This window comes from Helianthus annuus, chromosome 5, assembly GCF_002127325.2.
Source record: "Helianthus annuus cultivar XRQ/B chromosome 5, HanXRQr2.0-SUNRISE, whole genome shotgun sequence".
In the NCBI taxonomy this organism is placed as follows: domain Eukaryota; kingdom Viridiplantae; phylum Streptophyta; class Magnoliopsida; order Asterales; family Asteraceae; genus Helianthus; species Helianthus annuus.
This window is the reverse complement of record NC_035437.2, coordinates 102,502,478-102,574,566: the sequence shown is the minus strand read 5'-3', so window position 1 is coordinate 102,574,566 and position 72,089 is coordinate 102,502,478. Positions and strand designations below refer to the sequence as shown.

Here is a 72,089-nt window from a genome sequence, read left to right as displayed (position 1 = left end):
CAACGTGCTGTAGATAGTTTTGAGGTATACTCTCGTTTAAGTTTATGTTTAGTTATTTATTATTTATTTTTAGTAGTTAATATTAGTTTTATTATTAGTAATAATATATTAGTAGTAGTAGTAGTGTTAGTATTATTTTTAGGTACTAGGGTTATTGTCAGGGGCGGGTATTGGGTAGCCTAGCCTTAGTTAGGCATGGACTGATCACCCATGCTTAAACAAGGTAGGGTTAACCAATATCCAACCATGATAATGACTAGTTAGGTGTACCATTACCTAACCTAGGATTATGTAATTGTGTCAGGACCTTGAGACATAACCCAGTATTACTAGCGGCTGTTAAGCAATTGCTAATCAGGTGAGTCATCATACTTGTCTTTTAAACTGTGATAGTATACTCGTCCATAACTGGTAATAATGAGAATGCTACAGTATGCATGTGTCAGTAGGGGTATATGGGATCCTATTATGCTTAATGAGGTGTGTCACTCTGGGAAGGGTAATAAGGTGTTGTACCCACAGGCACTTCGTGCTTATAAGGTCCAGCGACACACACGCATACCTATGTGACGGTCGTAGGGGGGCACAGCTGGAGGACCAGTAGGTCTCTTGTACGGTGGTTTGTGACAAGTCAAACGTGACCTATAAGGTTCAATGAGGCCCAACCTGACTATAATGTGGTCACATGCCCATATTGTGTATGCATATAATGTAAACTGTGGTATGTCTTTATAAAAATTGTATAGTATGAGCTCACCAGTATATATCTGACGTCGTTTTGAGTATACTTATCTCAGGTGAATCATGAGGAAAGCTATAGGAACTACTTGACAGTTGTGGAGTTTTAGAAGATCAAGGAGTTCTTAGTTGCCAAAAGTTTGTAAATAAATAAAGTGTTGTACTCAGACTATTATAAGTTTTAATGAAAGTTTAGTTTGTTTCCGCTGTAAGTGTATCATTTGTGCACAATCACCCGGGTTACGGGGTGGGTGTTACAGTTGGTATCAGAGCCCGAGGTTTTAGCGAATTAGGTATTGCAGGAATGCCTAAGCTTTAACCAGTAACATGTTCTCAGGAAAAGTACTTGCATAGTCAGTTGAGTGACGCTAGAAGAAGTAAACTATGTTGTGCCTTTTTATGTGCTATATATATATATATATGTATATATATATATATATCTATGTGATGTATATAGTTGTTATATTATAATGATGTATCATACATACTAGTAACTCTTTATACTCATATTCCTATGGGAAGGAGACAATGTCTGAACATAGAGATGAACAAGGGTCTAGAAATAATCAGAATAACAGAAGGAGAGAGGAAGATTCGTATAGGACTCAAAATCCCTCTCATAGTGTCAGGTCCCGGTCTAGTACAAGCATGCGTCTAAATACTGAGGATATCCACAATATAGCTGTGGAAGTGGCAAAGGTAATGAAGAATGCACAAACCGGTAATGTTAACCAATCTGGAGAACGACATGAAGAAAGCTCAGCAGCCTCCACGCCAGTACAAAGGGAAGGAATGGGCGAAAGGAAAAACACTATTGCAACCATGCCACTAGAAGGAAAAGGTGAATATTCCAAATCAAAGGAATGTACTTATAAGCACTTCATGTCTTGTAAACCTCAGTCCTTTGACGGAAGAAAGGGAACACTAGAAGCTCAAGATTGGCTCAACAGAATGGAGTCAGTATTAGACATATGTGAGTGTGATGACCGCAACAAAGTACGGTTCGCCGTACATATGTTTGAAGCTGAAGCCCTTCACTGGTGGAACATTGTGGTCCGAACAGAGGGAAAAGAAAAGGTTAAGGAGATGAAGTGGGAGGAGTTTATTCATAAGTTTCTTGCTAAGTATTGTCCTCCCAGTGAGACCGAGCAACTGGAAGTGGAATTCTTTCAGTTAAAAATGGGAAATAAAACCTATCGAGAGTATGTTTCTCGTTTCAACGACATATCTCGACTGGTTTCTTATTTAGCATTGATCGAGGAACAACTGATCAATAGGTTTATTTGGGGTCTACCCTCTGAAATGAGGGTGTTTATCAAATCCAAATCCAAATCCCCCAAGACTTTTGCAGAAACTGTTGAGGCTGGCGCCGTCATGGCTGCCGAGATGATTCTGCGGCAGGCTGAATCTCCCGCACCAAAAAGAAAGTAGGAAGAAAGAAAGGGGGACACCCGGAATAACAACTTTAAAAGGCCTAAAACATTTCCTCAATGTCAAAATTGCAAACGCTTTCATACAGGGGAATGTCGTTTTCCTTGTCCAAATTGTAAAAAGACGGGTCATGCTCTTCAAGAATGCAAGGAAAAGAAGAAGTGTTTCAAATGTGGAGACCCTAACCACATGAGATCTGAATGTCCCGAACTTAAAAGAAATGATAGGACACAACCAAATCAGCCAAAAGGGCGGGCATTTGTACTCACCTCGGAAGAAGCCAAGACCAATACAGACGTTATCATGGGTACGTATCTCGTAAATGATGTATATGCGCGTGTGTTATTTGATACCAGTGCAAATAGAAGTCTAGTGTCGACTACCTTTAGACCTTACTTGAACCAGGCGTCCTAAAACCTAGATCATGCCTTTACAGTAGAAATGGCCGATGGAAGTCAAAGAGAGATAGTTGACATAGTTAAGAATTGTAGAATAAGCTTAAACAACCATGTTATCCCTATAGACCTAATGCCTATGGAACTTGGAGAATTTGACATAGTCATAGGAATGGACTGGTTGACACCATATCATGCGGAAGTTATATGTGACAAAAGGATCGTCCGACTCCGATTACCCAACGGCAAACAGATAACAGTATCGGGAGACCGCACTGACAAGACTAAGAACCTCATCACGATAGCACAAGCACATAAATGCCTAAGGAAAGGGTATGTTGCCTTTTTAGCATATGTCGTAAACACTACAGAAAAGCAGAAGGTTGAGGATGTGCCAGTAGTACGAGAATACCCCAAAGTGTTTCCCGATGAGCTCCCGGGACTACCATCGGATAGACAGGTTGAGTTTCGCATTGACCTAGTTCCCTGTACATCACTGATTGCTAAGTCGCCGTACAGACTAGCCCCGACAGAAATGCAAGAACTCAAGAAGAAACTACAAGAGTTGCTTGACAAGGGGTTTATCCAACCTAGTTCGTCACCATGGGGAGCACCCATCTTGTTTGTCAAGAAGAAAGATGGGACGACGCGCATGTGCATCGATTATAGAGACGTGAATAAAGCCACTATAAAGAATAAATACCCTTTGCCCAGGATCGACGACTTGTTTGATCAATTACAAGGGGCAAGCTATTTCTCTAAAATAGACTTGAGGTCTGGATACCACCAAGTGAAAGTTGCACCAGAAGACATACCTAAGACTGCCTTCAGGACTAGGTATGGTCATTATGAACTTTTGGTAATGCCATTTGGATTAACCAACGCACCTGCAGTGTTCATGGACATCATGAATAGGGTTTGTAAACCTTACCTCGATAAGTTTGTAATCGTTTTCATTGACGATATCCTTATCTACTCTAAGAATGAGGCAGAACATGAACAACACCTGAGAGCAGTCCTTGAATTGCTCAAGAAAGAAAAACTCTATGCAAAGTTCTATAAGTGTGAATTTTGGATACGTGAGGTGCAATTCCTAGGCCACGTGATAAATGAATGTGGAATACAAGTTGACCCTGCAAAGATCGAGGCCATTAAGAAATGGGAAGTACCGAAGAATCCCACTGAAATTAGAAGATTTCTGGGGTTAGTAGGATACTATAGAAGGTTTATTCAAGACTTCTCAAAGATTGCAACACCATTAACCACACTAACCCAGAAAGCCTCTAAGTTTAATTGGGGACCTAAACAAGAAGAAGCCTTTAACACATTAAAGCATAAGTTATGTAGCGCCCCAATATTGTCACTTCCTGAGGGAACGAAAGATTTTATCGTCTACTGTGATGCATCTCACTATGGTATGGGATGTGTACTCATGCAAAAAGGCAAAGTGATTGCCTACGCCTCTAGACAGTTGAGTTCATGAACGGAACTACACAACCCATGATTTGGAACTTGGTGCCATAGTGTTCGCATTGAAAATTTGGAGGCACTATTTTTACGGTACAAAGTGCACTATCTATTGTGACCATAAAAGTTTAAAACACATATTTGAGCAGAAGGAGCTCAATATGCGTCAGAGACGATGGATGGAGTTATTAAGTGATTACGACTGTGAGATCCAATACCATCCAGGTAAGGCAAACATAGTAGCAGATGCTCTAAGTAGAAAAGAGAAACCTCAACCAATAAGAATTCGTGCAACCAGAATAGAGGTTAAAACTAGTCTCTTAGATCAAATTAAGAATATACAACAAGAAGCCTTAAAAGAGAATCATATTGTAAAAGAAAGAATGATTGGGAGACTGAAGCTACTGACAATCGGAAATGATAATATCCTTAGGTTCAACAATAGGATATGGGTTCCTAATTTTGGAAGACTGTAGGATACAGTCTTAGAGGAAGCTCATAAGTATAAGTATTCCATTCACCCTGGCAGTGACAAGATGTATAAAGATTTAAGGAGAGATTATTGGTGGCCAGGAATGAAGCGATCTATTGCCCATTATGTGGAAAAGTGCTTTACATGCCTTAAGGTGAAGGCAGAACATCAAAAACCCTCTGGATACTTGCAACAACCAGAGATCCCAGAATGGAAATGGGAGAAAATCACCATGGATTTTATCACGAAGCTCCCAAGGTCAAGTCACGGCTATGATACTATTTGGGTAATAGTGGACAGACTAACCAAGTCTGCACACTTCGTGCCAATTCGTGAGGACTATAAGATGAACAAGCTAGCTCAAATTTACATCAAAGAAATAGTCTCACGACATGGGGTGCCTGTATCGATCATATCAGACAGAGATAGTCGTTTCACATCTAAATTCTGGCAAAGTTTCCAACAAGAGTTGGGAACCAAGCTTAATCTAAGCACTGCATATCATCCTCAGACGGATGGGCAGAGTGAACGAACTATTCAGACATTACAAGATATGCTTCGGGCTTGTGTAATTGATTTTGGTGGAAGTTGGGACACTCATCTACCACTCATCGAATTCGCCTACAATAATAGCTATCACGCCAGTATCAAAGCTGCACCTTATGAAGCTTTATACGGAAGAAGGTGCCGAACTCCTATCTGTTGTACGGAAGTAGGGGAAAGTCAACTATCAGGACCAGAAATCGTTGTGGAGACCATAGAAAAGATCCAGCAAATCAAAGAAAGGATGAAAAATGCTCAAGATCGACAAAAGAGTTATGCAGATCAGAGGCGTAAACCCCTAGAGTTCCAACTAGGGGATAAAGTAATGCTTAAGGTATCACCTCTGAAAGGAGTGATTCGGTTTGGAAAGAAGGGAAAGTTGAAACCCCAATACATTGGGCCATTTGAAGTAACAAGCAAAGTAGGACCAGTGGCTTATGTCACACCCCAACCGATGGCGGAATCATCGGGGCGCGGCACTAGGCGAATCAGATTGCTCAAGAGAATCCATAACAACTATATTGCGATAATATTTATTACATTTGTCATCCCATACTAACAAACAATACAATCACATAAGTTATCACAGATTTCTTGCCCTCTCGAACAATTCAAATCCGACAACCTATAATTTAGATGAGTTTCTAGACTTCCTAGCTTGATTTGATGTAAACTTCGGCTAAACCTGCAACATACGTTAAAACTTTGTCAATACAAAAGTATTGGCGAGTATACAGGTTTGATATGTGATAGTGTGATAGATTAAAAGTGCTGCGAATTTCCACATGCATAAACGTAATACACAACATATATACTCACAAAACTGATACTACCAGCTAAGTCCTCGATGCTCGACTCTTGATGGCATAACTAGACCCCGTCGGGCGAAATAGTACTATACTAGTCTTGGTGGGACGTCACGAGTATAAGTCCTAGCATACATGTACTAGCATCACGTATATCTATGCAAACAGTTATTCGCGAGTGATAAATAGTCCAATTAAATCATTCGTTTGATAAGTTTGGTTTTATGGAACGTATGTTACACCCAAAATTCGATAAAAGGGGGTCAAGTATACTCACAGCGCGTTTTCGGTTAGTTTTTGCGGAACCGGTGCCGGAGAATATCCTGATTTCAGATAATTTACGTGAGTGATAGGTTACTATGCGTTAAACGGTATCGATTTGCGTGAAATCGGGCAAAATTGGGTTAAAATCGGACAAAATGGTGAAATTGGGCTGGCCCAGTCGAACAGGCCACTCGATCGAGTGGGCCTGGTCGATCGGACAGACTTGGCCGGTCGGATGGGCCTGATCGGTCGGACGGCCTGACCGATCGAATGGCTGTTCGATCGATGAGCTGTTCGATCGACTAGCTGTTCGATCGTCTAGCTGTTCGATCGACTAGCTGCTCGATCGACTAGCTGTTCGATCGTCTAGCTGTTCGATCGACTAGCTGCTCGATCGACTAGCTGTTCGATCGATTGGGCCACTCGATTGGCCATCCTGTTCGGCTGTTTTCGATGACTTTTCGAGCGTTTTTCGGCGTTTTGGGTTAGGACGTTACGATGAGGTGTTAAGCAACTGAAATCCCGTCGATTCCGACCTGTTTTAACGGCCGGGAATCACCCCGTTCGTCGGAACTGGTCGTTTTTGGTCGGTTTTTCCGTGTTTAACCCGAAATCGATCATTTTATCACTAGAAATCAGATCCTAGACCAATCACGACACTAAGAAAGGTGTAGGAGATTGGTCTAAGTTCTGGTTTTACCATTTTTATGTATAGATCTGATGTAAAAACCTTGATTTTACTTAGGAAAAGCCCTAGATCTGAGCTGTTCTTGATGATATGAGGTCAACACTTGAAGTTCATAAGAACTTTGTGATGAAATCTATCCGAACATCCCAAATCCGTGGCCTTTTGACTAGAAAAACATTGATTTGGTTGAGATTCATGAAAAATCGTATGTAAATCATCCGAATCTGAGTTGTTCTTCATGGGATGACATCACCTTTGAAGAACTTTGTGGTGACATCACCTTAGAACACCCCAAATCCGTTGATTTCACGGTTAAAAATTGGGATTTGAAAGATAGAAAGATGAAGGATTGCATTTGGATCAAGAAAGTACAAGATTCGGGTTGAAAACTTACAAGAATCGGAAGAAATCGAGAGATTTGAGGGCTGGAGCGTCTTGGTCGGTTAGGAGCAGCAACACAAGTGTTTAGGAGTGAATGGAGGGGTATTTATAGGCAAGGAAGGAGAAAGGAAGGCAAAACAGTGACTGGATCGGCTGGCCCAGTCGATCGGCTGGCCCAGTCGATCGGCTGGCCCAGTCGATCGGCTGGCCCAGTCGATCGGCTGGCCCAGTCGATCGGCTGGCCCATTCGATCGGACTGGCCCATCCGATCGGCTGGTCCATCCGATCGGCTGGTCCATCCGATCGGACTGGCCTATCTGATTGGGCCGGTCTGACCAATTGGACTAGCCTGATCGAATTGATCCGTTCGGAAGCCTTTTGATCCCGTTTTTGGTGCGATTTCGACGGTTTGAACCATATTTTCATATATTTATATAATTATTAAATTATTTATTATTATTAATCACAAAAGGGCCGTATATACGTATTTATGTATCCAATTCTCAGTGCGGTGATCGAATTACGCGTGCCTTCGAGTGCGTTCTTCGATGTGATGTGCCACGATGACTACCGGGGCACTACTTACTCGTATTGCCATCATCGTCATGACGGTTAGAGTTATAGTACTCACCCGATAGCCCTCGTTAGCGTCGATTACTTACATTTTGACACCTCACGCTCGTCGAGAAGGGTAGATTAGGCCCTTATTCGACATCATCGTGAGTGTTATGCAAAATAGGTTTGTAATAGCGATAGAATATGCGTAGTTATTCGATTATACTTCGATTTAGCGATATAACTGGTATGATTTCATTATGATCCGAATCTCCGGTGCTAGGCGTAACGAGTGTGTCGAGTAGTAACAACGCACGAAGGTGCGGGTTGTTACAGTATCCCCTCCTTTAGGAAATTTCGTCCTGAAATTAATCCAATAGTAGGGTCGTAAGGGTTGATGCGATTGAGAGTAGAGATTATTAGCGTCTAGATAACGAGCGATCGATTACGATTTGGCGAGTGAAAATAGAGAGAGCATACGATTCGATTACTTAGAAGTGATAACACATACAAAAAGCAATTTTATAGCGTTTTAAACTTACCAATACTCGATTAATTTCCGAAGTTAATTAAGAAAAATCTCCTCATGGCGCGGTGTCGACCGTTTTGATGTCCACACCAGCGCTATGTGGAGGGTTTTGTTATTTGATAACAGGTTTTGAGTTTTACATTTTAAAAGAATCAGGTGGCAAAATAAGTTTTAAGAAAACTTTCCTACAACGTGGGTTCGAGCGGAACTCGACGGCCGAACCCTCGTTCTCGGGAAGACTCCTGTCGGTCATTGCAAAGGTTTTTAAGAAAAGAATTGGACTTATGAAATTTTCATTGGGCACGGAGCCAAACTGATTCAATGTTTTCTCCATGTTGTAAGGAATTTCATTTGTCCAACGGTTTTAGTAAAAATTTTATAAAAATAGGTTTTCCTTAATACTATGGAAAAATAACTTACATCGGGCCCCACGTGGCACCTTCCCACAAAAGTTCGTTAATATGGTTAAAACACTTATATATAGGAAGTACCAGCGGCATATCCACCATGCTTTACCCATATTAACTCTGTTTCATGAGGCAGTGTCATGCGTGCCGATAAGACACAGATAGAATTTCGATTCCCTTGATCCTAGCGATGAGGTGCTAGACCGAGTTTTGAATATAAATAAGTTGGATGCAAACCAAGCGTAGGCAGCGGGTGCGAGTAGTCCGGTCGCACAACGCTGATATGGTATGCTTGGTTGGGCAACGAATGACACGATTTTGATTCGGGTAAATGAGATTTCGATTTGATTCCACACGAAGTTCGCATGGCACGTTTCCACAAGACTTGCTAATATGACAAACACCATGTTTCCATATTAGTTTTATCTTGTGAAGCAATGTCATGCACCCTAACATTACACCACCTGCGATGACTTCCAAGTAACATTCGAACATCGATAGACAATAGATTTCAACAGATTGATAAGCGACGATTGTTGCGTTGCGAGTGATAGACGATTGATTGAACTGATTACACCACGAATAGTACTAAGGCTAGCCCACACGGCCTTTTTCCACAAAGTCAACTAATATGGTCAAAACATCACCATGTTTCAACCTTGTTAGTTTCGTCTCGTGAAGCGAGGTCTTGTGCGCTAACATGACACGTAGAATGCGTGCATTGATAAGTAATAGCGAACCATGATAAGAGTATCGAGTTGGTGGATTAGGTGCGAGGCGCGTTAAGAGTGGAAGGCGGCGAGTGATTCTCGATACTCGTCTAGCGAATCCACAATAGATGATCCACACCAGCTGATAGAAGTTCACACAATTGACAACAACTAGCGTTAGAGATTTCTAGACAAACACATGATGCGATTGCGATTTCGAGCCACTTATCGAATGATTTGATTGCGAGATTGATCCGGCAAAACTGTGATTAAGTTGCGTTCTAGACTTTACGACCAGTCTCGCGTTGCTCCAATTGCTCTTCGGGGTGAACTTACCTAAGTTCATCGATGTGGCAATTTGTGTACTCGGACTTACGAGAAGCCTCGCAGTGATGCGGTTTAGTTTTGTTACGCCTTGTGATTGATGGTAGAGTGTCAAATTAACCATAATAGTATAATAGGTCTAATAACGTCCAACTCCACATGGCACTTTCTTCACGAAGTTTCGGTAGTATGGTAAAGCGTACCCCCGCGTCACCCCTACTACTTATGCCCCGTGCTTTGGTGTCACACTTTGTTGACATGGCCTTGACCGTGCTTTTAAACGTTATGGCACCATTAGAACTTCACTACGATCTCCGTGCACTGACCAAGATAATCCCGTGTGCACCCGTGATTAGTTGTCCCTTGCACGTATACCGTACCTCGTTCTAAGAGTGTTATAGGGATAAAATACATAATATAGTACATAGTGCTAGCGTCTAGATAGTGCTCGATTGTAAGAGAAATAGAATCCACACACGATGATATATGAAATAAGTTCCAGAAATGATAGCGATAAGTCGGATTATTACAACAACATTAGGATCAAAATAACGTTGTTGTGGATACTTGCGGAGACGGCGGTTGCTGATGACTTCCTTCCAGGTCACGGTCCTGTACGGCACTGCGACGTATAATGCCCATACCAGTTGCAATTTGCGCAATAGCGACATTTTGCTTCTAGCGGGTGATGATACGTGCATGTGAAACACAGGGGATGAGATCCATTGTAAGCGCGTTGTGACTGAACTGGGACTGATCGGAGAGGTTCGGGTTGCGGCAGTCCAGTTGTTGAAGAGTCTGGGCTCACGGTCCTTCGTTTGCGGCTCGGTTGGGCTTCTTGAGTTGATGCAGTGTCGTCTTCGGATTCGCCTGACGATTTAACGGAGGCATTGTCGGAGCGATTCTTGGAAGAATCCTCCGAGGCGCGGTCAGATGAACCATCGACCGATTCTCCAAAGGAATCGTCGGATGAGTTGATGATGATTGCTTGATGAGCTCGTGTGACAGGCTTCTTGGAGAAGGATCCGTCCACGACTCGTTTGCTGTTGAGCTCTGCGGCTAGACGGTAGGCTTCTTCGATGGTAGTAGGTTTTGCAGCTTCGACAAAATCACCCACACACTCTGGTAAGCCACGAATATACTTCGCGATAGCTTTCTTTGGAGTGTCGACTTGACTTGGGCAGATTATGCTAAGCTGTTTGAACCTTGCTGTATAGCATGCATTGTCACTTTCGGTTTGCTTGATTTCCCAAAATTCGTTCTCTAGCTTCTGGGCTTCGTGAGGAGGGCAATATTCTTCCTTCATGAGTTCCTTCAGCTCGTCCCATGAGAGGGCGTAAGCTGCGGAGATCCCACGTTTGTTGCGTTCGGCGGTCCACCAGTCGAGTGCTCTCGATTGAAATACTCCGGTGGCGCAAGTAGTTTGGAAGGTCCTCGGGGCACCCACTCTGACGAAGGGTAACCTCGATGGCATCGAACCATTGGAGTAATTGAGAAACATCTCCTTCACCTGTGAAAGGCATCGGATCACAGGCTTTGAAGTGTTTGTAGAGGAATGCAGATTCCGTCTTGACGTCTTCCGGGGCTCGAGAGTGGCTCTGAGAGTGCACTTGCGCGACAATTTGAGGAATGAGCTTGACCACTTCTTTGGTCACAATCGAGGCAATCCTCTTATCGGCGCGTCGTTGGGCCCTTCTCCTAGCTACTCGTCTCGAGATCGAGTTGTTGGAAGGCATCTAGACAGAAGGATTCGGAATGAGATTCGATCATAATGATTTTTAAACTTTTGATGCGATTCGATTCGATCAAAACTTGGTATAGAATTTAATTAAACACATAGGAGCCACATAAGAAAATTCTAGGTTCCTAAACTCTCACATAATTGATTCGTTTTGTATATAGTACGTATAGGTATAGCTGTAGGTTACACATAGATATTGGTTCAGAATTCGCGAGGACGCGATAAGAGAAATAGCGTAAGCGAATTCGAGTACTTAAGCGTTTGTTTCGTTGCGATCATTCGGTCTTTGTTTTAGATTGCGATGGCTGTGCAAGTTGTGCGCTTTGTAAATCGAGGATCGTAAATCCGATAAATCGGGAAATCGGTAAATCGTAAAGTTTAAATTCCGAAACACCTAAACGTAATTGATACCATAAACGTAAGAGTTTAGATAGAATGCCTTGGGTGTTTAGGCGTTGACTACCCAAGTAACCCGACTATACTCAACAAGTTCGGGCATGCGCGTTGACCTAGAGAACTTATGCTTCCACTGGGATGCAGCTCCTGGCATTCGTCTCTCTGGTCTGCGCGTAGCCTGAGTCGTTGTTATGGCCGTGACCTTGGTGAGAGCTTTTTTAAACCATTTTATGGAGTGGAACAGTTGATTAAGGTATGGGTTTCACCCCTGGCTTAACAACTTCGTTCCCATTTGTGGTGGCGCTCATCGAATTAAATTCGAGAGTTCCACTAGAATTTTGAAATGGAGACCTTTTGTCGAGATGCGGATGTCACTCCTGGCTCGACGAAGAGTTCTCGTGCTAGGAAGATACGCTGAGTGAGCGACCTTATCGAGAGTTCTTGGTTTTCACACCTAGTCTCGACTAGATCACTCGGTTTTATTGTACGAGTAGTTTTGAAAACATGTGTATTGTGTCGGCCTTAGGGAAGGCCAAGTAATATTCTAGCCTTAGGAAAGGCTCTTTGTGTGAAGCTATAGTATGCGGTGTTCACACAATAGTTGTAACTTTCAACAAATTCGATCGAGAGTAGCAAGTTGGCCCAAACAAACCCTAACGAGTTCGTAAGAGTCGGCCTGTAGGTACTTAGACTATAGTCTAGGTCAATTTTCTAAGACATCGACCCGGACTAGGTCGAGTCTCATACTTTGCCTAATTCCCTATAGTTATGGCTCTGATACCAATCTGTCACACCCCAACCGATGGCGGAATCATCGGGGCGCGGCACTAGGCGAATCAGATTGCTCAAGAGAATCCATAACAACTATATTGCGATAATATTTATTACATTTGTCATCCCATACTAACAAACAATACAATCACATAAGTTATCACAGATTTCTTGCCCTCTCGAACAATTCAAATCCGACAACCTATAATTTAGATGAGTTTCTAGACTTCCTAGCTTGATTTGATGTAAACTTCGGCTAAACCTGCAACATACGTTAAAACTTTGTCAATACAAAAGTATTGGCGAGTATACAGGTTTGATATGTGATAGTGTGATAGATTAAAAGTGCTGCGAATTTCCACATGCATAAACGTAATACACAACATATATACTCACAAAACTGATACTACCAGCTAAGTCCTCGATGCTCGACTCTTGATGGCATAACTAGACCCCGTCGGGCGAAATAGTACTATACTAGTCTTGGTGGGACGTCACGAGTATAAGTCCTAGCATACATGTACTAGCATCACGTATATCTATGCAAACAGTTATTCGCGAGTGATAAATAGTCCAATTAAATCATTCGTTTGATAAGTTTGGTTTTATGGAACGTATGTTACACCCAAAATTCGATAAAAGGGGGTCAAGTATACTCACAGCGCGTTTTCGGTTAGTTTTTGCGGAACCGGTGCCGGAGAATATCCTGATTTCAGATAATTTACGTGAGTGATAGGTTACTATGCGTTAAACGGTATCGATTTGCGTGAAATCGGGCAAAATTGGGTTAAAATCGGACAAAATGGTGAAATTGGGCTGGCCCAGTCGAACAGGCCACTCGATCGAGTGGGCCTGGTCGATCGGACAGACTTGGCCGGTCGGATGGGCCTGATCGGTCGGACGGCCTGACCGATCGAATGGCTGTTCGATCGATGAGCTGTTCGATCGACTAGCTGTTCGATCGTCTAGCTGTTCGATCGACTAGCTGCTCGATCGACTAGCTGTTCGATCGACTAGCTGTTCGATCGTCTAGCTGTTCGATCGACTAGCTGCTCGATCGACTAGCTGTTCGATCGATTGGGCCACTCGATTGGCCATCCTGTTCGGCTGTTTTCGATGACTTTTCGAGCGTTTTTCGGCGTTTTGGGTTAGGACGTTACGATGAGGTGTTAAGCAACTGAAATCCCGTCGATTCCGACCTGTTTTAACGGCCGGGAATCACCCCGTTCGTCGGAACTGGTCGTTTTTGGTCGGTTTTTCCGTGTTTAACCCGAAATCGATCATTTTATCACTAGAAATCAGATCCTAGACCAATCACGACACTAAGAAAGGTGTAGGAGATCGGTCTAAGTTCTGGTTTTACCATTTTTATGTATATATCTGATGTAAAAACCTTGATTTTACTTAGGAAAAGCCCTAGATCTGAGCTGTTCTTGATGATATGAGGTCAACACTTGAAGTTCATAAGAACTTTGTGATGAAATCTATCCGAACATCCCAAATCCGTGGCCTTTTGACTAGAAAAACATTGATTTGGTTGAGATTCATGAAAAATCGTATGTAAATCATCCGAATCTGAGTTGTTCTTCATGGGATGACATCACCTTTGAAGAACTTTGTGGTGACATCACCTTAGAACACCCCAAATCCGTTGATTTCACGGTTAAAAATTGGGATTTGAAAGATAGAAAGATGAAGGATTGCATTTGGATCAAGAAAGTACAAGATTCGGGTTGAAAACTTACAAGAATCGGAAGAAATCGAGAGATTTGAGGGCTGGAGCGTCTTGGTCGGTTAGGAGCAGCAACACAAGTGTTTAGGAGTGAATGGAGGGGTATTTATAGGCAAGGAAGGAGAAAGGAAGGCAAAACAGTGACTGGATCGGCTGGCCCAGTCGATCGGCTGGCCCAGTCGATCGGCTGGCCCAGTCGATCGGTTGGCCCAGTCGATCGGCTGGCCCAGCCGATCGGATGGCCCAGTCGATCGGCTGGCCCAGTCGATCGGCTGGCCCAGTCGATCGGCTGGCCCATTCGATCGGACTGGCCCATCCGATCGGCTGGTCCATCCGATCGGCTGGTCCATCCGATCGGACTGGCCTATCTGATTGGGCCGGTCTGACCAATTGGACTAGCCTGATCGAATTGATCCGTTCGGAAGCCTTTTGATCCCGTTTTTGGTGCGATTTCGACGGTTTGAACCATATTTTCATATATTTATATAATTATTAAATTATTTATTATTATTAATCACAAAAGGGCCGTATATACGTATTTATGTATCCAATTCTCAGTGCGGTGATCGAATTACGCGTGCCTTCGAGTGCGTTCTTCGATGTGATGTGCCACGATGACTACCGGGGCACTACTTACTCGTATTGCCATCATCGTCATGACGGTTAGAGTTATAGTACTCACCCGATAGCCCTCGTTAGCGTCGATTACTTACATTTTGACACCTCACGCTCGTCGAGAAGGGTAGATTAGGCCCTTATTCGACATCATCGTGAGTGTTATGCAAAATAGGTTTGTAATAGCGATAGAATATGCGTAGTTATTCGATTATACTTCGATTTAGCGATATAACTGGTATGATTTCATTATGATCCGAATCTCCGGTGCTAGGCGTAACGAGTGTGTCGAGTAGTAACAACGCACGAAGGTGCGGGTTGTTACAGCTTATCGGCTAAAACTTTCTGAACAGCTGGCAGGAATACATAATACTTTCCATGTATCAAATTTAAGGAAGTGCCTAGTGGACGAAGCCCAACAAATACCCCTGGAAGACGTACAGGTTGACGAAAAACTCAACTTCATTGAAGAAACCACTACAAATTGAAGATAGGAAGGTTAAAAAGTTACGCAAGAAGGAAATCCCGTTAGTCAAAGTCAAGTGGAACACACGTCATGGACCCAACTTTACATGGGAACTAGAAAACATAATGAAAGATAAGTACCCTCATCTTTTTAAGTAATGACAAATTTCGAGGACGAAATTTTTGTAAGGAGGGAAGGATGTAATACCCCGAATCTTAATGTGCTGGTTATAAACGTGTGAAATATGTAATTTATATTTCATATATTGTTAAACGAGTAAGATGATTGTGTGAAAGGTGAAATATCTTGACAAACCTTGGCTAATATAGGAGACCGTTAATATTAATAATTAAATATATTATTTTATTTTATTTACCTTACTCCGTTTTTAATGAAACTTAGGTTAAAACGTAGATAAAAATATGCTCGTTCTAATGACATATTCGTCGTTTTATAAAACGTCATATTTTAAAAGTTATACAAGAAAAACGAGTTAAGCAGCTGAATTGATATATATAAGCAAGCAAGCTAGCAGATCAAGCTGGTAGGTAGGCACGTCAATTGAATCCCACATCGACCAGAAAGGGATTTGAGGTGCCTGCTTGCTTGCTTTAAATAAGAGTCTCAGTAGTTTGTTTAGGTACCAGTTTCTTTAACGGGAATGCTCTAGTATAGAGAATCCTGAGTATACGATACCCCGTTGGGTGTTGTTAATAGTCGTTTTTGGAGCACGAGTAGGAGCAGGAGTAGGGAAACTCTACATCAACGTGCCGTAGATAGTTTTGAGGTATACTCTCGTTTAAGTTTATGTTTAGTTATTTATTATTTATTTTTAGTAGTTAATATTAGTTTTATTATTAGTAATAATATATTAGTAGTAGTAGTAGTGTTAGTATTATTTTTAGGTACTAGGGTTATTGTCAGGGGCGGGTATTGGGTAGCCTAGCCTTAGTTAGGCATGGACTGATCACCCATGCTTAAACAAGGTAGGGTTAACCAATATCCAACCATGATAATGACTAGTTAGGTGTACCATTACCTAACCTAGGATTATGTAATTGTGTCAGGACCTTGAGACATAACCCAGTATTACTAGCGGCTGTTAAGCAATTGCTAATCAGGTGAGTCATCATACTTGTCTTTTAAACTGTGATAGTATACTCGTCCATAACTGGTAATAATGAGAATGCTACAGTATGCATGTGTCAGTAAGGGTATATGGGATCCTATTATGCTTAATGAGGTGTGTCACTCTGGGAAGGGTAATAAGGTGTTGTACCCACAGGCACTTCGTGCTTATAAGGTCCAGCGACACACACTCATACCTATGTGACGGCCGTAGGGGGACACAGCTGGAGGACCAGTATGTCTCTTGTACGGTGGTTTGTGACAAGTCAAACGTGACCTATAAGGTTCAATGAGGCCCAACCTGACTATAATGTGGTCACATGCCCATATTGTGTATGCATATAATGTAAACTGTGGTCTGTCTTTATAAAAATTGTATAGTATGAGCTCACCAGTATATATCTGACGTCGTTTTGAGTATACTTATCTCAGGTGAGTCATGAGGAAAGCTATAGGAACTACTTGACAGTTGTGGAGTTTTAGAAGATCAAGGAGTTCTTAGTTGCCAAAAGTTTGTAAATAAATAAAGTGTTGTACTCAGACTATTATAAGTTTTAATGAAAGTTTAGTTTGTTTCCGCTGTAAGTGTATCAATTGTGCACAATCACCCGGGTTACGGGGTGGGTGTTACACCTACGTCAATGTCTATCATCATTGACAGTTTGCCATAGTCCATTAGTACACGCCCGTCCGACTGGCACGGTGTGAGGTTTGTTAAACCTAATAGCGCTATTAACTAATGACCCGTTCGCCATTGGCCTCGGCGATTAAGTCAATATAAAATGAGGGACTTCATGATAGACTTTTGTCTAGTAAGTTTTAAGGTTGTTGTCCTACCCAAGGAGGACGAACGTACGTATTCTACCCAAGGAGAATACGTAGGATTAATATTGGCATCCTACCTATGGAGGATGGCGGTACATATCCTACCCAAGGAGGATATGTAGGTTCCGTTTTAATTCTTTAGCCCATTCCCAACCACCGGGAATCCCATGCCATAGAAAGTGTGTGAACTCACCTTGGTTTGCTCGGTTAGATTAATTACTCAAATAATCAGGAAATCAAGCACGTCCTAATAAGGTACAGATAACAATCAGTTTCTCGTGCATGCATAACACGTATCCTACGTACGGTTTATTTACTTATTACTTCTATCACATACCACACAATTCAAATGTCAAGTTATATTGTTAAGTTACATTATTTTATTCTAAAATAATATAACTATCTCACAAAATAAACAAGTATCCACACAAGTGTTCTAGTATTAAGATATATATTCTAAATATATATTTACCCATTTTTATTTACAAAAACCAACCTCCGACACTTTGTATTTTGTTACAAAAATTATGGCGAAGTTTATATTCGAAACACAAGTTATAAAATATACTTGTAACGGTTGTTTTAGAAAAATATTTTCTAAGTGTTGGAATTTTTAGAAAATTTCGCCAGAGTTTCCTTTGTAAATGGAGGTGTCCATGCTAATAAGCATATCATTTTCTTTTCCAAAAATTATTCAACAATCATCAATCAACAATATACAATTTTTACTTACCAATCTTGTTAAAACAAGCATAAATTACCATTTCATGAACTTGAAAATTTATAAAAAAATGTGTAGTAACTTACTAGTGTATTTAGTAAGCCTTGTTACCCCATAAAGTGTAATTGCTTCTTTAAAAACTCCATTTTTAAAGAATATGGATCTTTACAACTTATGTTCATATTTTCTAAAAATGCTTCTTCATGTATTTTTCTTGTTACACATGTGTTTCTTCACTTCGTTAACCACTAAAAATGATGTATATTTATGTAAGAACCAAGATTTAGTAAAACTTGTATTTTTAACTCGGTTTCTTGGTGTTGGATCTGAGTTTCTTTTTTATTGTATTTTGTGTTTGAAGTTAAGATGAAAATGGATGAGTTGTGCAGCGGAATTAAAATGAAAACAAACTTTGCATACAATCAAATGAGAGTAATACTTTAATCAAACATCTTTTACACTATGAACCGAATGATTGAATTTAATTTCAACAACGATTACAAAGATAGATATATGAATGCAAACTCCCCCTCAGCCCGAGCTCAGTAGTTTGTTCGTGCAAAGAAGACGAATGATGCAAAGAGCTAATAGAACAGTACAAAGTACTGAACTATTTATAGGCACTTGCAAACTACTGAGCATCTTTGCTGACGTCACCATGAAAGTGACATCTAACCTCCTAACAAACTCTAACCTCTGATCTATACAGACACTGCTTGTGTTAACTACTGCTAATACATTCTATTACAAAACAGACTTTAGAACAGCTGTTGCAACCTTCTACTGCTGTGAACCCAGCAGCACTTGTCCGGATCAGCAGTGCTTGACTCAAGGCAGTAGATTGAATCAGCAGGACTTTAGTCTTCCATCAGATCTTTAGTTGAGCAGCAGTTATGAGACAGTAGTTTGGTAAGATCAGCAGATAGGAGGTCATCAGTAGTTGTAATCACTTTCAAGGGGAGAGATTTATGTATCAGCATCTGCTTATTCATAATCCACTGTTCTGATCCAGTTTTGGCTTTAATTATCTGTTCCTCTGATAGGGTTCAATCCCAACAATCTCCCCCTGGAACAGATAATGCCAAAACCCTTCATTATTTGTGGATACTTTATTGCCTCATTAACAGCTCCCTTATCTGACCTTTAAATTGTAATTCAAAGTCAAGGGCATCTGTATCTTCATCATCCCTGCTAAGTGGAAGATCAAGGAGATCCTGCAAATCTTCAAGACTCAGGCCAAGAGCTTGTTCCCTTGATATTTTATCCACTACTCCACCAGACCTGAGCAAAGTCAATACGCAGGTCTGTTTGTCAGTTGCCCACTTTTGTATTTTTGAGCCTGGTGGGTTTCTTGGGAGATGTTTATTTGCAGAAGTATTTGGTGAGGCTGGCCGGTTCATCACTGGCTGAGCAGTGGTAGCAGAGTTTTCCTGTTCAAGTTCTTCTTTTAACGTTCTTAACAAGCCTTCTTTTAAGACAGCATTTCCAGCAAGAATTTCTTGAACAGTTTCAACTCCAAACTGGCTTTGTGTCCTTCTTTTGTAGATGGCAGTACCAGCTGGAGCAGTGGCTCTCCTGGTTTGCAGCTTTGATGGTCCTTTTGAAACCGTTGCTTCAGGGTAGTCAGGTTTTTGAGGAATTTTTGTATCTTTCTTCCTTAATTCCTCCAACCTTTTGTAGGTTGACCTGACCAAATCTTCTTTCCATCTAGCAACTTGTCTTTTGGTACCAAATTCAGCAACAACCAATTCTTCTTTCATTCTTTTTAGTTCCAACTGCTTTTCAGGTACATTCTTTTTGAACTTTGCCCAATCAGGAGGAGTGTGAGTGACTTTCCTTTTTATCATAACTTAAATTCTGGCTGATTCAGCTTCAAGCTCTGGAACAGTCCACTCTTTATACATGTGTCTCTCTCCTTTGTATTTCTTGTAGAACATAATGCTTTCAATGTAGTCTTTCTTCAGAGTTTCAGCTGCTCTTTCTGAAATTTGTTGGCTGACATTTTTAGCATAACGTTCTAGGGAACTGACTTGTGTCAGCAGATATTGGTAGTATCTTGATACTTCTTTGTCAGATTTCCCTTGTGTGTTTCTTTTCGAGATATCCTCTGCTTGCTTGGCCTTTATCTTCAAATATTCTTCAATGTTTTTGGGCCAAGGATATCCTTTGATTGAAGGCAAACTCCTTTTGGCAGGGTCATCCTCAGCATAGAAGGATTTTATCTCTTCTATGACAGTTTCTAGTTCAAGAGGGAATTGAACACCTGCAGGAGGTAAGGGTTTGTGCATTGGAACTGAAGAAAGTGGAACTGGTTTTGGTATATTGACAAGAGCTAAAGGTTTTGAAGATGTTGGAGATGGTGAAGTGACATCATCTTTGGGAATTAGCCTTCTCCTCTTTATTTGAGGAGGGACTGATGATGTTTTGGATGGAAAGGTGGTTGTAGTGACAGTGGTTTGTGATAGACTAACAGCTGTTGGAACAACTGGTGTTCCAACCACTGTTGTCTTTACAGCAGAAGTTATAACAACTGCTGTCTTCTGCCTTTTGACAGGAGGTGATTGTGATTTTGGTGGTGATGGAGGTAAAACATTGGATGTAGTGTGTGTTGAAGTGGTGTGTGTTGAAGTGGGAGCAGATGTTGAAACTACTGAAGTACCAACAGCAGCTGATACACCAGGAGTTACAACAGCTGTTTTAGGTGGTGGTTTTTGAGCAGACTTTGAACGTCTGACCGGAATGGATTTGGGTAGCCTTACTTTTCTAGTAGGCTTCTTCTTTTCATCAAAGAGATTTTCATCATCTCTTGACCCTGAAGTACCCTGATCCGGATAATCCACCTTGGCTTTCTTTTTGGCCTATCTATCCCTTTTTACACATGCAAGTGCTTCTGCAAGTGCATTTGTAGTCACATCAATTTTCTTACTCCCATCTGGCAAAGGAATCCGTTTGGTCATATTTGAATTTTCTGGTGCGAGGTAGAGACCATCTGTTATTCCTTTTCTTCTCCATCCCTGAATTTTCTCCCCCTTTTTGGCATTATCTTCAGGGAGTTGATCAATGAAGAATACTGGTGGAGGAGCAGTGCTAGTGGAGTGCAAGATCTGAGTTTTGAGAGCCTTTAGATCAGCCTGAGTGTCTTTGTACCTAGACTCCATAGCATTTCTCAATTGTTGAACATGTTTTTCATGTTGCTGGTCTGCTATTTGTGCTTGATGATAGAGAAAAGGTTGAAATAGATTCCAGAGCTCATTTGTAGCAGGTGCCTGTTGTAGAGCAGGTGCTTGAGGTGGAACAGCAGTGGATTGTACCTTTTGTACTTGTAACAACTGTTGTAGCATTTCTTTGAGTTCTGCAACAGAGTTATCAAGTTTTTCAACACGAGCCGTCAATTTCTGGTATTTTAAACCATCACCCAATTTAATGGGATCATCTGATTTCCCACTAACAGTGGTTTTATCAGTGGTAGAAGTAGGGAGTTTACTCCAAACCTTAACCACTGATGCCCCTTTTTCTTGGTACTGGGGTCTTCTTCTTTCAACACTTGACAACCTTTTGATGTTGCCAGTAGGATAGATAAATCCACTGGTGGTTGGCAGAGGTGCTATAAAAGGAATTGCCTCCAAGGAAGTCTTATAGATGTAACCACTGTCCAACTGTAAACTTGTAGGTTCAACAGTTGTAGTGGCTGCTTCACTTGGATTACCACAAAGAGTTACTTGTAACTCAATGGGTGTAACCTCCTCAGGTTGTGTTGATGGGTTAGCAAAGAATGATACAGCAGGCTCAGTCATTTATTGAGGCATATTCTCATTGATAGGTGATTGAGAAGGACTGTGTAATGCCTGGTTCAAATCAATTGCATCCAACAGTAGTTGTGTTTTTGGTGGAATTGAGGATGTGATGGTGGGTGTAGAAAGCGGATTTGCTCCGGGCATTGAGTTGTGGATGATGGAAACGAGTGTATCCAGAGCATCATAATGTGGTGGCCCTTTGTGTACAACCTGTTCTTTTTGTGAAGAAGCAGGAGGAGTTATGGTTATGGGTTGAGATATTTGTACCATCTGCTGTGAGGAAGTAGCAGCAGTGGTTTCTTGTGACTCTTGTGTTGTCACAGGCATTAACTCTGGTGTCTCATCCTCCAAAGTTGCCATTTTGATTGGTTTGGGGGGTTTTTGATTTTTCTTTTTGTAAGGCTTTTTGGGTTTTGTAGGTGTAGGTTTCAAAACAGTTGGACTGCTGCTTTGATCACATAGAGCAGTAGGCTCAGCAGCAGATACCTGAGGAGCAGTGGTTGCTGCTAAATTCTGCTCAGGTACCCCTGCTTGTGTTTTGCAAGGTGCTAACATTCGTGAAAAAGTTTCAGACGTTAGGCAGTTTATTGCAGTTATTTCACCTTGGTTTATTAAAGCTAAATTATCCTTACTGAATTTCTTTTGAAAATAATAACTTAAAAACCTTGGAAATAGTAAGAATGATTTGCTTTCAACATTATTTACCAAATCTTTAAAGATTTCCCGAGAATAATTATAATTTTCTTCTTGAAGAATTGCATATCCCAGATTTTGAATCTTTATAGAGATCTCATTAAAAGAAGTGGTTTTGTTTGACACACATAGGAGGAGGGTATGAAATAGAAATCTTGATGCAGGAGGAAAATAACCTTTTTCTAAGGTTAGTTTCTTCATCATTGTTGCTTCATACCCTCGTTCAATGAAGTCAATATGCAACTCGTTTTTAGTGAAGGAAGTTTTACCTGCCTGGTCATCGAGTTGAAAGACTTCGGAGATGGATTGTGGTGTAAGGTGGATAGCTTTACCCTTTATGGAAGAGTGGATTTCAGTTGCAAGGTCTCCTTGTTTTTCAAGGGTTGCATTCTTCCAAAATTCCCTTTGGGTCGCCAAGTAGATGGGTGCGTCAGCGGTGAGCAAAGTTTTGTACTTTGATTTTGCCATGATGGTGATAATGGAATCGAAAACATCTGTGGTTCCTGGTTTTGTGAGAAGACCCAGGAGATTGTGAGATTTTTTGAATGGAATTTCAGTGGTAGTTGCCTTTTGAGAGGCTGTTTTCGATGATTTTGATGAGGGTTTTGCAGAAAGCTTCGATTTTGTCATTTTTGAAACGAAACGATTGAAGAAATTTGTGAGAAATGAGAAGAAAAACTGCTTTGAGAAGAGAATTTTTAAGAATTCAATTCGACAGTAAAACCCTGTTTTGATGGTGAGTGGGGATGTTATAGGAAAGAGAATGAACGCTGACGTGGCAGCCGTTACAAAAGGTCTGACTGCTATGTACTGCCCACGTGACAACCACTGGTGAAAATGAAGGACAGTACTTTTGGTGAAAGCAACTGATGAAAGCAGTGGAGAGAAGGCAGTGGATGATTTTCACTATCAGTGGATAGCATATCAGTGGATAAGACACTGCTTTTGAACAACAGTGGTTATCAAGGAATGAGAAAACAGAGGTTGCCTTTCAGCAGTGGGCAGTCTTTTTGAAGTAGAGCAGACTTTTGAACAATCAGTGGTTATGGCAGACTTTAAGGATTTTAATGAAATTTTCATTTTTAAGCTATTTTTAAGGATGGATTTTTGATTTTCTGAAAACATGTTGTTGCTTTTATTCATAGAAAAACAAGATGTTGCTTGTTATTCCATGTTTAGCATCCCAATCCTAGAGACCAAGCTTTCAAAGGTGGCTGTATCAAGTGCTTTTGTGAGCACATCTGCCAGCTGGTCTTTAGTTGGAACATGATGCAGAGAAATCAAACCTTTTTCATAGCAATCCCTCACAAAGTGATGTCTGATGTCGATGTGCTTTGTGGTAGAATGGGAAACTAGATTTTTGATGATATTTTCTGCTGCCTAACTGTCCAACATGAGTGGTGTCTTTAAGGCAGTGATACCAAAATCCAATAACTGATTTTGAAGCCACAAGAGTTGGGCTGTACAGCTTGCAGCAGCAATGTATTCAGCCTCAGCAGTGGATGTTGAAACTGCTGCTTGCTTTTTGCTTTGCAAGGATACTAAGCAATAACCTAGAAACTGGCACCCTCCTGAAGTGGACTTCCTTGTGGTGTGACATCCAGCAAAGTCACTGTCTGAAAAACCTGAAAGCTTGATATTCCCATTAGCTGGATACCAGATACCAAGTGTGGGAGCACCTTTTATGTATCTGAGAATCCTTTTTACAGCAATGAGATTTGATTTTCTGGGAGCTGATTGACTTCTTGCACAGACACATGTTGCAAACATGATGTCTGGTCTAGATGCAGTTAGGTACAATAAAGACCCAATCATGCTTCTATAAAGTGTTTGGTCAATCAGCTCATCCTTTTCATCAGACATGACCATCTTATTTGTGGCCATGGGTGTGCTGCATGGTTTACAATCATTCATATCAAATTTGGTTAAAAGTTCTTTAGCATATTTGCTTTGATGAATGAAAGTTCCATTTTGCAATTGTTGTACTTGGAGACCAAGGAAGCATTGCAGCTCACCCATTGCACTCATTTCAAGCTCAGCTGTCATGAGTTCTCTAAACTCTTCACACATTTTGGTACATGTGCTTCCAAAAATAATGTCATCCACATAAATTTGGACAATCATTAAATCTTTCCCTCTCCATTTAAGAAACAGTGTTTTATCAATGGTACCTCTTTTGAAACCATTTGAGAGAAGAAAGTTGGAAAGAGTTTCATACCAGGCTCTAGGTGCTTGTTTCAGGCCTACAAGGCTTTGTTTAGCCTGTAGACATGATCAGGATAAAATGGATCCTCAAAGCCTGGAGGTTGACATACATATACCTCTTCTTGCAATGTACCATAGAGGAAAGCACTTTTGATATCCATCTGAAACACCTTCATGTTGTGGTTGACAGCAAAGGCCAGGAACAGTCTGATAGCTTCCAATCTTGCAACAGGGGCGAATGTTTCATCATAATCAATCCCCTCTTCCTGTCTGTAATCTTGAACCACAAGCCTGGCTTTGTTCTTGACAACAATGCCCATTTCATCTGTTTTGTTCTTGAAGACCCACTTTGTGCCAATGGGACTAACCTCTTTTGGCAGTGGTACAAGCTCCCATACTTGTTGTCTCTTAAACTGTTAGAGCTCCTCTTGCATGGCTACTACCCAGCTGTTGTCTTTTAGTGCCTCTTGGTACTTGACTGGCTGATGGAGTGATAGAAAACCAGCAAAAAGACAAATGTTTTGGGTTTGGCTTCTTGTGAGCACCCCTTCATTGATGTTGCCAATTATTTGATCAGGTGGATGAGATCTCAAGAAGATTAAATCTCCTTGGTATGGTATGATGGCATTTGTTGGTGAAGGCTACAAATGTGTATCATCTGAGCTAACCACTGCTGGTGACATTGATGACCCAGCAGTGGCTTCAAAAGGTGGTGGAATGGGTGGTAATGGAGTGGACCACTGCTGACTTTTATCCACTGTTTGAGGACTTTTGTCAGCAGTGTTTGAGGATGTGGAAGCAGTGGGAAATGGGCTACTTTGATCAACAACTGTTGATGTAGCAGTGGTTGAGCTTTCACAGATGTTTTGAACAACTGATGTTTTCCCTTTTGTGGCAGACCTTTGAGGGATGATGACTTCATACCCATAGTCTGGTGTTGTATCCTCTGATTGACCTGCACTGTTAGTCTTGACAGCAGTATTTTCAAAAGTGAATTTTTCAAGATCAAACAGTTCAGCAGGATTTGCTGGGACTTTCATTGATGAAAGTTCATTGAACTTTACATCCAAAGTCTCCTCCACTACCTTGGTCCGTGCATTGAACACTTTGTAGGCCTTGGCAGTGGTTGAGTATCCCAGAAAATAACCACAATCTATTTTGGCTGCAAATTTTGAAATGGAATCTTTTAAGTTCAAAATAAAGCATGGGCAGCCAAACACTTTGAAGTATAAGATCAGTGGTTTGATTTTATACAGAATTTCATAGGCAGTCTTTTTGTGCCTGGGGTTTATTAAAACTCTGTTCTGGACATAGCAAGCAGTGTTTACTGCCTCTGCCCAGAAAGTTAATGGCAAACCTGAATCTGCAAGCATGGTTCTGGCAGCCTCAATCAAAGTTCTGTTCTTTCTTTCAACAACCCCATTTTGCTCTGGTGTTCTAGGGATGCTGTACTGCCTTACAATCCCTTTCTTCACACAGAAAGCATCCAACTCCCTATTTTTAAATTCTGTGCCATTGTCACTCCTAAAGCTTTTCACTGGAAGGTCAAATTGTTTTTCAACCTGTGTAACAAAGTCTTGCAAAATGCCTGCAGTTTCATCTTTAGAGTGCAAAAAGAAAGTCCATGTAAACCTAGAAAAGTCATCAACTATTACCAAACAATATCTTTTCTTTTTAAGGCTCATGACTTGAACTGGGCCAAACAAATCCATGTGTAGCATTTGCAAACACTGGGTTGTTTTGGACTCTACAATGGACTTGTGGGAACTTTTATGCTGTTTTCCTTTTAAACAGGAAATGCAATGTTCAGGACATGAAAACAATTTTTGTGGCAGGCCTCTCACCAAACCATTTTTTGAATTTCTGTTATTGTCTTAAGATTTGTGTGCCCCAGTCTTTTGTGCCAAAGTTCTGTCTCTTTGTTAGAGGCAGCTGAGAACAGACAGGCATCAGCTCTGGGACATTCTTTTGACATGTCAACAACATAAACATTGCCACTTCTTTGAGCAACAAGTTTAGTTTGACCATTTTTGATTATTGCTTCAATCTTTTTGACCATTTCTGGTCCAACAATCCTACAACAATCTTTTGTGAAGAATGACCTAAACCCTTTGTCACTCATTTGGGATACACTCAGAAGGTTGAATTTTAGATTGTCTATTAGATTGACATTTTCAAATTTACATTGCCAGATTGCACTGTTCCAGACCCCAAAACCTTTCCTTTACTATTATCACCAAAGGATATATCACCCCCACCATGGATTTTAAAGTCTTTGAGGAGGGCTTTACATCCTGTCATGTGCCTGGAGCCTCCACTATCTACATACCAAAGACTATCAAAGCATGCAGAAGCTCCCTGCACATGAAGTAGAAGGATTAGTTCATTAAGGACTCCAAAGCCAACAGGGCTTTGGATGGAGTCTCAACAGTGTCTGACATGGATACAGTGTGATGAACAGTGGTTAAGTCAGGGGTTTGGACAGTTTTAGTACTGTTCCTTTCTAACCACTGTTGAGGATCTTGCCCAATCACCTGCTGGTAACCGAAAGGATGCCTATTCACTCTGGGTTTAGAGGGCTTTTTGTAGATCTCATAAACGTGTGGAATCCTTTGGTAAGACTGTTTTTCCTTGCCTTTTCTGAACTGATTGGCAGGGAGTGCATCAGTAACCTGAACATCTCTTTTAACAGATGTTCGGTTCAGCTGTTTTGTGACAGCTGTTTGAACTGGCACAAACAGTGGTTGTTTCTTTGTGAACTTGACAGATGGTGATGCTGATGGACTCAAGGATGTTTTAGCAAGGTACTCATTCTTTTTGATGTCAAAGTTTTTGAGATATACACATGCTTGAGTTTTGTGGTTTGTTTTACCACAAACAATGCAGCTTTCAGCTGACACTATGACACTTGTTTTGTTTATATCATAAGCTTTTAAGTGGAAACAATCTTTTGTTAGATGGTTCCTTTTCTCACAAAATTCACAAAACAAGTTATCAATTTTTTCTTTCTTCTTCCTCTTTTCAGACTCCTTTGCAGCAGAGGTTTTAACCACTGTTGGGATGTCCTTAAGAGGAATGACTTTAGCTTTTGGAGCTTTAACACCATCAGTTGATGTAAAGTCCATTGGCTTGAAATTTTCAAGAATATCACACTCATCAGACCATTTTGGTTTAAATTGATGATTTTCAATCTCCTCAAAAGCAGAGGGGCCCATTGGTCTGTCAAGTGTGATTTTGTTACCAAGTTTGTCAGTGATTTTCACTTCTTGGCCATTCTTGTTTGTGGGGATGTACTCAGTGGTTACATCAGTGGTTGAAACAGATTTTCCAAAAGCAGTGTTTTCATCATCATGTTTTTTATAACCAACCCCAAATTTCACATTGCTTTTTATCTGTTTCTCAAGCATAACCTCATACCCTTTGCATGATTCCACCCATTTCTCACATGTGATCTGGGTGGACTCTAACTCCTTTTTGCAAACTTGGTATTTTTCTACCATAGTTTGGAGTTGGGTTTTGGTTATGCTTTGCTCTTCTTTCATGCTGCTAATCTCTTTCTCTTTTTCAGCCAATTTGTTTTTAAGTTCTTTTAAAGATCTTTCAAATTTGACTTCATCAGTTAAGATTTTGTTCCTAAGGTTTTCATTCACCTCTTTGATGTTAGCAAAAGCAATTATGCAATTGTCAGAACATAGTTTTTCTAGAAACTTGAGGTGATACCTTGGCAGCAGCCATCATTGCACAATCACACTGAGTATTCTCTTCATCACCAGCTCTCTCTTCTACTTCACCTGCCTTTTCTTCTTTCTTATCTTCTTCAGACCATAGATCTGTCAGTGGTTCAATCAGGGTACCTGAACTTTCTTCCAACAGTACTTCATCAACCACAGCAGTAACCACTGCTTCAATCACCTCATCCACTGTTTCTAAGACCAGCTGTTTCTCTTCAGATTCAACACCCTCCTGTATTGACTCTAATGCCATCAAACAAAATTCATCATGAGAAGAAATATTAGAAGCATAGAGTGCAAAGTTTTCATCACTGAGGTCTTCAGGCATACTGCTCCAGTCAACAAACTCTTGAGTAAAGAAACTTTGTTGATCTGGTTATGTTGCTACTGGAGCAGTGGTTTGTGGTGCAGGTTGCACTTGTGCCTGAGGAGCAGGGGTTTGAACATATTGAATCTGTAGAGCAGCTGTTTGGACATAATGCACTGGCACAGGAGCAACAGCATAGTGAGCAGTGTTCACATGTGCTGCTGGGGCATATTGGGCATAGTGCACAGTGTTTTGATTTTGAGGTCTAGGATTTGAACTAGGGTGAGTAATTATGGGACCAGTTGTTTGACTCCTACACTCTCTAGCAAAATGTCCTAACCTGTTACACTTATAGCACTTGATTTTCGATTTATCCAACCCAACCCTTAGATTCCCATGCAACCCTGGGAATTTTCGCCCTGTTCTTTTATAAAACTTGCTAGTTCTAACACTTAGCAAGGCCAGTTGATGCAAGATGTCCATTTCCTCTAGATCAGTGGGGTCAAAATGCTGTAAATCATTTAGTTCAAAGCTTAAATTGGCTGACATCTGGTTTTCATTTGCAGTGAATGCATAACCTGTAGAGTAAGGATCAGGGTTGTTAAAATTTGCACCAGCAGTTATGTCAATGAAGTGATCATAACCCTGATCCTTACCACTACCACCAGATTCTTCTTGACCCAGAAGAGCAGTGTTACCGAATGAATAATCATCAACGGTTTTCCCTGACTCTTGTAACTTCCTTTTCTGGTTCAACTCCCTTTCGTAGGTCAGGAGTCGACCATGGAGTTGGGTCAAGGTCAGATCCTTGAACTCAGGTGAGTTTCGGGTGACAAACGCTATTGTGTCCCATTTATCTTGCAGTGACCTGAGGAACCTGCTGTTTTGAGTTGAGTTTGTAAAAGTGGTTTTAACAAGCCTCAGTTCACTGATGAGACAACTGAACCGCTCAAATTGTTGCGTCAGTGATTCACCTTTAACATGACAAAATGTTTCATACTGTTGGTTCAGGATTTCCCTATTGTTTTCTATGACCTCTTCAGTACCTCCAAACTGTTCCTTAAGTGCGTCCCACAACTCTTTGGCATTGTCACAATGTAACAATCCAGCATATATTTCGTTGGGCAGCGCTGATGCTATGATACTAAATGCTTTAGCATCTAGTTCAAACTTTTGATAATCCGTTTTAGTATAATTTTCAACAGGTTTAGGAACTTGTTTTTTAGCATTTTCAGCGCTTGGCACTGTAGGAACATGAGGACCAAAGATAACAGACTTCCAACAACCTGTGCTTTGTTGAGCGAGGATGTGACCCATCCTCCTCTGCCAGATGTTGTACTCATTTCTTTTTAGCATAGGTGGTTTAAAGAGAGAACCAATGTTGTTTTTATCGTCCTGAGATTGTGACGTCATTCTTGTTGTTTTACAGGTACTGAGAAATCAACTTTAGTGGTGATTAATCCTTACTCTGTTTTTCAACGACGAACAAACGATCAGTATCAACTGTTTTGAGCTGAACTATTTACGTCAAAATGATTGTTAAATCAAATTTGACTGTCCAAGCTCTGATACCAATTGTTGGATCTGAGTTTCTTTTTTATTGTATTTTGTGTTTGAAGTTAAGATGAAAATGGATGAGTTGTGCAGCGGAATTAAAATGAAAACAAACTTTGCATACAATCAAATGAGAGTAATACTTTAATCAAACATCTTTTACACTATGAACCGAATGATTGAATTTAATTTCAACAACGATTACAAAGATAGATGTATGAATGCAAAGTCCCCCTCAGCCCGAGCTCAGTAGTTTGTTCGTGCAAAGAAGACGAATGATGCAAAGAGCTAATAGAACAGTACAAAGTACTGAACTATTTATAGGCACTTGCAAACTACTGAGCATCTTTGCTGACGTCACCATGAAAGTGACATCTAACCTCCTAACAAACTCTAACCTCTGATCTATACAGACACTGCTTGTGTTAACTACTGCTAATACATTCTATTACAAAACAGACTTTAGAACAGCTGTTGCAACCTTCTACTGCTGTGAACCCAGCAGCACTTGTCCGGATCAGCAGTGCTTGACTCAAGGCAGTAGATTGAATCAGCAGGACTTTAGTCTTCCATCAGATCTTTAGTTGAGCAGCAGTTATGAGACAGTAGTTTGGTAAGATCAGCAGATAGGAGGTCATCAGTAGTTGTAATCACTTTCAAGGGGAGAGATTTATGTATCAGCATCTGCTTATTCATAATCCACTGTTCTGATCCAGTTTTGGCTTTAATTATCTGTTCCTCTGATAGGGTTCAATCCCAACACTTGGTAAATCATACTCGAAATATTTAGATCTACAAGACTTTAAACTCACTTTGTTCATCACTTTACAAGGAACATTATTTTCATTCAAGTTCATGACTTTAGTGAGGATGATCCATAACCTTTAACATGTTCATCCTCTCATCTTGCTAGATTATGTTTTTAATCATGATCTAGCAAGACTACATGATGATCAACATCATTTCCACAAACAAACAAGAATCAACAAGCATATCAACACTAAAACAACATGATTTCTTCATAACTTTAGCTTATGTTCATGTTTCAAGTTCAAGTTTCTTAGTGTTCTTTAAGTTTATCATCATGTAACCTACTTTAACCACTTAAATAAGATGAAATATGAAGTGTAGGATGTTCTTACCACTAGCTCAAGGCTAGGGATGTTCAAGAGAAGAAAAGTGGTGGTTAATAGCAAATAGAGAAGGTCCTTCAACTTTTGAGAACACCAAGCTTCCTAACTTAGCTAGAGACACCTTGTGAACACCTTAGAATGCTTGAAATTGAAGTGAAAATGGAAGTGTGAAGTGTGAGAGATGGAGCCATAGGTATGGAGGATCAATGGGGTTTTTTTGTGAGTTGGAGAAGAAGAATGACAATGGTGTAAGGTCTTGTGGTTTATAAGTAATAACCTTCCAACATTTCTATACCTATAGGATAATGTGTTCCTTTAGTACTAAACATATCCATTAAACAAATAAGAAAATCAAGGTGTGGTGGCCCACCTTGTAACCGTCCACCATGGGGGGGGGGTCTTGGTTGGTATGTAATGGCTAGTTAGATTAGTTTGGTTGAAATCCAATGTTTAGTTAGTGCATTATGTGTGTTATATGTTTATAGGATATGTTATGATGTTCGAGGACCACAACTAGCTTGGAAACATTAAAACAATGCTTCTAGTAAATATTTGGTGTTTCGGATAGTTTCCGGTTGTTTGGTTATATACCGTTCCGTTAAAGTGCTAAGTTATATCGTAAAGTGTACTACATATATCTTTTTGTAACATTTTTAATTCCCAACACTCAAGAAAGCATACAAGACTATTTAATAACTTTTCTGCACAAGACTAGTATGTTAACAAGCACATGTAAGTATGACACAGTAATTCAGAAAGCAGTTAAGTAATTCAGCACAGTCATCAAGCACTTTAATTAACATTTAATAAATCGTACGGATACACATAATTAGAAGGGTCGTCACAGATTAGCTTTTCTATTTCTCCTTATTGACTTTTTAACATCTTTATCTCCTTTTCAGAAAAGTCACAACCAAGTGACTTTATCATTTGTTCTTTTCAATGCCTAAAAAACTCATTTTCACCTTATTACCCAAACATCATTTCACAAAAAAAAAAAAAAAAGAACCTTTTTTAAAAAAATCAGTAAATCATAAGGAGGTAAAATAAGCTCATCCAAATATAGCCTTAAACTAGTTAGTTATGTTTCTAAAAACAAACATTTACAAGTTATAAAATTTTAATGACAAAATGACACGGGGGAATGGGTGATATCAAAATCTTTATTATTATTCACAACAGTTATTGTACCGGATAATATATAATATTAAGTATTTAAGTTTATCGTATAAATCAAAGTATGATTTCAAATGTCACTGAGCATATGTATGTGAAAAAAAAAAACTAATAAAAATGTAACGATTTTTGTTATGTTTTGATGTCATCGTGGAACTGTGGAAGACAAGAAGCAAGCTACCCAATAATAAAATTAAATTAAAATCTATCTACTATACTAAAGCAAAATAAATGTTGACCATTTGACCATGATGTGGCAGCTCTCTTTGGCCAGATAATTGTGACTTTGGGCGCCATTCTTCTTTTCTTCCATATTCCTTCATTTTCTTCAATGCTAATAAATATCAGTTACCTTCACCGCTCTCTCTCTTCAATTATGTTTGTTACCACCGCCTTCTCTTCAATCGATCCTTTTCAAGTTCATCTTCTTCAATCGATTCCTGATACTTTTCTTTGATCCATATCGAAAGTTTGTAAGTGTAGATTGTTTATTTCTTAGTTTAATCCTTTTTTTTTTGTCTGAATTTTATTTTGGTTCTGAAAAAGTGTTATTCTGTACAACAAACCCTAGATCCGGTTGTCATTATAGATTTGTTCTTTATGATTATTTGCTTTTTGTTTTTGTTATGCATTTTTGTGTTTAATCATATCACTAAATCGGTTTATCTCTTCTGTTTTTTGATACTTTTATTGAATAAATTTCGTATTGTTATGTGTATGAAACCCTAAGTCCGATTCTAAGTCCAGATCTGTTTATAATGTTTAGTAACATTATTATTTTGTAATTAAATTTTATGTTTACTCATATTCCAGATCTGTATGTTATTGTTATTGAACTTGATGTTAGATTTGTTAAAATCCCTAAAATGTTTAGCTGATATCAAAATTTCATTGTAAAAAAATGTTTAATTTTTTATTGAAAGTTGTTGTTTATTCATATTCCAGATATTTATTTTATTGTTATTGAAATTGAATCTATGTTTACTCAAATCCCTAAAATGATAAGCTGATATCCGAGTTTCATAGTAAAAAAATTTGTAGTTTATTCGTATTCCAGATTTTTATGTTATTGTCATTGAATTTGATGCTAGATTTATTCAAATCCATATAATGATAATCTGATATCACAGTTTCTTTGTCAAAAAACGTTTAATTTTGATTGATTCTGTATTGTATGCACCATAAAGTCTTTGAATATATTGTTTTTAAATTTAAATATAAGATCTGTTTGATTTGTTGTTTTTTTGTTATTTTTTCTTTTAATTTAATCCTGTATCTGATTTTCTATCAAGATCTGATGCTTTATGATGATTAACATTACTGTTGAATTTCAATATAAAATATGATTTTTTATTCGCATTCAAACCTGTTTTTGCAGGTTTATAGTATGCCTGTCCCTTCTTCATTAAGGTATATGCAGGTTTATATTTCGCCTTTAAACCTTTTTTGTTTATAATAAACTTTCTGTTGAATGAAAAATCAGTGAAAGTTTTTTGCTTGGAACATTGAGGCGTCGTTGATGTTGCCAAGGAGTCTCAGGAAATGTTAAGCTATATAATTTTCTTACACTCCTCGGCAATGTCAACGACTCCTCATTATAGTTTCTTCGAATCTCTCTGACTGATTGCTTCGTCGACAGATTGTTTCTTTTTCTCATCACAGATTTCCTGTATATTCCTTAACCGCCCTAACTTCATTATATATGGAAACTTGCCTTTTTGAATGAATAATCTTTAATTTTTTTAGGTAATTTTGGAACCGTTTCCATTTGTACTCCATATATATACAAAATTGTTTTTAGTATAATGTTGCAATCCTTCACTTGAGAAGCGTTTTCTCTTTTTTGTTCATCATCATACCTCCAAATACAAGCATCGGTAAGTATATTGCACCTCTGTTTTAACATTTTTATATTTATTATATATAACCACAAATAGAGTTTTTTGTATTATTTATGTTCTATTTAACTGTGTAACTGATATTTCAAATGGTATCGATATCATTAACCCTAATAACTATTTTGTACTTTGCTAAATACATGTCTTATAAAAATTCTGATTCAACTTTTTGAAACGAAAAGTATGTTATGTATGGTTATGAAATTTATATTTAACTATTTTACTATTTATACAATTTATTTATTTTCTTAGTATGGTTATTTTTATGGTATACAACTCATTCTTCAACTTATTCATTAATCCTTTGTTTGTTACTTATTTTTTTTGAAGTATATTAGATTTGATGTCTTATTTTTATTGTAACCTGTTTTTTTGCAGTTTTTTAGTATGGGCGAACGTTCATCAAGGTATTATGTGGATAGTTTTTGAATTTTCTAACAATCCCTTTGTCGTGTTATATTTTCTTAACATTGTATTGTGTAATTCGGTTACAGAGGACCCTGGTTCTGTAGGGTAATGAATCGAGCAGACCAACTTATTCTGGTATAGGAAAAAATTTTACTTTACTTATTTGTGTTATCTTCCTTTTTCATATTTTTAAAAACATATAATTATTATTCTATTTTTTAAATCAATTGAAAGTATTTACAATTCATTTTCCCTTTAATTCTATGATTAGTCCATTCCGGATGATGCGGCTTCCAAACTGTGGGGTGTTGACAAATGCCCTACTAATGTTATGATACACAGTGAAGATGGTCGTGACTTTAATGTTTTCTTAAGCGCGTCTAAAGGGAAGTTTTTTTTCTTTCGTGGTTGGTCCAATGTTGTTGAACACTTGGGACTAACTCAGGGATGTTTGGTAGTATTTAATCCTTTAGATCATGCTACGTTTAAGTTAATGACTTATAAAGATGGTGTTAGTCGTGGGTCTTTCTGGACATATATGCAACCTCCATCATGCAATTTTTATGTAAGACAAATGTGATTTTCTTTTCCTGATATATTCAAATATTATTTATTTATTTATAGATACTAACCTTTTTACTTTTTTTAACATGCTACAGGTCATTTCTGAATGTATTTTCCCCAAAAGTTACGATTTTTCGTATCTCTACGGTTATGATCGACAACCAAATGTTTAACGTTTCCATTTTAACTAATGACGGCAAAGTCGGTTTTTCCGCTGGTATGGATGTAATTATTAGTATGTTTCAGTTGAAGGTTGGTTGTTATTTCTTATTCACCAAAGGATTTGGACATTTTTTCTATATGAAAGTCTTTGGAAAAACCGGGGTTGAAATCACATATCCTAAATTACATGTTGATGAGGTAATTAAATATATGTACTTAATTCTATGTTTTATACATATCAGCCTGAAATTCATCATTTGTATTTTAATTTGCAGATTGAGGTTGCTCCAATAGATGTTGACAATGAAGTTGAAGAACAAGTACATGGTGGTGTTATTCGGTTTGTTCGTACTGCCGGTGATGATTATTTTGTAAGTTTTCATATCATCTTGAAAACTGATAAAACACATAAGTTTGATGCGAATTTAATTTACTTAATGAATATTAATATTTTTTTTCAATTTTACTTAAATACAGAGAATTCCTAATCCTGTTTCACATATGGCTAAGCTTCATGAAGGGTTAAAAGATTTGACCATAAAATTTTTGCATCTGGACCCGCCACTGCAGATTACTAACGGTACCAGACGTGAAAGAAGACCCAATCGTCGTGGTTATCGTTACGCTTTAACCTCTTGGAAGAAGTTCATGAAAGCTGCTCAAATTAAGGCCCGTGACCAGGTTCACTTTTATTTTGATGAAAATGAGCAGGTGTTGACTATTGAGAGGGTTGTACGTTACGTTAACCGTAATAATTAGATATATGACAATTATGGCATGTTTTTTGGGCCTTAGCAGTTTTTTTGGGTTATAACATTGGTTTTTGACTTTAATTTCAAGTTTTATATATCTTTCAATCTATTTCTTTTTTTAACCACTGTCAGAAAATAGTTAAGAGTATAATCTATTGTTTTACTAATTTGTATTCCCACTGCAACATCTTATCATAGATAAACCTATGGTATTGTTGATTATTGCTGATTATTGTTTTACAACTAAATATATTTAAAGAACAATATATAAACTAACTCTGCATATATTAAAAAGTATTATGAACTTAGTATTATATCTTTAATATATTACACTATGATGTTACATTATAAACATTTTTTTAAACATACCATAATAATTTTTTTATTATATATAATAATTGCCGAAAGTCATGTACGACATATTAGTTTGCATATTTATAAATGTTTTCATTTTTTTGAAATTTACTAATCATCAAAAATCCCTCCGTTTTTTCCAATTTCAAATTAATAACTATTTAAATTGTTAATATGCCCCATGTGTTTTTTATCCACTGTAATCGTTTAAGAATCTATAATACACCAAACAAAAAAATATACAAATGTAGTATACTTAGTTATTCACATTATATGGATATGTTCATCAATGTGTAATATGTCATAGTTCAATGCTGACTTTAAAACTGCTAAAGTTTTATAATGTTCCTTAATTTCAAATTCAATAAAAGGTTAATAATGAATTTAATATTGACAATGCGTATAATAAGTTAGTTAGTTACATTTCTTTTTATAATTTTTTATGACATATTACCATATTTCTGGACATTTATTTTGATTGACTTTATTTTTAGAAAACACCTCCATATTACATATTTCCATTTTCATCTTATACTATAATTGATTTTGTTCGATATTTTAAATTTTTATACTACACAATCTTTACTTAATTTAATTTGTCTACCTATTATAAATATTCTTTAAACATTTCAAATTGTACTCAGTTTTATCTACTCAGCATTTTCTACATCATTTTTCATACTCTTTGGTAAGCATACCAATGAGACTTCTAGACTATATTGCTTTATAATTTATTACAATTACAATGTGTTAGTATATAGTGTTTGTTTTATAATCTTTACTTTGAATTTTTTGCAGAAATGGAAGAAGGTGCAATCACATTGTTGAATAATTTGGACCTCAATGTTGATAACTATACCATAAGAATACGCATTGTTCGTTTGTGGACAAGAGCTGATTTCAATAACGCTAGAAAAGTGTATTGTTATGATATGATATTCATGGACAGTGAGGTAAGTGTTCATATACGTATGTTATATTTTAACTTTATATACTGTTAGTTGTCAAATTACTTATTATTTGTCTAAAATAATGTTGTTGTTTGGCAGGGAACAAAAATGCAAGCTTTTGTTTTGGCTAAAAACGCATCTGGATATCAACATCTTTTGGAAGAAAAGCGTTGTTTGACGATTAGAAATCCTTCATTGGGTGAGAATCGTCAGAAGGTGAAGTACGCTAACGGTGGTTTGAAGATTAACCTTAATAACAACACCGTTGTTGAGGAATGCCACGAGGCTATTGGTTCTGAATGGGGTTTTGATTTTACTCCCTTTGATTCAGTTGTGGAGGATCCAACAGTTGACAACAAGTTTTTTAAAAGTCCAATTGGTATGATATACAATTATAACTATTTAACTAAACACAGCACATTTTTTACTTTGTTGACACTATTTCATTTTTATCAACAGATGTAATTGGTTTTGTGGTCAAAAGTTTTCCCTTCGAGGTAGACACAGAAACTAATAACGGACAAAACCAGAAGAAAGTCACCTTTATGCTTGAAGACCTGAAGTATTTATTTATTTTTTCCTCTATTTTATTGTTTAATATATTATTTTTCTATATTATGTACTCTGAACTGCTATTTTGATTTTATTCATTTCAATAATGTCCAGCAATAAGCAGATTTTCGTGACGCTTTGGGACGGTTATGCGGATCAAATAATGGAGTATGAGAGCAGCAATCGTGGTGAAAAAAATGTCGTCGTAATCATTCAGTTTGGGAAGTACAGATTCTGGGGAGGTATCGTATTACTTCAAATATATTGTGTTTTTTTTTCTTTATGGTTACATTTTGAATAATTGTTTGCATTAATTAAAATAATTGTATATATATGTTCAGGTCATTTGTCTGTTTCAAATTTGTATACTGTCACCCGAGTCTTAATTAACAGTGATATTGATGAGGTTGCTGACTTTAAACAAAGGTTCACTATCCTAATAAGTTATTTTAAATTTCCTATGCATTTCTGTGAATCTAAATTTTTAATTTTTAATTTTTAATAGATTTATCGAGAAACTTTCTCCCGAAATGTCTTCCAGTTATTCTGGCCTAAGTTCTTCTGTTGCGAAGTCTGCCACTGAAGAATTTCTTTCTGACCTCACCTTTTTTCCCATTGGGTCGTTAACCTCAATAGATACGGTAACACGGATAACATATAGTTTTTATATGTTTTACACTATCAATTTTTTTAATACATTATATATATCTTAAACACAGACGAGGTTTGTTGTCATTGTTGGCACTATCAAGAGTTTTGCATCCAACAATGAGTGGTTTTACAACGCGTGCACAAACTGCAACAAAAAGGTTTCAACCGTTACTGTTGTTAAAGAAAAGCAGGATGGTACTGATGGTTCTGAAGAGGTTACTGTCTTAGAATGCAAGACTGATATTTGTAATACAAGGACCGTTACATCAATTCCACGGTAAATATTAACCATTTTTTGTTTATTTTGTTGTCAAAATAAGTTAATCTCATTTATATTTTTTTCAGAATTAGGCTTTATATACGTGTCCAAGATTGCACTGGTATTGTGAGTCTAACATTGTTTGAGCGTGAGGTGACAAAGCTTTTGAAGGTTAATGCTAATCAGCTTTTAGACAACAACATTGAAGTATGTAGTAAATAATTCATTTTATCATATTTTTTTTTATTTTAAAAATATTAATTATATTTTATTTTTCAACAGTTAGCAAACGAAGGAAGCTTTCCAAATGAGCTAAATTCATTACTCAATATGAAGTTTGCCTTCAAGATTGTTGTTTCTTCTTTTAACATCAGCAAGAAGTCTGATGGATATTCAGTCTCCAAGATGACTGATAACCCGGTTGTTTTGTCCGAGCTGGATAAACATTTTGACACTATTCAGGTATACTTATTCCAATTCACCCTTATATTATTATTACAATCTTCCATCAATGTTTAATTACTGATTAATATGATATATTGTTTTAACTTAAAATAATTTACAAAAACAGCCTATTGATGAGGAAGCCGTCAATGTCGAACCATCCGATTCAAATCGTAATGATTATTTGCCTGTTAAGGTTTAGTATCGTTAACCTTATTTATTATTCAACTTTAACTCATTATATGTTAATTGTATTTCCAAACTCATACCTAATTATTCATTATTTTTAACTAGGATTCTATATCCCAAACGGGAGACGATGTAACCCCTTGCTCAAATGTGTTTAAAGTTGGCTTTACAACATCGATTGATCGGATGGATGCTGAGTTTGATACGAGCAGCGAGCGTGACTTGAAGCGCAATTTGGAAACCGTGTATGATGTGGATGATGTATCTTCTCAGTCTTCTTCGAAGTCGCGTAAAGATGGTGGTGTGGATGCAGTTCTTCTAATTCCAAAGAAAGAAAAGTAGTCACCTATATTTCGAACATTTGATTAAATCGGCTGTTTTTTTCTTAAGTATTTGGATATTTATGTTTATTTTGACAATGGTTATAACTCGGTGGTTGATTTTTATGAACATGGTTGTTTTATTGTTTAGTTTTTTGTTATGTATATCAATTGTTATTTTGCTAATTTATTTTTCTAATCCCGTTTTTTTGTTTCTTATACATATGACATCATTATTCTTTTTTGCTGTATAACATTTTAATAATATGTCGTTTGAGTATTGATATTATTATTTAAAATATAAGAGCTAATATGATATTGTATAAATTGGTATTTAGAAAAAATTACATAGTAATAAGATAACAACTTTTAACGTTATTTAAATATTTAAAAAAATAATCCCTTCTTTAAATAATGAATCTTACTTAAAATATAGTACCCAATATGAGAATTCGTTAATTTGGCAAACTTAGATATTTTTTTTTATTAGATTAAATTTTTATATTATTTGTATTTTATTTAAATATAACGTAAAATTTTATTATTGGTTGATATTTGAATTAAATTTTACTATACATGTAATTTAATGTATTTAAGGAATTTATTTGATACATTATAAATTTTTTAATATACACTTACCATAAATTATTTTTATTACTTTACTTATTTGTGATATCTTCCTTTTTCATATATTTAAAAACATATAATTATTATTCAATTCTATTATGTAATGTAAAAGGTTGTTGTGGTAATTATAGATTAAATCAATTTTATTTTTGTCAGAAATCAAACTATAGGGGATGTATATGTAAATTTCAATATGGCGGTTCTAAATAATGACTTTCTCCTTACCATACTCTACCATCAAATCATCCTTCTTATCACTCTTATCGTCCCTAGGAGAACTCAATATTGGCACCGGATCTTATCATCGGATTATCTCCGGAATCATCATTCATTTACTTTTCCGGCAACCGAAACTAGGGTTTCTAATCTTCACTTAAAGGTAACAACATTTATGTTCCTGTGATTGTCATAAACTTTACTTTTAATCTTTTATATCTTTGATTTTATACCACTTCATTGTTGTACTTATAAGGTTAACCATTAATATTGTTGTTTTTTGTAAGATTAAGTCTTTAATTGTATAATATATATTGTTGTAGTTTAGTTTTGTTATGCTATGTTCAAAAGTTGTTTATATATCGGATTATCGCCGGAATCATCAGATATAATGGTTTCCGGCAACCGAAACTAGGGTTTCTAATCTTTACTTAAAGGTAACAACATTTATGTTCCTGTGACCGGTCATAAACTTTAATTTAAATCTTTTCCATCTTTGATTTTATACCACTTCATTGATGTATTTCTAAAGTTAACCATTAATATTGTTGTTTTTTGTAAGATTGACTCTTTATTTGTTTGAAATATACTGTTGTACTTTAGTTTTGTTATGCTATCTTCAGCAATTTAACTCTTTATTATAAATGTTTGTTCATGAAGAAGTATGTAATCATTTGCTTAAATTTTGATAGATACTGGTATTAAAAATTTTAATTGCTGATGCACCAAATTTATTTATAATATTTTATCTATATTCATATAAAATTATAATTTGTTAATCATATAAATATGAGTTTTTAATTATTTTAGTCGTCATTTTTTGTAGTCCAAGCAGTGTTATGTATATATTGTTTTTTTGTTGTATACTGTATATATTAGTGTTTGCTAAACTACGAGAATTTGAAAATAAATTATTGTTGCAGGTATCAAAATGTATACTTCATTTGTAAAGTATCTTCTAAACCCATCCTCATTGAGTATAGTAAGTAATCTTTATTTAATATATAATTCCGCTGCTAGACTAATTTAATTTTTAAGTTATTTTTTAAACTTATAATACTAAATATACTTAATATTAATATTAATATATATACAGGATGTCCCTATCCGATTTGTTAATCAATTCTACGGAGAGGATTGGGCCGATAGGAAGATGCGTATATATCACTCAAGTGGGAAAATTTGGGTCGTAATGTTGAAACGATTAAAACGTATGCCAGTCTTAACTGACGGCTGGGGAGAAGTTGTTTCAGATCTCAAACTTCAGAAAGATTGTCTCCTGTCATTTCGTCCCATGAACCATTTTGGTCTCTATCTTTCATCTTATGTTAATGGCGTATGTGAGCAATCTTATTTCACAATTAATCGTCATCTAACATTGGGTTATACGGTACGTAATTTCATTAAGTTTTCCTTAAACTTTATATTTAGCATGTATTTCTTTTTTAATAATATAACCTACATAGTCAACATTCAATTTGTTATGTTTCATATTAAGTAGATGATTGAAGAATCTTTTGTCCAACAATGTTTTGGAGACGATGGAATGGCTGGCTCATATGAGGTTAATTATAAGGGTTCTCCGTGGACGGTGTCAACAAGTAAGGTTAATTCAAACTATGTTTTCTCAGAAGGTTGGACTCAACTTTGCAACGATCTTGGCGTTCAAGAAGATGATTTATTGGTTTTTGAAAAAATTAATGATGTTATGTTTGGTTTAACGGTGTATCGAGACGAGGTTGAGATAAGGTTGAGCAAGAAGGTTGAATCTGATCATGATGATGATGATGTAATTCAGATATCCAGGGCTGATTACGATAAAGCGCTTTTGGAGGTTCGAATCTATTAGGTATTATACTTTGTATCCATTTCTATTCTTCTATTAATTTTTTTTAATATGATTTTTTCAGGACATAGAGGTAGATGATAACCAGCCCACATCTGTTAAAAGTACATCAGTAACAGTCCCGACAAGTACACCGAAGAAGGTTCATGTTAAAGAGACGTTGAAAGTAGGTGATGGCTTACATTTCACGACAAGACAAGATGTAAGTTTACATACTCTATTATATTGTTATATTAATTTATTTATGACAATTGCCTATTACAAAACTAATTATTTGAATTCAACCTACAATTAACACATACGAACATTATTACTGATACTAAACCAATGGTTGCATTTATATTATTACTTTTATACTTTTTTTGTTTGTTTCTTTGTACAAATACATAGTTTAATCAATTTGCCTTATCAGTAACACCATGGAATAGTTTCAAATAGCATAATAGTTGTATTCGAGTTTTTTGGAACTTCATTGTTTATTTCTTTGGTTTAGAAGTCAAATATTTATTAAATAAACATGACAATGTACAATTAATTTAACAACTTTATTACGTCTGAAAAATAACATCCAACTTTATTAGATCAATTAGAAGGTGAGTCTTGGATGTATATTTTCCTTTTTTTTTTAAAATATTAGTACAGTTTTTATATGTAATTTGATGCTGACAGATTTTGGCTTTAAATTATAAAAACATAAATGAATGAAATAAATTTCATGTTCTCACTATATTATTTCATATCAGGTCAAAGGAAAGGGAAAAGGTAAACTTTCTGTCAACCGATCCGTCAAACTTGATAATTTCAACCAACAATGCAAAGGCCGAAAACGTTATACAACATCTGATCAAACTGTCAAGGTATTAAATAATTTATGTATTTTATATTAAGTGTACTAATATCCGTTTGTATTTTACATTATTTTCCTTATAAAAGGCAAAGAAATGCTTAACTGTTGATAAAAATGTGTAGCATCCAAAGAAGGGTTCGACGAAGGCAAACAAAGTTTCCCGTATCGGCATTCATCCAGAATATTTCGACTTTAGCCGTAAAGCTGAATATAGGCTGGTACTTTTTCTTTTATACCTGATCAACCATTAAAACTTTTATTATTGTTTATATTTGCTTATAGTTTTATTCTTTCAACGCATATAGCGGCTTCCGGTGGAGGTTGTTAATAGAGCCGGCCTGTCTGATAGATTGCAACCTATATCTGTCCAGAACTTGAATGGTGATGTTGAAGTTTATGACACAAAGACAGAGTTAAACCGTTGTACGTTACGTTATGCTGTGGATGGATGGATGGAGGAAATTTATGGATGATAACCAGTTGCAGTTTGGACACATGTTGCATTTCACATTTGTAACTTCACAGAGGAAGATTGTGCTGAACGGTGTAACTTCAATATAATCAAGACTGCTATAAAGTGTGTTTAAAACAGCCATGGTTTGGTTAGTTGTTTGTTAGTCTTTTGAATGGATTTTTTTGTTGGTTGTGGTTTTGAACATGAAAAAATTTGCCTCGTTTCCCATGGTTAACTTTATTTATATCTTTTGTAATGATACTAATATGACTTATTTTGTAATAGTTTTTAGATTTTGTTAGTGTTTTATATGTCTATTATAGTAAGTAATTACAATCTTCATAGTTACACAGTTCATATCTTTTATTTATTTTGAAAGATGTTATAAATCTCAATTTCCTAAAAAATTTTTTAACATATGGCAATCAAATTCATTTATGGAAACATAATCATAACAATTTAAAAACTTCTAAAATTAACGTATTACATGAATATATTCCATTTTTTTATATTCTATCTCTATCTCTATATATTATTAAAGACTTCTTCCAATTTGTTATTTCTATATCCCCCTTTCATTTCGTATTGGATGATTCAATAAGAATTGATCAAAACACTCATTTTCCCTTGATTATTTCAACCTCGGTATTCAACATTTCAACTCGGTTAGTTTGTTCAGTTTGTATTTTTGTCTATTGTTATTTAATCATTTAGCATCTTATTTGTATATGTAAGTATTTTTGTTAAATTGTTTATATGAATCTTTATTTACGATTGATTGATTAAATATTACTTAATACGTGTTTCAACATACCAACTATGTAATTTAACAATTCTTTTTCTAAATTCATAGCAATGCCTAAACGACCAAAAATTGTGTCCGTATCCAATGACGTTGATAAAGAAAACACTCAGCATGGTAAGTTATTTAAAGTTTTATAGTTTTTTTACCTTCTTAGTTCTTTGAGTATATAGATAGAGATGTATATTTTTTTATACGCAGTTCACTGGAATGAAAACACATCCTCCGACATTGTTAACGGTATAGCACTAATTATTTTATTGTCCCTTTTTATTATTTTAGACCTTCTTACTAAGTTCACTATTACGCTAGAATTTTTTATTAATTCTTCATTTTTTTTTGTGTCTCTTAAAAGTTCGACGAGGCAGAAGACCTTTATCAAGCATAACGAATGGTATTATTTTATGTATATATTTTTTTTAACAAAATGAGAATTATTTGTTCCTTATCTACAACTAACTATTTTGATTTGTTATTGTTTGTTCATTATAATTTTTTCATTTTGTCTACGATTTTATAATAGTTGTCCTCCCAATTGTTACTCGAGACGAGGCATCTCATAGAAGAAAATTAAGAAAATTAATCTTGGATAATAAGAAATCAAATGTGGGAACTACATCGTCATCCCTCAATATTGATTCCACTAATATTAATTCCACTTCCACTCCGTGTGTTACATCTGATAACATAGTCAACAAAATTGGTTTTCACAATTTTGAATCCACTCCTGAGGTGACTAATAATGTTAATTCAAGTCTTTCAAGTATTGTAACAAGTAAGTATTTCTTTTTCTTAATGTTTTTATATTTGGGAATATGTTCTTATTGTTTTGCATCGATATTTTTAATATGCTTTTTTGTCAATTGTAGCAGGTAACAATATTTGTAGTACCAGCAATCGTACAACGACAAAAAAACGTTATTGAGAATAATATTTCAACTGGCATCACATCAACCACCTGCACATCATCATTGAACCGTAATTTGAAAAGGCTATCATCTGGTAAACGTAAGTTGGTATCCAAACCACGTATTTCGTCTCCTATACCAATGATTGACTTGACCACAGATGAAACCGTAGTACGAGATCCTTATAAAGGTGTTTCTACAGGTTAGGTTTGTTGATAAGTAGTGCTACATATTGTAAAATTAATAAGTCTTAAATACGTATATCTTATTATTGTAATGAATGTTGTATATATAACTATAATGTTGTATGTTTTAACAGATTATTTGGATCACGGTGATCAAGTTATTACTTGTGAAGTTTGTTATGCAAAGTTATGGGACGCAGAGAAAGGAAGCGGAAAAAAAGAGGGTGGCAAAATATGTCATATGTTATGTTGTGGTTATGCCAAAGTTGTCTTACCGGATTACAAAACCGCGACACCTTATTATAAAAGTCTATTCATGTCAAATGACAATGAAAGCAAGCACTTTTTGAAGAACATTCGACGTTACAATTCTATGTTCGCGTTTACCTCAATGGGTGGTAAGGTTGACCACACTGTGAATACTGGTAATGCTCCTTTTTGCTACAGAATTAGTGGTGAAAATTACCATTCTATTGGTAGTCTTGTGCCACCAAACGGAGGGAAGCCTAAATTTTGTCAGTTATACATATACGATACTGAAAATGAGTTGGCAAACAGGCAATCAGTTTTTAGGTACCAGTCATGAACTTATTTTATTAATAACATTTATTTTAAGTGTATATTTACTTAATATATCAATTTGATGAAACAGGTATTCAGACAATGCTTCCTCATCATCCGCTTCAGATGAAACCGATAACAAGCTGATACAACAAATCAAAGCAATGTTTGATGCCGAAAATGTGCTTGTGAAAATTTATAGGATGGTTAGAGATTGCTTCCAACAAAATCCTAATACCACTTTAAAGCTTCGCCTTATTGGCAAAAGAGAACAAGATGGTCGGACTTATAACTTACCTACTTCCTCAGAGGTTGCTGCTCTTATTGTTGGAGATATCGATAACGCACTTGAGAAAAGAGATATCGTTGTCGAGACACAAACAGGTTCATTAAAAAGAATAAGTGAATTGCATCCATCCTATCTTGCACTTCAGTAACCTATTTTGTTCCCATATGGAGACGACGGTTACAGAATTGACATGCCACATAGGGTGTCATTGATGTTACTAACAAGAAACGTCCGAATTGTACAATGAGAGAGTTTTTTGCGTATCGTGTACAAGATCGTAGTAACCAGTTTTCATTGATTCTAAATTCTCGACGGTTATTCCAACAGTTTTTGGTTGATGCTTATACGATGATTGAGAGCGAGCGACTTAACTTTATAAGATTTCAGCAACAAGATCTCAGGTCTGATACATATGAGAATATCCGGAAACTAAGATATAACGGCCAACAAGATTTGTCTAAGGTTGGAAAACGTATTTTCCTTCCATCTTCCTTTACAGGCGGGTCACGATATATGATGCAAAACTATCTTGACGCAATGGCAATTTGTAAATGGTATGGTTATCCAGACTTTTTTATAACCATTACCTGCAACCCCAAATGGCCGGAGGTTCAAAGGTTTCTTAAGGACACAAATCTTAATCCGGAGGATAGGCCTGATATTTTATCTCGAATTTTTAAAATAAAGCTGGATGCAATTTGTAAAGATTTGAAAGACCGTGATTTGTTTGGAAAAGCTTCCGCTGGTATGTTTATAAATTTACTTTTTAAAATAACCTTAATTACATTTACAACGTTTTTATTTTTTTTTTGTAGTTGTTTACACTATTGAGTTTCAGAAAGCGAGGATTGCCTCATGCACATATGTGCTTATTCATGGAGAATGATTACAAACTTCCAACTGTAGACCATGTTGATCAGTTTATTTCTGCAGAAATCCCTGATTTAAACCAAGACCCTGAACTATATACGCTTGTTGAAAGACCATATGATTCACGGTCCATGTGGTAATGCTAGAATGAGCTCTCCATGTATGGTTGATAGAAAATGTTCAAAAGGTTTTCCCAAGAAATTTCAAGATCACTCAACCTTGGATTCTAACGGATTTCCCTTATACAGAAGAAGAGATGACGGTTCCTTCGTTTTAAAAAAATAAAATTCAGTTAGACAACAGAAGTGTTGTACCTTATAACAAAAAGCTTTTGAAAAGATATCAGGCGCATATAAACGTTGAATGGTGCAACCAAGCGGCGTCAATAAAGTATTTGTTCAAGTATATTAATAAAGGTCCTGATAGAGCAACAGTTGCTGTGGTTCCGAGCAACAATGAAAACGAAACAACCAGAAAATGATGAAATTAAAGAGTATTATGACTGTAGGTATATATCTGCGTGTGAAGCGTCTTGGAGGATTTTTTCTAATGAAGTTAATTATAGGAGTCCTTCTGTTATGCGTCTTCCTTTCCATCTTCCTGGACAACAAACAGTTTGTTTCGGTCCTGATGAAGATATTAATCAAGTGCTAAACAAACCATCTGTGAACTCATCAATGTTTTTAGCTTGGATGCAACGTAATCAAGATCCTAACGACCATGTTGCACGTACACTAACATACGTACAGTTTCCGCGTTTTTATGTTTGGAAGCTTGACAAGCGTATATGGGTTCCGAGAATAAAAGGAAAAACAATTGGAAGAATTCATTCCGTTTCTCCTTCTACCGGTGAAGCGTACTATTTAAGAATTCTTCTTAACAAAGTTAAAGGACCAACATCGTTTGATGATATTAAAACAGTTAATGGTCGAGTGTACGATACTTTTAGAGATGCTTGCTATGCGCTGGGTTTGTTGGATGACGACTCTGAGTATATTGAGGCCATCAAAGAAGCAAATATATCAGGTAGTGCAGGTTATATTCGCAATTTATTCGCCACCATGTTACTGTCAAGCACATTATCTAGACCTGAAGTTGTCTGGGAAAGCACATGGAAGTATATGACAGATGATTTTCTGTACAGATTCTCAAAGTATCATCGTTGTTTCAGGTAAATTATAAATTTCATATTATTGTTTTTTGACAGTTACAAAAAATTTACCATTAAATTGATATGTGGTTTTGATTTTTCACAGGTTTATCAATTCCTGATGAGCAACTAAAGAACTACGTTTTATGCGAAATAGAGAAGTTTTTAACTCGGAATAATTCATCGCTTCGGAGATTTTTATCAATGCCTTACCCGGATACTTCATCTTTAGATAACTTTCGCTGCCGATTGATTAACGAAGAGCTTGCTTATGACAGAACAGAGTTACAAAATGTTTATCAAGGTCAGGTGAATTTGTTAACGGTATGAACAACGTGCAGTATATGAAGAAATTATGAACGCAGTTCATGGAAACAATGGAGGAGTATTTTTTGTTTACGGTTATGGCGGGACCGGTAAAACCTTTTATGGAAAACATTATCTGCTGCAATTAGGTCAAAAGGTCAGATTGTATTAAACGTTGCATCTAGCGGAATTGCATCATTGCTGTTGGAGGGAGGAAGAACGGCTCATTCTAGGTTTCATATACCTTTGAATCTTAATGAGGATTCCGTTTGTCATATAAAACCAGACGATGATGTAGCTAAATTACTACAGCAGACCAAACTCGTTATATGGGATGAAGCTCCTATGGTTCATAAACATGCATTTGAGGCTTTGGATAGAACTATGCATGACATTTTCAATATATCTAATCCATCCAGGTCTGATGTTTTATTTGGAGGGAAGGTGATTGTATTTGGTGGTGATTTTAGGCAAATACTACCTGTTGTTCCAAACGGTGGACGTCAAGAAATTGTGAATGCCTCATTATGTTCTTCTTTATCTGTGGAGTAAGTGTAAGTTGTTGACGTTATCTAGAAACATGAGGTTAACTGTTGGAAGACCATCATCTGAAGTTGAAGAGATTAGTAATTTTGCAAAATGGTTGTTGGACGTTGGCGAGGGAAATGTTGGTGGTTCCAATGATGGAGAAGCAATAATTGAAATACCACCTGAGCTTTTAATTGATAGCATATCTGATCCAATTTCTATGCCTGATTGATTTTGTTTATCCGTCAATCTTGGATAATTACAATGATCCTAATTACTTTAGGTACAAGAGCTATACTTGCGCCTAAGAATGAGGTTGTTCACGAGATTAACGACAGATTGTTTGGCAGTTTTCCCTGGTGAAAGAAAAAGAGTATCTTTAGTTTCTGACAGTCTATGCCCTACTGAAGATGGCAATGTTGATCACCAAAATATATATTCTCCTGACGTGCTCAATGGTCTCAAAGTGTCTGGTTTACCAAATCATAGGTTAGTCCTTAAAGTTGGCGTCTCCAGTAATGTTGTGCGAAATATTGACCAACGAAATGGTTTGTGTAACGGTACAAGGTTAAAGGTCACAAAACTTTACAGCCGTGTTATTGAAGCTGAGATAATTTCTGGTGGTAATATTGGTTCTCGGACATTCATACCTAGAATCAATTTGGTACCTTCGGACCGAAAGATTCCTTTTGCATTTCAAAGGAGGCAATTTCCAATAACTGTATGTTTTGCCAATGACGAATTAACAAAAGCAGGGACAGTCGCTATCTAAGGTTGGGTTGTACCTAAGACAACCAGTTTTCACACATGGTCAATTGTACGTAGCTTTATCCAGGGTTACAAGACGAGATGGAATCAAGTTACTAATACTTGACAATGATGGCAGGCCTACAAATAAAACAACCAATGTCGTATATAAAGAGATATTCAATGGATTGTGACTTTTATATTTTTGTCCTTTTTTTTCTTTACGTTATTTGTATCATTTTTTATTATATGCGAAGAAACTTATAACGAAGTATTTACGCATTAAAAGTATAGTCACATTCTTATGTAGTATTGAATCAACAGTTATTTCTGGTAATAATATTGGTACATGATCTTTTATTTCCAAGGATCAATATTTCTCCGTCCGACAAACTAATTACTTTCAAATTATATAATGTAACCGATTCAGATCAATAACTTATTATGTTAATATATATACATACACATACTAATCAACAACCTTTTATAGATGATACAACATTACTTACATTCCAAATATGGTTTTTTTTCAGATATAATAACTAATTGTCTTTAAGGTTAACCACTAGCTGCATGTCCATAATAAAAGTAAACACACCAACATAACCACTCATTACATGTCTAAAAACAAAAGTAACCATAACATAAGTAGCATAATATAGTCCTGAATTCGAGTACTCAAAATACCTTCTTCATTAGCTTAAACATTTACCTTTCAACCTGCATTAACTTGATCCACGTCTGATAAGATCAGCAAGATTTCCTGTGCTTATGAATTTGAAATGCATTTTGTCACCCAGACGAAGCCCATCTCTTTCATGAACATTGGCCAACCTTCGATTGCATACCTCACATCATCTCCGTTCTTTTGGCGCCTAACATTCATATCCACTGTTTTTCCCTTCATGTTCCTCACTTTTAACACGTGCACTTTGTTTTAATCCGCCAACTCTTACAACATTAGCAGGCAATCTCTGCATGAATATGATAATTAACAATTAAACCAGCCTTATGAATGTAATAGTATTACCGTTTATCCATTTAGTGTTTAAAAAACATACCATTCTGTTACCTCCCTTTTGTGTAAATTCACGTAACCATCTTTATCAACAGAATTCTTCCTTGCAACACGTTTTGTGCAACATCTAATATCTCCAATTTACTGCCTGATATCTTTCTAATATCTTTTTCTAATTATTACAGACACACATAATGTTTATAATAAAAATGTAATATATATTTTAATCTCTTTGAGTTCATCATAAAAAATGTTGTTATACGTACCAACCGACTGCGTGTTCTTTTTCCAACTGTTGAAACGGTTTGCATTTCCACTTCTGTTCGCATTCTCAGCGCCTTACCTTCGTCTGCCTTACAATATCCCTCAGTACGTTTTCCTTTGTTCTTAACCTGTTTACACAATTTCTTTTTAGGACATCAATAACCAAGTAGTAAAAAATAAAATTCTAACATTTTTGTGGCAAGTTTGTTTATCTCTTCTCTTATCACACTGGACGTTTCCCCCTTTGAGACTTCTTTTCTCCACCAACGTTCTTACTCCCTCATCTTTGTAACCACTTTCATTCATCTATTTATCATACAATTATACTTATTAAAATCCCAAAAGCTAATTACAATTTTATATTTATCTACATAAATGGATGCTTATTACCTCACACCTAAACAGATCAACTGAATCTCGTCTTCACATAATGTCTGTCATACAATAACATACGTAAGTAAGTGGGATTTTTTTACTAAACTCTTATATTTAGTTTAAATACTTACAAAGTCAACGTTTTTTGTAGTATGTGTCTTTAGTATCTCCAGCACAGATTCGATCGAACACTTTCTTCTTTGACGTTCACATCTTAAACTCAACTCCTTCTACGTATATCTTTATCTCAAATGTTGCGGTTGTCAGTTTTTCGGTGAACAACAGTAAATCATCCTCTTCTATTCCCAAGATCATGAAATAACTTCGGACAACCTTTTTGTAAGAACATAGTTATCATTAATTTTTTCCGTCTCAACTTTCCAACTATGACCTGCTGCATTTATGTTGTAACAGTCGTTCACTGGTTCGTACGAGAAACATTTTGTGACATAAGCTTCTGGAAGCACCTGAAAAGTAATGTAACAGTTTATTGATATATATTTATGTAAATCATCTATATTTCAAGTATGACAATATAAAAAATCATTAAGAAATAATAGTATACTTACTATTATCTTTAAAACGTTGTAACGATTGAATGTTACAAAAGATTCACCACTTATGTTTTCAACAAAGCAACTGATTTCCATACTTTTGTCCTCCATTATCTTAATCGCAATATCGTCCTCTTTGTCAATTCAAGATCCCTTACTAAATTACTCCATCCGTCGGTTATAACAGATTCCCCACTAACACTTCTTAAGGAAACTGGCCAACTTCTACGACTTTCATGATTTATGATTATTTTTTTCCTTGCCAAATATACTCCGTATACATGCTTAACAAAATCAATTGGCAGCACCTGCAGATAAAGTTAGACTTTACATAATTTGTAATACAGGTTATATATATTATTTTTTAAGCTTTATACATACAATTTTTAACGACGATGGCTTCTAAGATAGCAATGCATGAGGACTCATTTTTTAAACCTGCATTATACCAACATATGGTATAAACATTTAGGTGTTGAACTTTAATGGATACATATATGTTCATATCAATAAGAAAATTATATTTTAAACAGATGTCACAAACATTTTGCTGATTCAATTAATATCTACAATATACATATAAACAAGACTAAACAACTTTTCCTGATCATTACATTTATATAGATTATTATAAATAAATAAATGAGTCAATTATTTTTTACCAAAAAATATCATCCTTAGTTAAATATAATCTTACTTTGAATACAATTCAACAAAAAAATTCTGGATCATAATTTAAGATGATAATCATATCTATTCAATCATCCAAATCACACTATTAACTAACATTTTTTCTTCATAATAATATCATCAAAATCTATCAACCAAATCAAACTATTAACCGAAATTATATACATTCAAACACATGCAATACATATACTCTTTCTTAAACACAGATAACATACAGAACTTTCGAATTAATGAAAACCTAATTCTGATTTCACGTCTAATTCTTCAATAATCGATGGAAATAAACACAATTCTTGAGTTGTTTGTAATACCGTTGTTAATTTTAGTTTCTAAATGAAAGTAACCATGTTATTACAACTGATCGGAGATGAAGTCGGAACTTACCTTTACCAATTTTTAGAATCGCCGGTGAAGTTTGTCTTGAACCATGTGAAGAAGGTGAGCTTATTTTCAAGAAGTTGATTTGATATATTTGCAGTGATGATGATGATTGTTTGTTAAAAGATTTTATCATATTTTTTGCCGGAAATATTTATTAAAAAAAAGTAATTGGACGGTAAGTTTGGTAAGAATTTTTACTCTTATATTTTTACTCAAAAAAAATTAATACCTATTGTTTTGTTTATTTTAGGATAAAACTCTTATTAGATTATTAGATATTAGATGTTCAATTTTTTTACAACTAATTGTAAATATATTTACAAGTTTAGTAATGTACAACTGATTGTTTTTTCAATTGGTCTAAACCGAATTTGAAGTTATTTGTTACAAAACTCCATGAACCATAAGTTTTAGAGTAAAAAATTTTAATATATATTGACATCCGAGAATCATATTTCTTACATACACATCATCTATCCACTTTTTTTACATTTGTAGTACGATCAATATGTTTTTTTTATATTATAACTTCAAATTGATATGATAACAACGTATTCTGTTTTCAAAAAGTAAGAAACATGTCATTGTTCAACACTGCAATATTCGCGGGTATTATCAATCGGCATCATTTATCATAATGTTCTAAGTAGTAACTTTACATTTATGTAGATTAAAATATATCATAATATTCAAACGAAGCTGTAATAAAGAATTTACGTTTCAAAGTATAATTTATTTGTTCTTTAGCCACCCGTGTATTACACGGGTACTTAGACTAGTATAAAATAAATGAAGATCATTGGCAATGCATTCAGCATTCTTGCTAAAATGCAGTTGAGTATTTGGGCCTAAGAAAATTAATCCAAATAGCCCATGTCATAACTCATAAGAAACCTTTTTAACACAATTAAATTAACAGTTTTGTTTTCATTAACAAAAACTTTAATTCAACTTATATGATATCATGAGGTTAATGATTGGTGGTACTTTACCACACCTATTAAGCATATAAATCCGTAGATAAGTAAGATACAAAGTCCTTTAATACCCAACAAGGTTAAATTAACACAAAAATTAAAACATCAAATTACTAGTCATATTGTTGATTGCTACTTTGGTATGGCAAACACATAAGTCGTGGGTGCCGGATCCACAAATTTTTTATCAGGCATCGTGATGAGATTACGCTTTTTTGCATTACTAGTTCTCTCTCTTTCATGATCATAGAAGTATGTTATGAAGCTTGTTTATTTGCAAGAAGCAAGATCTAATGCTTGTGCGCATTTGTGCTTGTTTGGACCTTTCCTCTCTAGTATGTTGCCATCTTTGTTATGAATCTTCTTGATGTGGGGCTTGCTTATGGAAAGTGAAAAAATAATAGCATCAAATCAGTTTTTGTGTTGTTACCACTTTTCTTCTCTTTTTTCTTTTAGTTCTCAATTTCTCTTGTGTTTATGCTTTCATGTCAAATTTTGCCTTCTGCGTTAGGGACTTGATCACAATACGCTTGTCTAGTGGAAGGCCGGCAAAAGAGGCATTGCATGGAAAGCTAGGAATGCAAAAGGTCTTCTAACAAGACGATGAAGGTTCAAACATTTGTGGAGACAGGGCTGATCTAGGATTCGCGCCAAGCGGTAGCGTTTTATAAATAAGCGAAGAATGAAAAAACGTCAAATTTTTCCAAATTTACACTAATTTTACACTACCGCGTGAACGCCAAGCCGTAGCGGACGCCACCCTTACACTAATGTACATCCGCCCCTATGTGGAGAGACTAAATCTTGTGGTTTCTATGGTTTAAAAAATAGATCTAGGTATAAGTCGATGTTTTAGACGAATTGGTGTAAATTCCTTCTGATGTGGTGTTCGCTTTTGGTTGTTTTGTTTGTCACCTTGGTTTTTGCTTGGGTTTGCGTTATGAATGAATTTTTCCTTTCGGAAAAAAAAATTCTACTTTCACAATTTTTAAATTACTACGAGGAAACTTTTAACATCCTCAGCAAAGCGAACCGCACGAATCCCAGAAATAATAAATACAAATTTAGAACCAAAGTTTCATATCTAAATTTATTAGTTTTTGGCCATTTTTAGGCTATTCATTATTATAAGCTTATTTTTATAGAAATAACATTTAGAGTAAACTTCTGTTTTGCTCCCTGTGGTTTGATCACTTTAACGGTTTTGCCCCAAACCTTTAAAATAAGCCATTTACTCCCTGATGTTTTTGGTTTTGTTGCCAGTTTTGCTCCCTGCGGGGAGCAAAATGGAAAAAACAAACAATTTGGATGGAGTTAGAGGGGGGAGCAAACTGGCAAAAAAACCGAAACATCAGGGAGTAAATGGCTATTTTTAAAGGTTTGGAGCAAAACCGTTAAAGTGAACAAAACCACAGGGAGAAAACGGAAGTTTACTCTACATTTTAAGCCCATATGTAAAACGAAATGGATCCATACCAATTCATACGTTAAAATTAAAAGGCCGAAATCAATTTACATACTATTAAGTATTTATTTGATGTTATATCTCTTGCTTTTTTGGGTTTTAAAAAATGATTTTATAAGCATTTTATCATTTGCAAATTTAAAACTCACACAATTTGATTTTTTACTTTTAACCTAGGAATTTGCACATATCTTTAACCCATTTTTTTATCTTTTGTAAATTTAAAGACACTAATTTTTTTTTACTTTTAACCTAAAACTTTTCAATATTTGCAAAATAACCTTACAACTTTTTTATTTTCAACTTGGTCCCTACACTTTTCATTTTTCGCAAATTTTCATTTTTAGTTTTCATTTCTAACTTTTGCAAATTGATACAGTGCAAACGTGCGTGTGTGGTTCAACGTTTTACGTTTCGCTTAAAATTTTGTGGGTTAACCCGGCCGCAACGTGCATGTGTGCGTTCAACGTTTTTACGTCTATTTTTTCCTATTTGACATGTTCGTCGCAACATGCGGATCCTAGATTGATGTAGTTATTCTCTTTCTATATTTTACGTTTCGGTATAATTTCTTCGCAATAACACGTTGCCGACTTCAACATTGGTGGGTCACTAGTGGTGGTTGTGGCATCAATGGCTATCTGGCATGATTTTACGTCCCTGCCTGTAGCGCGCACGCATGCACGGGCAGGCGTGGGGTGGTTAATTCTAATTATTTTTTATTTATCAAAAAGTTGACCCATAGACTTTCATAGTTGTGATGGACCATTAGCAATGTTGTTGTTAGAGAAGAAGAGGGGTTGACGATAAGGATGACAATCAAACCCGATCATGATAGGCAACCCAGAAATCCGGAGCATTTTAGACTAGTATAGAATAGGGTAACCGGTTATGGAGCCGGTGTTGGATTTTTTAAAAAAAATCGCGGGTACGGGTCGAGTATGAGATTTAGTGATATACTCGTTTATCCGACAATGTGTTGGCTCATTGTGGACTCCACTAGAAGAACAGATGATTGAAAGCCAAAATTGTCTACAATCAACTGATCCTTCATAACAGTGCTTGAAATTTCGCGGGTATGGGTCGAGTATGAGATTTAATGATATACTCGTTTATCCGACAATGTGTTGGCTCATGTGGACTCCACCAGAAGAACAGATGATTGAAAGCCAAAATTGTCTACAATCAACTGATCCTTCATAACAGTGCTTGAACTCATTCTCCTCCCAATTGGAAAGGCATTAAACAACTGCTGCAACCAAAGGCTGATAATAGCTAAAGTATTCATGATGAAAGCAAATCTCTTATTGTTTGTGATTTAAAGTTTACCTTCATTCTGCTGCATTATTTCCATATTTGTTACCTTCTTACATCTTTCATCTTAAACATTCACAAACAATTCAAACTTAGATCATAACAATTGGTATCAGAGCTTTAGTTAATCATCTGATTTAACAATCAATTTGATATAAAAGATCAACTCATTTCACTGATATAGTTTGTTCATAGGAAGTTGAAAAAACAGAGTTAAAAGTTTAATCACGTTCAAAGTAGTTTAAACAAAATCTTGTAAAATAACCAAAATGTCTCAAAACACACAAGATCCTCATAACACTGGCACCCTGCATAAACCACCTATGCTTGTCAGTTAGTCGTTTTCGCGCGTTTTGCAGGTTTTAAGCGTTTTAAAGGTGTAACTGCAATGCATAAATGTGATATATGAATAAATGAATGTATAAATGAATTTTGCATGTATAAACAAGTATGGATTTGCGTATAATTGTATCAAGTATGTACGTATAATGAATGTATAAACAAGTATTTACGAATTATGTATAACAAGATGTATAAAAAGATCAAGCTTTTATTATGATTCAAGTCTCGGATTACAATGATTGGAAACGAAAGACGAATACAAAGAGAATACAAGTTTCTATAAATAGAAATACAGACAAACTTTCTAAATAAGGAAAGTTACAAAAAGCGAGGCGTTACAATACCCTATGTATGTATGTATGTATGCATGCATGAATGTATGGACTTAACCAAATACAAGTAGAAAAGTGTGTGAAGGATAGAAAGAATACCAAAGCATTGATCTAACAATTCAGTTGTCGAGATTAAATGATTTTAAAATTTTAGCAATCACATAATAAAAACAAATGGCGAAATGACAAAAACAGAATAACCACTATTGTTGACTTTTTAAACCAATATATCTCACATTCTTTAAACGTCCATAACTCATACGTTAATATTTTTCAATATTACGTCATAGAAAGGAGCATTTTATTCACTTTAATTTGAATAGGGTATTGGTATAAAGTTTTCTGTTTGTTTTAAATTAAGATGTTATGCTATTACATAGCATTACGTAATAACATAATATGCCTTATATTTACAACGATTACAATTTTACTTGATTATATGTTAATACGTAATTGTGTAACGCTGCCTGATTACATACTCCTGCTACGTGATCATTGATTACATATGGACGTATAATTATGCCCTTGACTTGAAGTACGTTTGTAATATTCTTGTAGCTTGCTACCTTCACATGACATTTTCACCTTCTACATTATTTTCCCTTTATATGTATAATTTTTAGTATTAAACTACAAAACATGAATAACTATCGTATAACATAAAAAGTTATCGACATAAAAAGTTATCGACAAGAAACGATATTCATAATTAACTGAATGAGCAATTGTATAACTTACTCCTTATGTTATTTTTTATTTGAATGGCCTACGAAATAAAAGTCCAGCTTTTCGGGGGTAACGTAATGGCAAAAAACGACCCTATACACATGCGACCGCAGAAAACGTTGGGTATGCCAAACCACCATCTCCAGTTTCAAGGAAAACCCGCCGCTCGAAAGTCCACTCCAATAAAAACCCGCCTGAAATAGGATTCAACTTAAGACCTATGGCCTTAAACTCTAATCTTCACTTCTCTTTCAATACCAATTAAGCTATAGCTTATTTCTATTGAATTTGACTATTTTTCGTTTGATCACTATGGGAGTTACTGCCTAGTGAAAATCAGTGACTCATTGCTATAAGTTATATTAATTGTTCATTAACTTTTTTAGTAAATTTCTTATTAGTAAGGCTTTACGGTGTGGCTTAGCGCCACCCGTCACATCAGCCATTTATGGCGCTTTTGTCCGCCATTGACCACCCCCTTGTTGTTAAAAGGGGGGCGCCATTCCTTGTCCGCCACCGTGATAACAAGCAAAAAGGGGTGTGCAAGTGGGGCTCAACTCTTTTCAACCAATAAATTCTTTTTTTTTCTTAATTTTGTTTAATAGTGGTGCTTTATACCACACCATGCAAGTTAAAGGGAAGGGCTTTAAAGCCCCCATATGACGTGGCGCCTAGGTGGATCTCACGTGACGTGATAAAGCCCCTAGGAGCTTTATACCACACCCTCCAACCTAATATAATAACTAATGATTTTCTCAAGTAATTAACGACGAAGAACATGACATTAATAATACTTAATAGTCAATGATAATGTTTGATTATATTGTCACTATAGAAGGCGTTAGTAAAGTTGCAATCAAGGAGTTGTTAGAGGTAATGATTTCTTTTCCAACAAGTGATTGACTCTTGTTCACTTAAACGATTTAGTTTATTTTTTTTCCTTCAAATTTCTACCAACGAAAACAACCTTTTTTACCAATCAAATATAAACTTTTACTGTTAATGTGATGGTTTATTGACAAATGCAAAATCTTTAAACAGTTTGGGAGAGGGAGATTTTGTGTTTAACTTCCACAGACGACATAAATTAAAGAAATTTGCCATATATATATATATATATATATATATATATATATATATATATATATATATATATCCAGGTTATTGCCAATGAGCTAGTGGTGGAGTGGTAAGGGAGAGATCTTGTGTTTCTAAGTGACCCAAGTTCAATTCCTACCCCTAGCATTTAGTTTCTGCGGCACCTGGTGATGATGGGAGACTAGGCGAGTAGGCGGCGATCGCTAGTTCGATCCTTGAACTGAGCGGGTTTTACCTCACCGCACTGTCGTGCCTTCGGGCGAGTGTTCACGGGCTTCGGCCCTAGGTGAGGGTTTTCCCCGGTTCGGAAGGCGAGTGTATCCCGATGTGGTGAATTTCGCCAGTAGCCCATTTGGAGGATTCGTTGGCCGTTCCAAAAAAAAAAAAAACCAGGTTATTACCCGGGATTGCTTCCGTGGCTCGGGAAACTTAGTTATATTAATTATTATTTGTTATTAATACAACATTATTACAATAAAAATGTGAGTAGTGGGTGTTTTTCATTGTAATTCTAGTTTTCATTTGATAATTTAATTCTATAATTAATTAACCACATCAACAATAAAAAGGTGAGTGGCTGTTTTTTAGGGGAACCACTGACGGTCAATATCAGTGGATGTCAAGAATAAAAATGTGAGCAGTGGGTGTTTTTTAACAATCAGTGGATACCCAACAGTGATTGAAAAAACTGATGTTTGGTCAGTCAATGGTCAACATGAAGAATGAAGAAACAAAAGTTATCTTTCAGCAGTGGATACCATTTAACAATCAAATTTTTAACGAAAATAGTGGTTGTAACTGACTTTTAAGGATTAGTGTTCCTCCTGGAACAGATGATGTCAAAACTCTTCATTATTCTGGATTTTATTGTCTCATCAAAAGTTCCCTAACTTGCCCTTTAAAATTGCAATTCAAAATCTAAGGAACTTGTATCATCCTCATCCCTGCAAAGTGTAAGCTCAAGGAGATCCTGTAAATCTTCAACACCCAGGCCAAGTGCTGCTTCCCTTGATATTTGCTTCACTACACCATTAGATCTGATCAGAGTCGATACATGGGTCTTTTGATCAGACATTCACTTTAGTATTTTGAACCTAATAGGTTTCTTGGGAGAGGTTTATTTGCTTATGAGTTTGGAGATGGTGGCATGTTCAGAACTTGGTTGGCTATGTTTTGAAGCTTTGCTGAGTTGTCATCCTCTAGTGCCATTGTTCTGATAGCTTCTTTGAAATATACAGCTTCTTGTTCTTTCTCTTCTTCATCAGTCCGTTTTTGCCTCTTTCTTTGATTTACCACAATGGTAGAGGTATCTGATGATGTGAACAGTGGTTCAGAAGTGTGAGACTGCTGCTTTGGTTTAGCAGTGGTTTTGTAATCAGGCTTCTTTGGAAGTTTAGGATTCGTTTCTCTCCTTTTTCTTAGCCTTTCATAAGCCTCATCAGTGTACTGCCTTGTCCATTTTGATATGGCTTTGGCAGTTCCCACTTTTACATCAACCAATTCATGCTTCTTTGTTTTATACTCTAATGTAAGATCATCAATTTTCTTTTTGTATTTGCTTCCAATTTGGTGCTGACCTTTTCATGCCTCGATCTCTTTTTATTCTTTCAATTCTATTCAGTTCTGTTTTGAGAGCAACAAGCGGCCAGTCTTGGAATTGTTCAGCTGTGCCAGGGTTAGAATTTTTCACTTCAAGGTCAACTTGATGATGTCTTCTTTCAGATCTTCCTGCAAGTTAGCTTCTGGAGGCAGGTTGGACATTTCTTTGCTTAGGTCTCTTGCATAATCTTCCAACTGTTTAACTTTAGTGAGCAAGAACTGTGTATGAGTTGAGACTTCATTGTCACTTTTCCCTTGGCATTCAAGTCTAGCTCTGGTATCAGCTTGCCTGGCCTTGAGTTTTTAAATACTCATTTATGTTGGCCGGATCTCTATAACCAATCAGGGAAGGGAATTTCCTTTTGAAGGATCATCCACTAAGTAAAACTGCCTCATTTAATTCTTTACAACATGCAGTTCCAGTGGATAACTGGCAGCTACAAGTACAACATCATCAGAGTCATATCCTTGGAGTTCTATAGGATCTTTTGTCACACCCCCAAAATACCACCCATGAGAAACCCTACTAGGCATGTGACAAACCAATAACGAGCCACTAATCATATTGAACCAATCATAGGTTGTTAAATAAAATCATCAATTATTACTGAAAAGTACCGTCAATAAGTTTAAATGAAAACCAACATGTTCAGCGGAAGCAAAAAAAGAAATCATAGTTTAACTGTTTCAAATTAAATGTATGTAATCAATAAACCCATCATTCGTATCCAATCAGCACGACCCATGACCACCTCCAGCTAATTCAGACAGCAAGTTCCAAATCCGTATAATCTAAAGACATGCGTGCATGCAACAAGTGTATCAGACAACGCTGGTGAGTTCATAGTTTTACAAAACGTTGGTTACCAAGTATTTAGTTAATCCATTGTAATTAAATCCGAAAGTAATGTTGAAAACAATGTTGATAATACCCCAATACAAGACGGCTTCTGATTATTTTGCCCTTTCTCCAATGCTCCTATCAAAGCATTGGTCATGACTAGGTCATTAGTTCAACACCCGTCCTCCCAGGAACGGGGTGAGGTTGCCAAACCTAAGTAGCGCTACTAACTAATACCATGTTACCTCTCAGGTAACCAAACAACACGGAGGGACTTTAAAGGTGATAGGAAGAGTATATTATCCAACATTCCCGTTTTTTACCCAAAAGACTTATCCCTCCCCGGGATACCCACTGACTGTCCCAACCACCGGGACGCATGCTCAAAAGAGATGAACTCACCTTGGGTTTGCTCGGTTAGACTAACTGCTCGTTTAAACAGTTGTTCAATTACGCCCTAAAAGGATTACCGATACTAGTTAGTTCTATATGCACATGAATCATACCCTTCACGTACAAGTGATTCACAAAATCATTGTCCATATCAGGCACATTTATTGTACACGTAATGCACACACGTAATACAATCACAATAGTTCATTCGTTCGTCTAAAGTTACCGATCGGCCGCTTCACATGAAATCATTCAACCACACTACATACGTATTTCACTAATACATGGTTCACCCAAATTAAACACTCACATATGTCACAATAGTCAACAGTCCAATGTCTATCCCCCCCCCCTTTTCGGCCCATTTATAAGTGCAATCCAATTCCCCAAAATTTCTGTTTTCATAACCCAACTACAAACAACCTAATATAAAATCACTACTTGCACATACATAACCCATTCTTTATGCGGCCTAATTGATATATATATATATATATATGTGGCCCAATTACGGTAGTCAGCCCAGTAAATATGCAGGCCTTAGGATCCATATGCAACATATATCAACAGTTTATACATAGTTATGTTTCTGTTGCAACATCAATTATATGATTTAGCCATTATGCTACTGATTGTGTTACGACTATTACTCACGGAACCGCATACTTAACTCAGATTAATCATCAAGAACTAACCAAACATACCTCAGGCCATCATTATGAACAACAAGCATATTAACCATGCAACTAGATTCAATAATCACTAACCATTAACCACACCATTACTTGATTGATCATGCCACATATTAAACGTATCAGTAGCAACCCACCAACATCCCCCATGCGATACCCAACTATATTATACATCACAACCCAGTATCATGATCTCAATCTACTTGTGGGTGTGTCACAGAAACATAACAACAACTATCAAGTTTGCCAACACATTTAATAATATATACTCTAAACATTAACATGCAAGAACGTAGCAAGACTTTCTCATGTTTACAATCAACATAGAATACGCATAAACACATCAATTAAAGGTTAGCATGAACGTGTACCTACTGCCCAAAAGTCAAGGTCGACTAGTTGATGATTCGAGGCTGGGGGGGTGGGGAAGGGCTGCTGAGTTCGTGCGATCAAAGAATCAATGGTTAGGGGTAGGGTTTATTGTCGACCGTAAATTTGAGAGAGGAGTAGGGTTTGTTTTGATTGAGTTCGTGCGGTACATGTGATTTAGTTACGTGCAATGCATATATCTATAGTCCCCTTAGCCGACCTCTATTACCCAATCGGCCCAAACAGAGAGTGCCGAGCCCAGCAGCATTTAACAAGTAAATCAGGCCCAAACCATATGTTGTTCATAAAAGAAGCTGGACTCCGGGCCAGGTGTGATTTATGAGGCCCACTCCATCATCTCACTCTAACATTTAACGAGACACGCATGCAATAAGACCCACTTGACGGTTTCACGAATAATGACTTGTATACATAACGCTTAATGAAACATACGCACAATCTACTAAGCCTTGCATAATTGTGATACGAAAGCAATTAAAAGTAAGGACATACGCCGACGATTGTGGAATTTAAGCAATGCTAACTTTGCACGTTCGGGTTGTCACATCATCCCCAACTTGAAAGAAATTTCGTACTGAAATTTGACAAGTAAGTACTGAGGAGTGAAGTGAGGTTGCGGATTTTGCTCGGGTACCACATCATCCCCAACTTGAAAGGGAATTTCGTCCTCGAAATTCACCAGTTGCATCGGAATTGATTCAGCAGATTCGTACGATTGCGGATACTTAGTCTCGAGTTCCAACGAACTCTCATAATTGGAATTTGACAGTGCTCGCAAACCTTAACCTCCTGGGGCATTATTTCAATAAGCACCTTGACAACTGCAACTTGACGTTAGACTCAGATTCTACGAAGGTATCACAAGCGTTTCGTCGGACAAACACTGCTTTAGACTCGCGACATAAATGACATCATGAACGTTACCCAGTTCGTCGAGTAACTCGTGTTTTAGGTGACGTGACCGATTCTTTCCAGAATTCTGAATAACCCGACGTAACGTAATTTAAGTTTGTCACGCTTCCCAAGCGTACCACACCCTCCCAGGGTGAGACTCTCAACACAAAACAATCGCCTCCAGCGTTTCCCAAGTTTATGAGCTTTCCTGACGGTCACGCGTTGCCGCCAATCGACTCCTGATCCAAACAACTTTCCCAAGAGTTTTTAGTACCAGTACTGGACCAGAAATTTAGTTGTCAACCATCTCAGTCTATCAAGAAGGTTGGCATTATTGTCTATGTAATGCCATAACAGAGATGTCTGGTTACCAAGATGATAACTGCTGCAGTAGTACTCAACCATAGGTAAGAGTCCTTTCAATTTGCACCAAAGCCAGTCACACACATGCTCGCAGCATGTCTTCGAGTACTAGGAGAGCTCGTTTTCTCTGATCGTTTGCCCAACGACGATAAGCAATGCTCTGGTCCGGACGTGAGCCAAGGGTGTTGTGTATTGCCTGACGTAAATCATGCATAGATCAAATTCAGAGGTAACAGGGGTTGGCACCTCGTACCTAAAAGCCGCCTCTCTCAGAGGAATATTCATAAAATTGTGAAGACTCAGTTCATCGACTGCAAGAAAGTGTGTTAGTAACGTGAGTCCATCAACGATCACCCAGGTGATAATGTTTCCGTTTTGAGTTGTAAGTAGACTAGTGACAAATTCCATGGCTGTCTGTTTTCATCTCCATATGTGTATTTCTGGTTGCTAAAATCCCACCTTAACTTTCCACAAGTCAAACATCGTTCCCATGTGTTGCTATGTAGGCCTTCAGACCCAGTCATCCGTACAGGGTCCTCAGGTTTTAACACATCCTATCAAAACTCATATGAATGGAATATCGAGGCCCGTGTGCTTTTCCTGCACCAGTTCCCTTAGGTCGCTGTATAGTGAAGTCCAAATTTCGTTCCACGAAGTAGCAAATATCGTCCGTCCTGCCAAAGGTTACTTCCCCATGCCCCGCATGGGTTAATCTTGGGAACTCTCTTCCTTTAGTCCTTCAGTTTGGGCAAGGCGAGCCTGATCAGGTATGTTAGAGTCAATAGTAAGCTGCAGAGCTCGTGCACGTCCAGGTTTCACGGTCGTATTCATCCAATAGCTCCTTCAAAACAAGGGTATACGGGAGGCCCTTGTGATCGGTCTAGGTAGTGCATTTGGTACCGTCCAAGTAATGCCTCCAACTTAAATCCAAAGGACTACGGCTTCCACCATAGGTCGTGAATCGAGCAGTTCTTCCTGTAAGTCCACCACGTGAGCCATCTCCTTCTCATGTTGCATTGATGTGTCACTGGGACTCTGATTCGATCCATCATGGTATACTGCCAGATCATCGGTACCCTCGGGTTGAAGTGATGTTTAGTGCGTTGCAGGGTTAGGTTTCAAAAGCTGAAGAAACGTTCCCCTGTTTTATTTCCCATGAATTCATAGCTCCCTGCTGTGCTAAGGAGGTTGAAGTTGCGCCATCTTCGAAAATCCCATGATGAATTTGCGATAGTATCCCACGGACCCAAGGGATTGCTGTATCACAGAAAGAATATGAAATTGCATAAGGTCAATCTGAAATTCCACTTGACAATGTGGAGGTAAACCAGGTAACTCCTCAGAAAATACGTCAGAAAATTCTCGTACAGCTAGAAGATCCTCGATCTTCCTTCCTCCAGGTTGCGAATCGGTGACGAAAGCTAGTATAGTAGAGTAGCCCTTCCGTAGACACTTCTGGGCTTTCATGGCTGAGATGATACCAACCATGGCACCACTACGATGATTTGAGCTGATAAGGATTCCCCACTAGGGAGAGGGATACGCACGATTTTCTCTTTACAAAGAATTTCCGCTTGACGCATAGATAACCAAATCCATGTCAATGACCACGTCAAAACTTACAAGAGCATCGGGAAGTAGGTCAATATCGAACACTTGTCCCATGAGATCAAGTTCGCAACCAAAAAGAACATGAGTAGCTTCTATCGATTTACTACCAGCTAATTCTACTACATGCTTATTTACAAGAGCGGTGGGAGTCAGTCCTAACTAACGATTGAACCCCAGAGACACATAACTCAAATCGGCACAAAAGTTGAATAAAATAGAAGTAAAAAGATCATTCAAAGAAGACGTACCGGTTACAACATTGTCATCATTGCGAGCTTCCCCCAGCGCCAATAGTAAATACTCTTCCACGTGCTCCGTTCCCACCATTGTTCCAATTGTTCTCGCTCCCAGTATTATTGTTGTTGCCAGCATTCTGATTAAGCTGAGGGCAATCCCTCTTAAAATGACCCTCATCACCACACTGGAAGCACCCTTTTTGATTTCCCCGATTCTGTTGAGACTGATGCCTCTTCTGTTGCTGTGGCGGCTGCTGCTGCTTAGGAAGCCAGACTCTACAATCCTTAGCCATATGTCCCACCTTGTTGCACCTGTGACATACCCGGGTGCATGGCCCGCGATGGTGGAACATACACTTATCACACTTTGGTAGCTTTCCCGCGTAAGAACCCTGATTTGAATTGTTGTTCTGATTCTGGTTCACAGAAGACGACTGGCTAAAACTACGGTGGACGCCGTTGTCTGCCCTTTTCTGAGATTGGCTGGCACTGGTTGCTTTGTCAGTATCGTTCCATTTGCGCTTGTTATCACTGGCAGGTGTGGTAGCTGTAGCAGTCGAGGTAGTAGCAGAAACACGTGGCGGCAAGTTGCCACGTTCGACCTCTTGGTCAGTAATCTTATGTGCCAAACGGACGATACGGGGTAGATTGTCTTAGTTTGCAGCAGTAACGTACCCCTTAACAGCTGGTGCTAAGCCCTTGAGATACAACTCAATTCGCCGATGTGGGGGTCGAGACATGTTAGGGCACAAAGTTGCTAAATCATTAGACCTCCTAGTGTATGCTTCAATCTCAGATCCCTCCATTTTCAGATTATAGTACTCGTTTTCCAGTTTCTGAACCTCATCATGAGGACAATACTCCTCCCTCATCAACTCCTTGAAATCATCCCAAGTAGTGGCATTCGCCATCTCAATACCCAACATCCGAACCTGGGCATTCCACCATGCCAGGGTACTATCCTCGAGTGTGCCCGTAGCATACTTCACTCTGTCCCCAGCAGGACAGTTACACATTGCAAATACTGATTCTGCCTTCTCGAACCATCGCAGGAGTCCTACAGCCCCTTCGGTCCCACTGAAGGTCTGTGGCTTACAATCCATGAACATCTTGTACGTACATGCAGGTGGAGCAGGTGGATTGTTTTGATCCGCAGGTTGACCTAAAACGTAAGAACGTACAATGCACGGGTAAGATTCGAGTATGCGACACAAGGATAGAAAGTAATTGGCACATATCGTACCAGCCTGGTAAGCCGCTAGGGCTTCAGCTACACGAGTGTTGATCAAGTTGGTTAATTCGGCCTGCGTCATAGCAATGTGGCCACGTCCATGGCCTCGTCCGCTCATGTTTCTATACAAGAAGAGGAAGGATTTAAAATGCAAGTTCGAGTAGAAGTCAAACATTACTATGACCTCTATAGACTACTGAGTTCTAACATATCACCAATTATCCGAGCGGAACCCTTTTCACACTCGTTAAGCCTCACTGGAACTCACATGCACCTCACATTATTATTATGTGTGCACCCATAATAATAAGGCGTTTTGCATGCTTATCTCAGTGCCTCTTAACTTGCGTTAAAAGGTTCCCCACATTCAGATAGCAAACGAAAGGTTTTACAGGATCAAGAATCACAATAGTCAATGGGTAGCGTCACACTAACATATCACATAATTAACAGGGGTTGGTAACATAAGGGCTCATACTGTTGTGCCAAGTGTGAATTCACATGAATGTCATACATAAGTGTACACTAGATATACTATGCAATAGTAAATGAGAAACGAACCTTGCAGTCTGGAGCTGAGTGTCATGATCGATTTCGGTACTGTTCGGTTATAGTCTGGTTTTATGAAAACGTTTTAAAACCAAGTTAACTATAACCAGTGGCTCTGATACCAAACTGTCACACCCCCAAACTACCACCCATGAGAAACCCTACTAGGCATGTGACAAACCAATAACGAGCCACTAATCATATTGAACCAATCATAGGTTGTTAAATAAAATCATCAATTATTACTGAAAAGTACCGTCAATAAGTTTAAATGAAAACCAACATGTTCAGCAGAAGCAAATAAAAGAAATCATAGTTTAATTGTTTCAAATTAAATGTATGTAATCAATAAACCCATCATTCGTATCCAATCAGCACGACCCATGACCACTCCAGCTAATTCAGACAGCAAGTTCCAAATCCGTATAATCTAACGACCTGCGTGCATGCAACAAGTGTATCAGACAACGCTGGTGAGTTCATAGTTTTACAAAACGTTGGTTACCAAGTATTTAGTTAATCCATTGTAATTAAATCCGAAAATAATGTTGAAAACAATGTTGATAATACCCCAATACAAGACGGCTTCTGATTATTATGCCCTTTCTCCAATGCTCCTATCAAAGCATTGGTTATGACTAGGTCATTAGTTCAACACCCGTCCTCCCAGGAATGGGGTGAGGTTGCCAAACCTAAGTAGCGCTACTAACTAATACCATGTTACCTCTCAGGTAACCAAACAACACGGAGGGACTTTAAAGGTGATAGGAAGAGTATATTATCCAACATTCCCGTTTTTACCCAAAAGACTTATCCCTCCCTGGGATACCCACTGACTGTCCCAACCACCGGGACGCATGCTCAAAAGAGATGAACTCACCTTGGGTTTGCTCGGTTAGACTAACTGCTCGTTTAACAGTTGTTCAATTATGCCCTAAAAGGATTACCGATACTAGTTAGTTCTATATGCACATGAATCATACCCTTCACGTACAAGTGATTCACAAAATCATTGTCCATATCAGGCACATTTATTGCACACGTAATGCACACACGTAATACAATCACGACAGTTCATTCCTTCGTCTAAAGTTACCGGTCGGCCGCTTCACATGAAATCATTCAACCACACTACATACGTATTTCACTAATACATGGTTCACCCAAATTAAACACTCACATATGTCACAGTAGTCAACAGTCCAATGTCTATCCCCCCTCTTTTCGGCCCATTTATAAGTGCAATCCATTTACCCAAAATTTCTGTTTTCATAACCTAACTACAAACAACCTAATATAAAATCACTACTTGCACATACATAACCCATTCTTTATGCGGCCTAATTGATATATATATATATATATATATATATATATATATATATGTGGCCCAATTACGGTAGTCAGCCCAGTAAATATGCAGGCCTTAGGATCCATATGCAACATATATCAACAGTTTATACATAGTTTATGTTTCTGTTGCAACATCAATTATATGATTTACCCACAAACATCCCCCATGCGATACCCAACTATATTATACATCACAACCCAGTATCATGATCTCAATCTACTTGTGGGTGTGTCACAGAAACATAACAACAACTATCAAGTTTGCCAACACATTTAATAATATGTACTCTAAACATTAACATGCAAGAACATAGCAAGACTTTCTAATGTTTACAATCAACATAGAATACGCATAAACACATCAATTAAAGGTTAGCATGAACGTGTACCTACTGCCCAAAAAGTCAAGGTCGACTAGCTAATGATTCGAGGCTGGGGGGGAAAGGGCTGCTGAGTTCGTGCGATCAAAGAATCAATGGTGAGGGGTAGGGTTTATTGTCGACCGTAAATTTTGAGAGAGGAGTAGGGTTTGTTTTGATTGAGTTCGTACGGTACATGTGATTTAGTTACGTGCAATGCATATATCTATAGTCCTCTTAGCCGACCTCTATTACCCAATCGGCCCAAACAGAGAGTGCCGAGCCCAACAGCATTTAACAAGTAAATCAGGCCCAAACCATATGTTGTTCATAAAAGAAGTTGGGCTCCGGCCCAGGTGTGATTTATGAGGCCCACTCCATCATCTCACTCTAACATTTAACGAGACACGCGTGCAATAAGACCCACTTGACGGATTCACGAATAATGACTTGTATACATAACGCTTAATGAAACATACGCACAATCTACTAAGCCTTGCATAATTGTGGTACGAAAGCAATTAAAAGTAAGGACATACGCCAACGATTGTGGAATTTAAGCAATGCTAACCTTGCACGTTCGGGTTGTCACATCTTTGATTGGGTTGAACAATTTTGAAGGAATAAAAGTTTGAGGTTTGGTGATATTGCAAGGGGCAGATGAAATGGGAACAGGTGCTGGTATATCATCATCATGCACTTGAAATTTTCTTTTTCTTGTATACACCTTTTTGGGAGAAGGTGTTTCTATTTGAGTTTTTATATCAAAAGGAACAATGGCTTGTGAAGAGATAGGTGATTGACTAACAACTGTTGAAACAACTGGTGTTTCAACCACTGTTGTCATTACAACTGATGATATGTCATCTGATGTCTTCTGCTTTTTGGCATGTGGTGACTGAAATACCCTTTATTGTAGAAGTAATGATTAAGGGCGTTTTATCCTTAGTTTCAAGTTTCGCATTTTTCCAAAACTCTCTTTGGGTTTCCAGGTAGATCGGAGCATCATAGATCAACAAAGTTTTGTACTTTGAGGACGAAAGAATGTCTATGACAGAATCGAAGGTGGTGGTATGACTTGGTTTTTCGAGTAAAGCCAAGTAGTTATGAGGAGCTTTGTATGGAAGAGCTATGATGAATCGTGGATTTTTATGAGTGAATGAAGAAGATGAGCGATTGAGAGATGAAATGGAGAAATGATTTGAGAGAAATTGATGGTAACTGCTTTTAGAAATGAATTTTGAATTCGATTCGACAGTGAAAACCCTGTTTGGGGTTTTGATCAGGGTTTTATAGGTGGAAAACGTGTATGCTGACGTGGCAGCGGTTACAAAAGATCTGACCGCTAAGTATTGTCCACGTGCCAACCGCTGATGAATAATGGATGACAGTTGTTAGGAAACCACTGATGGAACAATATCAGTGGTTTGCAACGGTAACAATGAAAACAGTGGGTGATTTTTAACTATCAGTGGATAGCCTATCAGTGGATTAAAACACTGATG

General features: G+C 37.1%; 3 protein-coding genes across 3 annotated transcripts; all 3 read left to right on the top strand.

The window, feature by feature from the left end:
* Positions 1 to 36,290: 36,290 nt before the first annotated feature.
* Positions 36,291 to 38,251, top strand: LOC110943495. Its single transcript, XM_035989932.1, has 3 exons — positions 36,291 to 36,411; positions 37,635 to 37,789; positions 37,886 to 38,251. The coding sequence occupies exons 2-3, from the start codon at positions 37,637 to 37,639 to the stop codon at positions 38,249 to 38,251; spliced, it is 519 nt and encodes a 172-aa protein (XP_035845825.1). The 5' UTR covers positions 36,291 to 36,411; positions 37,635 to 37,636.
* Positions 38,252 to 48,261: 10,010 nt separating this feature from the next.
* LOC110943497 lies at positions 48,262 to 49,814 on the top strand. Its single transcript, XM_035989931.1, has 5 exons — positions 48,262 to 48,841; positions 48,951 to 48,977; positions 49,063 to 49,265; positions 49,322 to 49,372; positions 49,425 to 49,814. Exons 1-5 carry the CDS (start codon positions 48,262 to 48,264, stop codon positions 49,812 to 49,814), a joined length of 1,251 nt encoding a protein of 416 aa, XP_035845824.1.
* Positions 49,815 to 50,100: 286 nt separating this feature from the next.
* Positions 50,101 to 50,562, top strand: LOC118492133. The gene has a single exon (XM_035989930.1). The coding sequence runs from the start codon at positions 50,101 to 50,103 to the stop codon at positions 50,560 to 50,562; it is 462 nt and encodes a 153-aa protein (XP_035845823.1).
* The last annotated feature ends 21,527 nt before the right edge of the window (positions 50,563 to 72,089 follow it).

What these genes read in the sequence shown, in the direction of transcription:
- LOC110943495 (XM_035989932.1), top strand. Translation starts at nt 37,637, where the DNA reads ATGGAAGAAGGTGCAATCACATTGTTGAATAATTTGGACCTCAATGTT. An exon ending in TGATATTCATGGACAGTGAG is followed by an intron (nt 37,790 to 37,885) that starts GTAAGTGTTCAT and finishes GTTGTTTGGCAG; the next exon opens with GGAACAAAAATGCAAGCTTT.
- LOC118492133 (XM_035989930.1), top strand. Translation starts at nt 50,101, where the DNA reads ATGAGGTTGTTCACGAGATTAACGACAGATTGTTTGGCAGTTTTCCCT.
- LOC110943497 (XM_035989931.1), top strand. Translation starts at nt 48,262, where the DNA reads ATGAAAACGAAACAACCAGAAAATGATGAAATTAAAGAGTATTATGAC. An exon ending in AAATATATCAGGTAGTGCAG is followed by an intron (nt 48,842 to 48,950) that starts GTTATATTCGCA and finishes TTTTCTGTACAG; the next exon opens with ATTCTCAAAGTATCATCGTT. An exon ending in AAGTATCATCGTTGTTTCAG is followed by an intron (nt 48,978 to 49,062) that starts GTAAATTATAAA and finishes GATTTTTCACAG; the next exon opens with GTTTATCAATTCCTGATGAG.